The sequence below is a fragment of the Thunnus thynnus genome, chromosome 2 (genome assembly GCF_963924715.1).
Source record: "Thunnus thynnus chromosome 2, fThuThy2.1, whole genome shotgun sequence".
Taxonomy (NCBI): domain Eukaryota; kingdom Metazoa; phylum Chordata; class Actinopteri; order Scombriformes; family Scombridae; genus Thunnus; species Thunnus thynnus.
The window spans coordinates 12683340-12741820 of NC_089518.1; the positions used below are offsets into that span (position 1 = coordinate 12683340).

Consider the following 58481-nt stretch of genomic DNA (forward strand, 5'->3'; position numbering starts at 1 on the left):
CATTAACACATTACATTTGCACATTACATGTACCATTCACTCAATATCTTGTCCAATTCAACAGCTCTTTTCATTTATTTTTTTTTAATTGTAAATTTTATTTATATATTTATATCACCTGTCTTTTGGGGTACTTGTATTTTTCTCTTACTTTGTATACGTAGGCTTACTTGTGTTTTTCTCTTACTTTCTATTTTTTAATTGTTATGCACCACAACACCAAGGCAAATTCCTTGTATGTGCAAAGATACTTGGCAATAAACCTGTTTCTGATTCTGATCCTCACACTTATACAAACACAGCCTGCCACAGTCTGTACTGAGATGATTATACACATTAACACTCTTATACCTGACTGCTACTGAGTATTACTCCAGCCATTTCCCGTTTTTTTTAGTATTTGAGCTTCACACCATCTGACCACAACACAACACAACCCATCACACATGTCAGACTCTACCTCATCCTTCTGTCTGTGCACTATAGCACAGTTTTAGTCAAGAAAGCAAGCAGACAGCTGTCATCCAGACTTTGAATAAAATATATAGCTCCAAGCAGACAGAGAATAAAGTCATCTTATTTGGGTCACCATCCTCAAACACGGCTCCTTTGAGTAGCATCACGGCCTCGGTGCCAATTCTTTAAGAAATGTCATGTTTCAAAGGCTTGTAGCAGGCCTTAAGGTGTGTCTTTATTCCTCATGATACACCTATGAATCCAGTCTGCGAGGATGATGAAATTTGTACGGCAAACTGTGTGGATCAGGCCTTTGATGAGGATTTGCTCATGTGGGGCTAGAAAGCAAGGGGACCTGTGTGGATGCTGTTTGAGAATGTGAGAGAAAAAAATCTTTTGAATCTGAATCCAAAGAACTCCAGAGAACTCCATCACCATCACCACTCATGTTTGCATTCATGTGTAGCATCTGAGGTTACCAGTGTAGGCCACAGTGACATTATAACAAGTGTTTCTTTATTTACAAAGTGATGGAATGCTTTTTTCACTTCCCCAGGTCGTCTCTGACGATAATGACAAAGTGGTTAAACAGAGCAATCACAAAGCAGTTGTAGATTGACACAATAAAAAATAGTTACATCTGTTTGGAGAAAATGTACAGTATTCTCAAAAATCGAGGTAGAAAAAGCACACACTGCCTGACTGATGACATTTGACACACGTTTACAGAAGTCACTATAGAGTTGAAATGGTAGAGTGGTCAGGAGGGAAGCGACTACATACTGATTCAAAATAGAAGCACTGTCGACAACCAATGGAGCAATAGAGTCTCAAGACCACGTAATTTCTTGAAGTGAAAATGTTCAACAGGTTTAGTTTACTGTATCAACCAAGAAGGTCAGCAGCCAACTGCAGAATGAAACTGATAAAGGCAAAATAACAACAGTGAAAAATCTCCACAGTATCATGGTTTCTGGTACATAGTTCATATTTGAATTCAAGTATGTGATAAAGCATTTGGGTGAAACATGGAACACTTTCATTCACTATTCAAAATCTGTTATGATTTATGTATACAGTGGCATGTAGAACAAGTATGTTTCATGCAGACACTAAACAAACTACTTTTCTTTTTAAAGCAACAAACACTGAGATTTCATGAATGGAAAACGTTCCCTTCATGTTGCATTTTAACAATATTCTCCAGTCACCCTCATTTCTCTTGGCATCAGTACATTTTAAACATTTGGGAAACATTTAAGGTGCTCCTTTTAAACTTAGTGAGAGGACCAAATTGAGAGCCATGACTGAGGATGAATTGATATAAATAATACGTGATCCTGTCACAGAGCACAATATACCTCAAAGTGTTCCCCTCCTGTTTGAAATGAATCTGCGACATGTAGATGAAGATGCTCAGAAGACATTGTGCCACAAAACAAATGTTTCTCCTTATCAAACATCAATTTTGTTAATATACAGACATCAGTTTGCTTTCTGTTTACCTAGAAAGGCCTGGGATGATCGATTGTGTTTACGTGTCATTTCCTTTGTCACTTCAGTATCTTACCAGAAATCCAGAGCCAGGACGTAATTGTGGCATAAGCACAAAAGCAGTGTTGACTTGAATAGCCCATCAAGTACGTTCTATGATTTTCCTTCCCAAAATAGAATGACTGAGTCACACACACACTGAAGTGATCGTGCTGTCTTGCCGCCTTTGCGGAGGGGCCAGAGAGCCACCAACAGTGACTCCCCCTCTGTCAGTCTGTGTCTTATCTACAGGCCTGCTGTGTACACATCGCCCTTTAAGCACCGAGTGTACAAGCACAGGGTCACCATACCCCACTTTTTGAGAGCCAATATATGTCACTAAAATATTCTGCTTTAAACCTTGAGAGCCTCATGGACTCCCACAGCAGACAGTCGGCGGTTGATGTTGCGATAACGGCAGCGAAGAAGGTCACGATAAGTGGAGCGCAGGTCTCGGTTAAAGAAGGCGTAGATGAAGGGGTTCATTAGGGAGTTAGCGTAGCCTAACCAGAGCAGTGTGCGCTCCAGCCAGATAGGCACACAGCTACACTCCACTCCACAGATAAAGGGCCTGGCAGTGGACAGGATGAAGAACGGCAACCAGCACACAGCAAAGACCCCCACGATCACCCCCAGTGTTGTGGCTGCTTTCTGCTCCCGTTTGAAGATGGAGATGTTTCTGCGTTCACGGTTCAGCAGGCGGGACAAGGCAGCGCACTCCTCTGCCACACCAGGAGGCTTTAGCCCCTGCATTCGCAGCGCCTCATTAGCCACTGTTTCAAGGCGATCGCGACGCGAAACGTCAGTGAAGCGGTGCTTGGCGCCACTCTTGCGGGCTGCCCTGAAGATTTTGTAGTACATGACCAGCATGACCAGCATAGGGATGTAGAAGGCTACGGCTGTGGAATAGATGGTGTAGCCAAAGTCTTGGCTAATGAGGCACACACCGGCTGTGTGGACGTTTTTGGCCCAGCCACAGAAAGGTGGCAGGGTGATGGATGCTGACACCAGCCACACTCCCAGGATCATCTTTGCCATCAGCTGACCATTCTGCCGGGCTGGGTAGGTGAGGGGCCGTGTGATCCCCAGATACCTGTGAGGAAGTGAGACAAAAACTATTACAAATTACTCAGCACTAGCTTCCAGGCAGATTTTCAACTTGGGGCTGAAAGTGGCTGAATGTGCCTTCATATTTGTTCTAAAAACCCTTTAACACCGTGTTAAGTACAGTAGCTTCATCATCACATCATCACAAAAATAAGGATTACTTATCACATGTAATTCACTCAGACACTCAACTGAAGCAAATAAATGTGCTGCCTGTCTTCATTAAGATGAAACTGCACTGTAGTGGTATCAAATACATGTCCACTCACTTAAAAGACATTTCAATCAGTCATAAACTCTGTCATTGCCTAGATGGCCATTAGCTTCTTTTCTTTGGCTTTGGAGGAGCTTAGCAGGTAAAGAGGGAGCTATCAATAAAATCAATCAGTTAACTGTGGTTTCAAATAGCAGCTTGAGATGTCAGAAAAAACAAGATAAAGTGAGCTGTGAAAGGCTTTAATTTGTACAAAATTGAGAAAATAACCGTTATTCTCACAAAATGATAAGTCTGTGTGTACATCTCAGTGTGTTTTGGCTGTATGTCCACAGCCTTCATCAACATCAAATGCGTTGTTGATGAAAGCTGTATATTTGAGACTCCAGGCTGTTTCTGCTCTATTGTTAATCACAAGATAAAAAGCTTTAGGGAGCATTGGCCAATTCGTCTCGTTATCCACCAGTGATGTTATCAGCACTGTGGAAATCAAATTCAGCTCAGTCAGCCTGGCCCGGGATTCTTCACTTTATCAACGGTTTGTAGATGTTGAGTTTCTACAAGTCATGTCCAGTTTGACAATATTTGTCAAAATATCACAATATTTGTCTTTACACATTAGCTTACACAGCAACAAAAAATTCAAAACTGCAGTCCTAAGTCCTCAGTTTAAAAGCTTACTGGTTTTAGAAAATAGCGTTACACAAACCACTGTAGCCCAGCATCTCTGCTGCAGATTGCAGCTTGTTAACAACTGACCACACATTGTGCAAGTGGTACTGATCTAGATCAGAGTCACTTGGAGAGGACAAAAAGGCTACAACTGCACTGCAGCTGAAAGCTGATTATGTTTCTCCCATAAACATCTGACACAGATCTGATGTTCTCTAATCAGCTGTTAAAAGCTGCACAGAGTCACTGTTTTTTCCAGATAGGATTTGGAAAAAATGCTTGTGTGTTTTGTGTTGTATGTATATGGTTGCATGTATGATACAGCGGGCATCTGAGGCATGTGACCTACATGCGGGTCATATCAGAATTTGTCATTGTTGCCATGACAGGTGAAACGTCCATTATTTATCTGAGACAGGTGTCATTATTTTGTCACCCATGGGTGGTGGCAGAGAGGACCATGAGACAGAAAGAAGGGGGAAAAGCCAAATACACAACTTCATACACAAACTTTGTTTGAGGAGATTCCTCATTTCAGTCAAAAATTAAATTGTTTATTATTGTTTGCGTTACCATAAGTTTTAAGTGACATCACAATCAGATAAAAAATATTCCTATATTTAAAGCCTCTGCAGTATATTTGTAGTTCACATTTAAACTCAGGTGCCATACACTACCTCTTACTTCTTAAAGGGGACATATTATGCTCATTTAAATGTCTTTATTTTTTTATTTTGGGGCTCTACTCTAATATCTTTGTGTGAATCACAGTTCAGCCTCTGTCTGAAAACAGGCTACATCAACAAACAATGCAACAAACTATAGTAGTAGGATTTCCCTACTTTTTCTCGTCCTTTACTCAAAATGTCAACTTTTCAAATATATCTGTACATATTTGAGCCAGGATCCAATCTGAATTATGAGAGTGGACAACACAAACAACACATAGAAAAACCTTAGCAACAACTTTAGCAACCAAGGCTACTGAACAGACGGCCATTAATGGGCATGCGCAACTATCTGATGTCAACTCGTCAACAAAATAGAAAAAACCATTGCAAATAAGCCTTGAGAGCAAGCTGAAGCCCTGGCCTTTGACTTGCAGGCAGCATTTCTACAGTACATACGTTAAACTCAAGTCTTGGAGCTTTGACCACGTTTGGCATAGATATCTGACATCATAACAGTTTATAAATAACAGAAAACCAGAAAAAGCATAATACATCCCCTTTAAAGATCCCTTGGCTCAGGTTAGTTGTGTTCAGTGAATATTATGTAACAAGTAAGTGTTAATTCACCCCAGATCCCTCCAACCACTGCTCTGCCGAGCTTACAACTCTCACTTAAAATATACTTAAGCTTTACAGCAGGGACTGAATACATCCAGGCGAGCAATGTCAAATAGATAGACGACAGACCCTGAGATGGGTACACTCTATGCTGTGGGAATTCTTAGAAATACATAATGGATACCCAGTAATGCAACACTCCTCTGTGAATACATTATTCAGTAATGAGGAAGGTGGTCGTGGTGGTTATTTGAGGGGGATATTTGTGTGTCAGTTCTCCACAACCTATGACTCATCTCCGGGCTGTTAGAAGACAGAGCTGTTTTCAGACGCACTCTCACTGGAAACAAAATCTCACCCTTCACTCAGAGAGAAGATAAGGCAGTAAGCATTTTAACACTTCATTACACAGCTTCCTGTGTGTGTTTTAGCAGGATGAGCTGAGGCAAACATCTGTGGGACCTGCTGCCGGTTTTCTCTTGTTCATTTTAACATAAAGAGATTAAGCAATCCCTGTGAGGCAGTATAGGATACAGCAAAAATAAAACCTATATGAGGAGCATTGCAAAATTAGGTGTATAAAGACATACACCACCAACAATGACAGAGCTACAAATCATCAAGTAAAACACAAGTGGGTGTGAATTTTTATCAAAGAGAAGTACAAATGCAGAGAAATAGAATTGAACACCACTCTTGAATGTTTAGCCCTAATTGTGATTCTTTCACCTCAGATGAATTTTAATGTTGTTGTTCTGTATAACCCACCATCACACAGTGTCTCCTTTTATGATGAACAACAAGATATAATGAAAGGTTTTGATTCTCACATAGAAACAAAATGATATGGTGACTACAACATTAATTGGTTGGACAAAAATGATAAACAAAAACTGAAAATGATTATGTCAAAGTTCAACTTCCAGCAGATGATTAAAGGACCTACAAGAATCACTAGAAACAGTAGAACCCTAATTGATATGGTATTTACCAATAAAACAGATCGGATAACAAAAACAAACAACTTATTAACTGGTCTGTCTGAGCAAAGATGGTCATCCCTAAGTCCAAAATTGTGCAATTTGAACGTGATCTTGGGAATATTAATTGGGATCAGCTTATAGAAATAGATGACGTGGATATGTGTTGTAACTTCATGACTACTGCTCTAGTGAAATTAACAGCAAAATATACCAAAAACATGAAATGTAAACAAAGGAAAGCAACTTTACCATGGCTAAATAATGAAATATGCAAACTTATGAAAAAACAAGATCTGGCCTTGAAAACAGGTCGTCGCAGCACAGCTAGTTGACCATCTAGAGACCAATCGACTCCTTCATCCACAACAATTTGGTTTTAGACCAAAATGTTCCACTGAAACTGCAAATTGTTATTTCATTGAAAATGTAAAGCACTCATTGGACGGAGGTAATGTCGTGGGGGCAGTGTTTCTTGATATGAAAAAGGCATTTGACACTGTCAACCATGACATTCTCCTGTCTAAATTGTCTGCATTCAATTTTTCAAAACAAGCAGTTGATTGGTTTGAGTCATATCTTCAAACTAGAGAACAGTGTGTGAAAGTTTACCAAGACATGTCATCCCTTTTAAACAACAGAATGGGTATTCCTCAAGGTTCAATCCTGGGTCCGCTGCTTTGCTGCCCATTGGCCAACTGCCAGCTTTATACAGATGATGTGGTCATATATGCGCCAGCCAAGTCACCTAGCAAGGCAGCGGAGATTCTAACTGCATATGTGGATGATGTCCATCAATGGCTGTAACATAATCTTGTCTTGAACTTGAAAAAAACAGTTTCTATGTGTTTCTCCATTAGAAAACAGGGCTCACTTGAAAATTTTGAAATCAAGATATGGAATGAAGAAATAGAGGAGGTCAATGATTTCAAGTTTTTAGGATTATCTTAGATCTGCAACTCAAATTTGATAAAGAAGATTTCAAAAACAGTAAAGACCAACCTTAATTGTTTCAAACTAATCACGCACTACATACCAACTCAGGCAGCTCAGTTATTTATGTGCGCTATGATTTTCTCTCATTTTTCATATTGTATGACAGTGTGGACTCAAGCATCACCATCGACAATCAGACACCTCAAATCTTGATACAATCAAGCACTGAAAATAGTAGACAAAAAGTGTGTCCGGTGGCATCACTGTCACATACTGAAAAAATACAATCTACTTAGTTTTGAGAGCTTTACTCATCTTTTTTTTTTTAATTAGTTTTTCAAATGTATCAACAGTTTTGCCCCCGAGCCTCTTTCTGAATACATCCAAAGACAAGACAGTACCAGAGTAACTAGAAGCACGGTGAATGGCAACTGTAAAATATCATATCGTAGATCTAAATTTGGACATCAGCTTTCTCCATACAGGGCTGTCAACTCTGGAACACATTACCAACTGAAATCAAATTAATTCCAGATATAAAATCTTTTACAACAAAGGTTAAGTGCTGGCTAAAAGCAAACCAGAGCTGTATCCATTTTTATTGTATTGTATTGTTAATTTTTTTTTTTTAAACTGTACATCACAATCAATGTATTTCAGTGTGTGTATTTTATTGTACTCCCATATCTGTAGAACACTGTGGTTTTTATGATTATGAAAGCTGTATATTTTAATTACACTGTATATGTAAAGCCCAATTAGGGACAAGAGTTGAAAATTAGCAATAGCTATAAACTCTCTGTGCAGTACATCAGTTTCATGCTCTGTATTGGAACTATGTTAAATCGTCCTTATCAAATAAAATAAAAATAAAAAAATAAATTTAATAAAATAAGTTTAAAAGAGTTGTGTGAAAATTATCTGTGGGTTCATCACTTCTAGCGGCAACTTTCACATTGCATGTAGTCATTTGATCCATTGTTTATATAAAAATATTGATTGTAGCAACTATGTAGCAACATATTAAACAAAATGCATATATCAAACCACATGCTATACCTCGCACCACAGAAGATATCACCTTCCATAAAACAGCATGCATTGAGCATAAATACTGACACACATCCAAATAAGGAGTTATTTTTCATATCTCTTGAGGATTTGGGACATATCCACAGCCACAGCAGCCCTCAGGGATTATCCAGTCACAGACAAACAGTGTGCCCGAGCTAATGGAGACTTCCATTACTTCAGCTATGCTACCAGCAAGGGCACAGTGAAGTGAACTATTTTCTGCACCGAAACGCTGTAACCGGCCCTGGTGTGCAACAGTTGTCAGTCATCTCCAGGAGCCCCTCTCAAACCTTTTACAGCTGAGAGGGGATACACAGTGAAATATTTACCAAGCTGCTGTTGGTTTGGATGGCAGAGTGGTAAATTTAGAACAACAAAGGAAGGAACAGAAACTACTTTTTTCCCATAGAAACTTTCCATTGGTGAATTCTCATTCATTCATCTTATAGAGACATGTATAATTCCAACGTCATTGCACTTGAGGGCAATCTGAGATGAGCCTGTGAACAAGTGAAGTGTTGCCCATTTTAGGGAGTCTATCTGTGTGAGTGAAGTGGGCACAGAGATGCAGACGTCGCCTGCAATCAAACCATTTTTGTTGAAGAATTGTGTCTTCAGGAACTGAGCAGTGCGTTGTGGCTGCTTTTTAACCAGCAGTCACTAGTGTGTATTCAGTGCTTTCATGCTCTGTTTGTTTTACATAAGTGAATGGGAAATCTGAAAACTCCCCATTGTTCACTCAATATTCAGTGCAATCATTTCTTGTTGGACAAAATCAGATATCTGCAAAATATGAGAAAGAAAGGTTTGTTTTCTTTTTGATTTTGATTGATTTGAAAATGAAAAACAAGTGTAAAGTATAAACACAGAGTATTTATTCTGAGCTGCCCTAGACTGAAGAGCACCAAATCTGTCTGGTGAGAGTTATGGGATTTCTCCGACATCAGACAACTACCTCAGTCCTCAAGGAATGCTTCATCTCTCCTGTTCTATTTGAGGAACCTCCATACAACAGAAACTGAACTTCTTCTCTCACCAAGCATGCTGCACAACATGAGCAGAGCTGTAGTTTCCATGTCAACAAGGAAGCAAAGGCACAATCCCTTCTGTTTCATACTACAGTCAGAATTACTCTTTGCTCTTTAGTGTTCAAACTTTCACCTGTCTACAGTGAGACTAAGGTTGTATATGTAAGTTTGAATGAATGCATAAAACAGCAGCAGAACTTTTTTTTTTAATCTCATTTAGACTCTTACATAAACTAAACTGAGTCATCCCTGGACAGACATCCTGCTTCTCTCACATTTCTCTGTTATCTCCAGCCACAGGACTTCCAGCTTAGGTCAGACTGGTGTCAAGTAGTCTGTGAATAATTCTTCTAATACTGTACATATTGTAGCTTAGGACTGGTATGCTTGGTATGAGTGCTAGCAAACATCTAAACATCTCATTTTAATCAAGAGTTGAACTGCACATGTCTGAATTGACTATGATGTTAAGCTTAAAGGTCAGTTCAACAAAATTACAGAAACATTTATTCTCCCACTTAGCATGACTTAATTACACTTTAATTAGTTTTAAAATGCTGTGTGTGTGTGTGTGTGTGTGTGTGTGTGTATAAATACACACACACACACACACACACACACACACACACACATACTGTATATGCATGTATGTATGTATGTATGTATATCAGTAGGTGGCTAAAGTCACTTATTTGACTGTAACTAGCTGTGTCTCTGATTAGACTTCTTACACTGTGTCTACACATAGTGTTTCTCAGTCATCTGTCTCACATGCATCTGACAGAAGAGATACTCCTCTATTTTAATCAATATACAGGCTGTCTACACAGCCCCTAGTCTGGTTGAACCTGTTTCCAGATTCAGAATCATAAACCCAAATTTTAAAAGCATGATCTACAGAATGCAAGGGTACATTAGTGACAACTACAGCTTGGAAAATACCTAGGACCTCAAGCAGCAACTAAACCCAGGGGCACCGTGGGAAGTTTGAGATACGTCTGACACAGTAAATATCTATAATCTGAAACCTTTTTCAGGACCACTGACCAATTGTAGGACCCCTGAATAATAACATTTTCAGTCCACACAGACAGCACGACTGACTATCCTTTAAAAACTATTATCCTTTTTATTCATACTTATGATGCAATAGAAAGCTTTTCTAAAAGGTATGTGTACTTGAAGGACACATCACGCTTTAGCTCCTCTGACACCTTTATGATGTCTGTTTTACTTCCTCCTAATTGCCATAAAGCAGTAGTGCGGATATTTTATGGCCCTCGCAACACAGCACACCACCTGTCCAGTAAACCACCCTATCGTTGGTTTACTGGCTCTCACAACGATAGAGATGATGGGCAGCTATTAGTGCCACAGTGATAAATTGATTCCCCTTCCAACAGTCAGTGTGCCCATCCCTGTCAGAGTAGAGTGTCCTTGATTACAAAGCAAATAGCCTGCAGGCACCACAGAGTAGAGTACAGTAGAATAGAAGAGAAGAGAAAGGGCAACTAAAGATCTGTGTATAAACACAACAACACATCAGAAGGTAATACAGTCACACAAAAGATGATTACAGGACATCACAATCATAGTTAAAGGTGATTCTTCCAGCTTTGTTGAGCAGGTCAAACACTCCAAGGAAAAATAGGGACAGGTGACTTGATGTACCACCTGAACATGGAAACGACACAGAGGGAGCAATACAGTAGCACCTCATTCCCAGCTGAGCAAAGAGCACATGCACCAACATCTCTTAATGTTTTGTGAGATATACACACACTCTGAACTGCAGATTACACATTCATGGTTTCTGTGGGCAAAAAGGAGCATCAAGCAAACAATGATGAATATATAAAAAGTGACTCAAATTATAGTAAAATGTCAACAAAAGTTCAACATTTTAGGAAATATGCATATTCACAATGCATATTCAGAAGAGTGACACCAGTGCAGACTCCAGGAAGTTACCCAGAACCACAAAACCATGTTTTTATATTTCAGTTTGGTGCTGGTGGGCTGATTTTGTTACCTTTGGTCAGAGTCAGGCTAGTGGTTTTCCCCTGTTTCCAGCCTTTATGTCAAACTGAGCTAATACCTTGATGGCTATAGCTTCATATTGACCATACAAATAAAGAAGTGGTATAGATATTCTCATCTAACTCTCAGGAAGAGAGCAAAGCGTCATAGTAATCCTTTCAGAGAAACATCTTTTGTTTACAGTGGTGTTGAATAGAACTTCACATATTTGAGCCATCTATTTAAATTGCAAGCTTAAACTGCTTTTCACCCTCCATTATTGTCCTTTGACAAAATGGAAAATGTTAACTCAAGGTCGCTTACTAGCTTTTACACTGAATTAAGATGTTTTTGTCAAACTACTTTTCCCAAGGTCTGTCTATTCTTTAACCATATTAACTCTCACATTCACTGCTGTTCGCTGCTTTTCACAGGTCTGAAGATGTCATGTTTACAAAGTGAAAACATAACATAAACCAACCCAGACTTCATGTTTCCTGATTTAAACTACGGCTGCTGCTATTTTCTATCGCTGCTGTTCCTGCTGATGCTGTTTCTGTTCAGCACATCAGTCACTGACAGCGCTGCCTTTAAACATTTCTCTAATGCACCGTAAAGCTGAGTACAGTGCATGTATGTGCAGTTCATTTTAAGTTTAAGCGGAAAAGGCAGCAGCAATTCCCATAACACACATTATTTAACATTGTACTCTTCTCTTTACGGCTCACTCCTCGGACTCCCTGTCCCAGCGGACTCTAACAACATCATCTGGCCCTGAGCTTTCACCGGTGTCTTGACCTTTTCATTCTGGTAATGGCAGCCTCAGAGAGCATCTCTCAGCTCTCCCAGTCCTCAAGGTAATTTGAAAGCACTCACACAAATCTCTTGATCTGTGATCTATGGCTTGTTGGTTAATCTTACATCTATGGACAACAGTGTTACATGTTGCTCCATTCAAGATGTTTGCACAGAGTTGTCAAAGTGAATCACACAGACTCATCATTTCAGTTCAACTAAATTCTGACTGTTTTGGTGTTTGGTTAAGGTTATGGAACTAGGCTTAGGCTTTGGCTTCATCATGGTTAAATGAGAAAAGAATAAGATAAAATTCCTCCATCATCATTATTGTCCAATACATTTTATTTTAGTGTTAGACCAATAAAGTTACAGCAAGTCCAAGCCCCTCCCCCTCACCTCCTTGTGGTTTTTGTATTTTCTGTCCTCCACCCTTACAAGATGCCAAATTTTTCAAACCAGTCAAAATATGCCCCTTCTTCTAAGACCACTCACACACAGCAAATATTTTAATTCCCTTCATATACACCATATATCTTTTTATTATTATCTTTCAGGCATGTTACTCCAGTCATCAACTATTCTGTCTTTCTGGACAGTGAAAGTGAAAGAAAGTTCTGAGTAATACCAGGCAAACCAACATCCAGGACCTTGACTTGCTCAGCATAGAGGGCAACCGCCTCAATTATTAAACTTAAAAATGTTTCAGCCAGCTCTTGGGTTTACACCAGGCTATCCGCTGCTATAAATGGTTATGGGATCTGTAAATCCTGTTGGTTGCCCCTGTTTGAACTGCCTGTTTACAGTTGTGTCTCCTTCATCTTTTAGCAATGGGAGAGGCTGTCTCTGTCAGGGGGCACAGATCAGGATTTGCAGTGATTTAATCTCCTTTCATACATTTGCCAAAGATCAGTTCAGTTCATCAGTTACTCATAGTTAGTGTTGTGAAGCAGCAGCAAGTCAGTCACAACCTCAGTTTTCATGGCCTCGCCTATAAATAGCTATTATGTAAGGAAAATAATGACATTTGCACCAAATTTATATATGCACAACAGTTCTTTTGAGCAGCACTATTAAGTTGTATGAAGAAAGCTTTTAGTCATACTTTTGGGTTTCATGCACTGCTTCCTGAATCTGGACTAGAATGTTTTTCAGTATGATTCACACAAGCTAAGAAGTAAAACCATTTTCTGTGTCACTGGAGTCTACATTAAAAAATCAGTCTACCTCATCACTGTATTTAAATTGACTTTCTGAGTGGATTTCTGCATGGCTGTTGCATTTCGCTGCAGCCTGTTAATTGTTTTTGGGACTTCCATTATGTTAGCAGCCACGGAGACTAGATTTGTTATGTAACTACAGAGCATCTATAGACCTTTCTCACCACCATGAAATTTAAATTGCAAACTTCATAGTTATACAATGACTAAAGTCCGTCAGTGGAAGGTGAATAAGTATGTGCCAGCGAGTCCATCTTCCTCTCTTATTCCTGTCATGATGATGTGAGAGAGTGAGTGTGAAGAGCCCCTTCATCTTTGTCAGAGGCAATTCTGCTGCAGAGTGCCGTCGCTCTCTCAGAGGATACCTCAAAAACTAAATAAGCTTAGAAGAACTCTCACATGTGGGGGAGGAATCTAATTCTCCACTTCTACCTGTTTTACTTCTGACTTTTAAGAAAAAATGTTGAATAATTTTAGTTTTAGGTCAAAGGGAAGAAGAGGTGCTTGATTAGAAAATTTTTAACTCTTTTATGAAAAAATAGTATGTAAACTGTGACAACGTAATGTATTTGCACTGATAAATTATGTGAATTATGTCAATCGACTGTAGCAAAGCCAAATTGCCTTTTAACCTAACTAAATTCTTTAACCAATTATGATATACTTTTGCTGAACTGCTGAACCACTGTACACTGTGATGCTTGACACAGACTTGCATCGGGGCGGCTGTGGCTCAGGAGGTTGTCAAGTAATCAGAAGGTCGCATGTCGAAGTGTCCTCGGGCAAGATACTGAACTCCAATTTGCCAATGAGTGTGTGTGCGTGAGTGAGCATTAGAAACATTGCAATGCGCTTTGGATTAAAAAGCGCTATATTGCTCCTGATGAGCAGGTTGGCACCTTGCATGGCAGCTTCTGCCATCAGTGTATGAATGTGTGTGAATGGGTGAATGTTGGCATGTGTTGTAGAGCGCTTTGTGTGGTTGGTAGACTAGAAAAGCACTACATAAATGCAGTCCATTTACTATTTACTAAGGATATCACAGCCAGCTCATCTTTTGAGCCAAGTCATTTTCTTCCACTTTGGCATCAGCCAGCAGTTAGTATAAATGAAATAGCCATTATATGACATAAAATAAGATTTGCCTTGGACATCACAGTGTCTGCAGTATAAAATCACAACAAAACAACAATTAAATAAAAAAACAACAAATACATTCAACCATCACTTACAGATGCTCATCTACATCAGAAAAAGTGTACACATAGTGCAATATATAACAGTGATCAACGACAAGAAGGACAGCTACAGCATACTCATATTTCAGCATAGGTGGTGTTAAGGGCTTTGATGGGGGACAAAGGAACATTTAAAATGGTTATGCCTGCTTAGGGGAACCCTGTACTGTCTGTCTGCAGCGAGGAGCTGATACTCAGGGTAGAGAACATGTTGGGTCTGATTATGGTTTGTTGAAATATAGCTTGAGGACTAGGATGAGGACTCCCATGATTGTCATGACTGTCTGTATAAATCAGGTGATCTGGGCCTTTGACTGTACTGTCAGGTTACCAAACCACACAGAGATACCTTAGCTCAGGAGGCTCTCCACTGCTGCATGATAGAATAGAACCTTCACTTCCTGGTTCACACTAAAGGGTCTGAGCCTTCTCAGGAAGTGCAGCCTGAAGCAGACATCCTCCATACCACGGTAATTTGTTATCCACGTGGATGCCCAGGTACCTAGAAGAGTCCCCCTGCATCATGGTATGGTAATGGATGACTTAGGGTCAAACACAATCTGCTTGTGCTGAGGATGAGATGATGTTTGTCACACCACTGTGCAAAGTTCTGGATCATAGACTTACACACATGGACATCAGGTGTATGAGTCATCATTTCGTGGATCAGCAAATGGAAAAGGACAGTGAGGAGGAGTTGTATCCAATTTGTTCCTGAGTCACTAGACAATACAATGTAATATAAAGACCAATGTTGAGGACTGTGCTTCTTCCCACCTCCTATTCTTTTACTGACCTTTTTTTATAGGACACGAAAATAGACGTCATGTTAAAAAAACTCAGCCAAGAGCAAGGGAATGCTATTGATATCTGTATTTAACAACAACAACAACTATCATGCTAAAAACAGACAAAAACCCCAAATCAAACCTATACAATTTCTTATCAGCTTAACACATGACATATATGATCAGACCTGACAGGTGACAACATAACTAGAAGTGAAGAAAACATAGAAGAGGAAATTGACTCATTTCCTTGATTTCATATATCAAATAAATGAGGTTTCTGTGGTGGATAACAGAACAGTATTTCACCGAATTACTGCAAAATTAGGGGCCGTCATCATGAAATCAAAGAATTAAAAATATAAATTTCTCCCTTTTGGTTTTTTCCCAAAGGAAAACGTAGGACAACTGAATCACAGAGCAGATATGTACGGTAGTAGTAGACTGCTGTAGTAGACAAAAAAAGAATTTAATTTCAGTTGGACAGTACAACACAGGAGATTTGATGGATTTTGAGATGTTCAAAATGATTAATTGGATTTACAGTATGCCTTGTCTGCAGCCAGATGTTGTGTGTCTCATTTAAAAGAAAAATACGCAACCTATAAATCAATCTGTTAAGTAGTACTCTGTGAAAACTTTCAAATAAAACAAATGAGAACAAGTCACAAAAGGAATACTGTACGCTCAACTATGTCATATCTGATGTTACAAGCAAAAAGGAATAACAGCGCTTACCGCTTACATCAGCACAGCTGATATTAATGTTTTTCAGGAGAAGGAACTAAATTGAATGTAATTTGATTTTGCACCAGATGACATACATCAGAACATCAGATATGGAGGTGGAATCTATGTTCCTGTCCGAGCACAGTGTGCTGTAACCAAACAAACTATGACTGATGACAGGAATATTCATTACAAGAGCATATTTACTGCTGTTTATCTTGCCTATGAGCAGTAAGGGAAAGAAAATAACCACAATAAGTTACTCAGCTTCTCTCTGAGAGAGTGCATTTAAACATACAGTATCACATTTGTACATTTCCAGGATTCATCTCCACGCAGGCTAATTTTGACAGATAGACAAACAAAATACCATTATAGGTCAGCAAACACAGCTGTGACAACAAGATAATGATACTGATCCGGTTAAATAAAAGGTCACTGTTGCCAAAGCAGTGCACATAATGATGGGTAGGAAACAGTTAATCTGCTATAATAATGCTAAACTGTGCAATGAGCTTAATGTGAACAAAAGAAATGGAGGTGTATCATTATTGAAAGCTAAAGTACGTTTAGTTGACTGTGGACTACATGTAACTAGCCTAATAGTCATTAAATTTTTTTAAAAAAAAATCATTCATCTGAGAGTCAGGTTTTGGGAGATTAAGTGACACCAAAATCATCCATATGCACCTGGCAGATTATTGGCTCCAAATTGTCAGAGTTGCTTGGTGTTCTCTGCTGGTAATGGACCAGGTCAGTGGACACTGCCCTCATTGTGACTGGTGATTTTGGCAAAGACAAAGCTTAAAAAATTTTGACAAACTTCCCATGTCCCACCAGATGAACAGGACTTTGTACCATTTTCCATTCAAGGAGGGTTACAAGGCTAATTTTCTCCCACAATTCAGCCGGTCAGATCACCAGCTTCCTCAGACCAGAATATAAACAAAAGATGGTACAGGAAACTGTGGTGACTGAGGTCCGGTGTTGGACTGACCTATCAGAGGCCACACCTCAGGACAACCCGAGTGACATCGACTGAAGATCCGGATATGTTCCAATTCAGCTCTTATAACATCAATGAGTCTATGGTGGTACTGATGAGTTTCATAGCAATGGTGGCCAACAATATCATCCCTACGGTGACTGTACGGTCATTTCTAAACCAGAAACCATGGGTTGATGGATCCATTCATATTCTAATTATTATTATTATTGCTGCACACTAACCTTTTACCAGTCCTCTAGAGTATGCCACCCTTGCATTTCACTGCACATATTAGGAAATATGGGTATGTGATAAACACATTCTTGAATCTTGAACCTTGAAGTTACACACACTACAGAATGTTGAGGGATAAAGTGAAAATTTACAGATTAAGTGAAAATTTTGACCTCCTAGTGGTGCTAGCTGTAAAGTCAAGGGATCACAAAAGTCACTGGGATTCATCTTCTGGGCCACATGAATATCTGTACCAAATCTCATGTAAATAGTTGTCATGATAATTCACTAAAAACCAACAATGTGACCCTCATGGTGGTGTTAGAGGTAAAGTCAGGGGGCTGGACCCACAGATCATTGCCATCCCTAGAGCCATGCAGCTAGTGTGGCTAAAAATTACACACAGCTTTGAACTTTGGAGTGGCATAGAGCAACAGTAAATATAGTACATACACTCACGTCTCACTTGGGCTAATCCTCTGTGTACATCCTCACAGATACAGACACATCCATGCAGTCAGTCAACACTGGTAAACTGTTCTAAAGAACTACTATCACAAATTTGTTTTTAATCTTCATAATTTGAATAAATGTCCTACTCAACACACTGTATACTAAAGTGTTGCCATGGAGCTCAGCAGCCGAAAATCTAGACAGATGGATCATGTGGGTGTTTGTGTTTTCACCATTTAACAGGTAACCTGACCAACACGCCAGTGTCCCAAAAACATATAGTCCTCTGACTGTCAGCATACAGTATGTGCAAAGATCTGTCTGTGTTTCAATGTTTCTACAAATTGACAAAAAAAAATCTCACCACAAAGATTGTACCACACAATCTTCCTAATCTGATAGAGTTTGCCCAGTTGAATCATAGGTGTTCAAATTTCCATTTTTTGGGGCACTTTAAGTGTGATACAATTGAAAGCTCCACAACAGCTCTGATGGATCTTGTGGTCAGATTACTTTTCTCAACTATTGGTTCCAAGATCAAGAATGAACTTTCAATCTCAACTGTTAATGCACTGGATTACATATGATTTTGCTCAGGGCTAACACATTTCTCTTCCCAGTGTGTCACACACACAGTCATGTCCGACAGGGCTGCCTGCAGACCCTTGACCCAGTTAGTGGTCAGTTTCAGGGTTCAGTGCCTTGCTCAAAGGCAGATTGGCAGTGTTGGGGGTACCATAACTCAATTTTCTATTTCACAGCTGGAATACAAACTCCACTCAGAGCTAGGGGTTAAATAACTAACTTCTCAGCATCTACATGCCCGGAGTAAAGAGGAACATCACAGCTGTACTGTCATATTGAACTTCAGTCATACAACATTTTGGGATAATTTAACTCTCTCTTTCTTGATAAAAGTATGTGGTATGTTGTATTCTTTAAGAAATATATTGGAATGATGTCAATACACCAAAACCAAAAAATAATAATTTCAGAATTAAATGACAACCACAGTAGACTGAACATATATGAAGAGTGGTGTATTCTTGAGAGAAATGTGAGCAAATTAATTATTGCCTGTGTCTAAAGGGATTGCTTCTAAAAGCTGTTGCCTTTGGCAGGATTACAGTATACGCCCAAATGCAGAGACTTACAGTTTATCCTCTGAACATAAACACACATGGATGCACAAGATTGGTCACTGATTTAAAAAAATTAACTCCTCAGTAATTGGTTATATGATCATTCATATTGCCCTCAATAATAGACCATATAAATATTCATGTGCACAAATGCAGTGAATACAAAATGCATGTTTATTCTACAACCAAAGCAATATGCAAAATGTTCAAACATATTATCTGCAATTCACAGCACGGTGTGTGTGTTTTGTCTCTCAGTATTGTCTCTCCACTCCATCAACAGGAAAAATATTGGTTCACTGCTTGGTAAATGTTCGATGGCCCTTTGTTCTATCTTGATAAATAATAGACCCCACCTTTGTTATTCCATATACAAAACTTGATTTATGCCACACTTAAGTCACTCAGCACTTTGTCCTTTTCTTCTTCCTGTCCTCAGAGATTTCCGGGTAAATAGGATGACAAACTGGGAATAGCAAAATAAAACTCTAAAGATCTCTGTCTGTGGGCTTGTTAATAATTCATCATCCTCCACGTCAAATTGCACAGGAAAGCAGAACATACCAATACTGCTGCTGACATATGACAGTTAGGTACCTCCAGCTTTTAAGGAATGAGGGCTTTTTAAGAAGTTTCACCAGTCTTACGTTGACAAACTCACTCATTACATCAATAACTGTGTATAATTTCATTTCAAGCAAGAAACATCAAATAGGGGTCAGATGGTTTTTACCCAATAGGGGGGACATACAAATTATTAAAGATAATCAGCAAAACAGCTCAAAACAACCCCCTCCCTAACCTAATTTTCATCAGCGAAAGCAGTTCAGCTGGATATTTTCATGTCAGTCTGTGATCCATCGGCATGACTGTTGCTCTTCAAATATGATGTAGAGCTGGATCCTGTTCCAAAGCTCACTGATTAGCTGTGTAGGAAAATCTGATTAAGTGGTTCCAAATATCATCACAGAACATGTGATCTGTGAGTGAAGCATTTAGCAGTTGAAATATTATATTTCTTCAGAATACATTTCAGGGATGGCAGTAAGAGTCTGTTGGTCGGTCAGTTCATCACTTTGTTCCAGACTAAAACATTTCAACAGCTATTGGATGGATTGTCATGAAATTTTGTACATTTATAGTCCCAGGACGATGAATCCTAATGAATCTCCCTGACTTTTCCTCTTGCACTACAATGAGGTTAATATTTGTGGTTTTGAGTGAAATATCTCAACAACTATTGGATGGATTACTATGAATTTTGGTACAGTCAGCATTTAGCGCTCCTGCCTCCTTTTTCACTCCCCTCTTCTTGAGCTTTTTACAAATGAGGTGTAAGTTAGAAGAAGGGGGGCAAGGGTGAAGTGGGGAAAATGGGATGCATGATAACCTCACCAAGCCACAGTGTGTATTGTGCAGTGTATAGCTGTTTAGTTCAAGTGACCTCTGCCCTGAGAGTGCTAGTAAAGAGCTGGTGATGACACCATGCAAGCGTTTATGCCCATTGGACAACTCAAGACAATGAATACATGTTCATTTATAATGTTCCTTTTCCAAATTAGCACTGTTTTAGGGTAGTTAGATTAGTTGAAGGCCTAGGGCTGACATGGATCATTCATTTATTTTATTTATTTAAACTTTTTTAAATTAAAACCCATCCTTTGGATGATACATTAAACCAGGGTCCTGACTCACTGTGGTCATTAAACGTCCCATGACACTTATTGCGAAGAGTAGGGGGTTCCCCGGTGTCCTGGCAAAATTCCCAACCTGGCTGTCTCCATCTGGCCATCTAATTATCCCCCAGTGTAATTGACTCAATGATTTCTTCCCTCTCCACCTCAAGCTGTTGTATGATGAGCATTCTGATGCAAAATGGCTGCCATGCATCACCCAGGCAGATGCTACACATTGGTGATGGCAGAGGGGAGTTTCCCCCCTTCACTTTGAAGTGCTTGGGTATCAAGATAAAGTGCTATATGAATGTAATCCATTATTATTATTAATCAGAATGACCCATGAGAATAATGGGTCATCCATGTTTGTTTTTCAGACACTTCTGTGTGAATCAAGTCAGAGCTTTCAGAAATATATCAGTCTGTCCAGGAAATTGCAATTTTGTGATCACAATAATCAACACAAATATATTTGCAAGAGCTTGCAATTTTGCTGAATTACAGCAACTTTTCAGCATGAAATGGCCAAATCAACAGACCATTCAGCAAGGACTCAGGCATGCATTCAGGTGGAAGATGGACAAATCTCACCTGCCAACAAAAATTATTCCCATAGACAAAACAATTCCCAAATGTTCCCAAATGAGATTTGCATTCAGTCAGTCAGAAAAATACAAGTTGATGCATTTTTCAGACAGCAAAGATGGACATAATCTACCTTAAATATAAAAATGAGCACTTTGGAAATGAAGCTATATTTTTATGTTAATGGTTTATTTTGATGGCATTATTGACTAATTTTACTTGGTGCTGATATTAAGGTGAAAGTTTATTTAATAAAGGCTTATTAATGGAACACAAGTACAGTATTTTTATTTTTAAATAACTTTGAACCAATGGTTTTCATGTTCAGAAAATAAATTTAAAAATTAGTACTGAAATATAGTTGTTTCTGTGATATGTAGTATGGTTTTTATCACACATGACTCTTCATTGGTAGTAGCTTTTAAAAAATTACATTGTTTTCCTTTGTTTGCAATTTTCCCCAATTCCTGCAGTTTTACCACAAAAAGAGCACATAAAACATTGCAAATTGTATTGCAATTTTTGTGAACATGCAACATTTTTGGCTGCATAATTACAAAAAAAGTCCTGGAGGGACTGATATATGAGATTCCCAGTATTAATTTATAAAACACTGCATGTAAACATATGCTGTTGGTAACCCTTTTTTTCTTCTTCTTTTTTGTTTATTGAATATTTACTTACTGTATGTTTTTTTGTATTGTACATTTCATGTGCAGTATATAGACAAGATTCTTGTTTCATTGAAATGTAACAACTATCTAATGCAGTGCTATCTAACAAGAAATCTGAAACCTGAATAAGTGGAAATAAACATAATATGGTAACTTCCATATGGCGTGAATGCAGCAGAGCATGCTGGACCTGCTGTAGCTGCCGTATATTTGACAACAAGCCAGAGATAAATATATTTATTTTTCTAATGAGCCAACAGGAAGTCATCCAAGCCCTCAAACAATGACTACCTTTATCGTAAATGACAAATCCCAAGAGGCAAAATGAGAGAGCAATCACGATATCCAGTCATCCCAACCCCTTGGATCGATTCCCACACACACCGCCCTATCTGATTACATGATGAGAGGACAATTTGTATCCCATATTACCATAATAAAAGTCAAACAGACAGTTAAACAGGATGGAAACAGAGCTGTGGTTGATACAAGCAGATCTTATCAATGATTAACTTGCCAAATGCAATATCGCAGCATTTTTATTTAATGATGGTCTGAAATATTTTCATTGACAGCAGTTTTGCTCTGAGTGCTTGTTTACAGGACGTGGGCAGTGATGGATTTTAAATTTAGACATTGTTTCCTCTTTTAGTATGAAATAGTTGTAGTGGCTTGTAACATTAAATGTGTCTCTTGTGGTTTCCAAAACCTCTAAAACATACTGCTCTCTGTAAACTGCTTGTGATAACAGGATTCAAGAATTCAGTGTAACATCCTATTTATTACCAGAACACACTTTCTGTCCTGATTTAGCATTCCTTTACAAGCATGAACTGCCTTTGATCTGATTGCACTGACTGGCAGGAAATGTCCAATCCTTCACATTTGGCAAAGTGGCCGACAAGTGGGATGTGAATAGTGTCTGAGAGAGCGGAGCTTAGGCGTCACATCACATTACCTGAGGATGCGTCAGCTAGGTCAAGTCATTTGTGTCTGGTGCTGCGGGTGGATGCTTTCCAGCTGCACTGAGAAAGCGCCGTCCCTCCTGGGACGAACTTACTCGCCAACCTCACAAAATATTATCAGATGGGGAGGGCAGGTCGATGTTGGAGCAGTGTGTGAACTCGGCTCATCATTAACACGCCAGTAGGCAGAAAGGATGTGAATGCTGTGGTTAATCCTGCTGCCACCGAAAGGCCCTCACTAGCGTGACTTCTTCCTTCAAATCCCCTGCAGAGGCTTACAAGTGTAATCACACCTATACTGTATTTTCTTTAGCCTGAACCTTGGTGGAAAACTTTACTTTACAGTTACGTGATATTGTTCCTTGACCTACATCCCGTCCATCTTCCACTGTTCACTGATATTTAAAGGACTAGTGTCTAAGATTTAGTGGCATCTAGTGGTGAGGCTGCGGATTGCAACCAAATGAATACCCCTCCCCTTCCAAGCGAGTAGAAGAACCTATGGTGGCCATGAAACTTGCAAAAAAACAAGTAAGGCCCTCTCTAAAGCCAGTGTTTGGTTTGTCCATTTTGGGCTACTGTAGAAACATGGCGGTGCAGCATGGTGGCCTCTGTGGAAGAGGAGTCACTCCCCATATAGATATAAAGGGCTCATTCTAAGGGAACAAAAACATATCCATTCTTGTTTTCAGTTTATTATACACTAATTAAAACATACTTATGAATATTATATTCCATTTCTGCTTAGTCCGTTCTGCTAGATGCCAATAAATTTTTCACACTGTTCCTTTAAGGCTATATTTGACTTGTAGGGTCTAGGGTCTGTCTCTCACTAAACCAAGCTCCTTCATTCCTTTAGCAGCGTCTTTTCTTAGACGTCTGAGAAACTGCAGAAAAGGACTACTCTCTCTTCTCACTATTGTGAATAAATCATTTATATTTGACTTCTGAATTATTGAATATACAACATATTACTCTCAGTGAAGGTAAAAACTGGCTGTAGCCAAAAGAGATACTAACTTTTTAGGGAAGTGGGCACAAATGCAGCTAAACCTTTGCTGAAAGTGCATGCTGGGAGCAGTCCTACATTCATTTGGGCAGGCTTTGGGCATATAACTTCTCTTTTATTCTCTTCACAACATGCAGTCTGGACTCTTCTGCTGTGACTAGGTCAATGCTTTGGTGTGTTGGGTTCAATTTGCAGGGTTGAATCTCTACTTAAGGAAGCTGTAGGGCATGAATGGGTACTCATCCATAAGCATGACTTTTACAGCCATCAGCATTTGCACCTACAGTACAAAATCAATAGCACTGACATGTATTCTGCTATTCTGTTATTTTGTTGTGACCCATGCTACAGGATAGGTAACTTTTTCTTCAGTCAGCCAATAACCTGCTGTTATAGAGTGAGTGTTGTAACTAGGAAATGATTTCTATATAAAATTTAATTCCTTTTTCAGGCACATTGCAGTTTGGGAAATAAAGAGGCAATAGGCTGGACATTCAGATTAAAATGAATACAGAATCATTTTTTTCATTTTATTTAATTTATTTATATTATTCTTCATTTGATTTACAATACACACTAAGCTGCATATACTGCTGCCATACCATTTATGCCATGGTATCTAACCATTTAATATTTCTTGGTAAATTAGGATACTGTGTTGTAAATCAGTGAGCTGTATGGTTTTATTGCAATATATCATTTTTTATATAATGTTAGCATCAGTGTGATGAAGTGCGTTGATTTGTCAGGTATTCATTTACTGGACTGAATAAAAACATACATTCATTTCTGGTTGTTTTATCTGTATTTTACCATGATATACATTGATATTGTGATGTAAACTTACATACGCCCTGATAGATCCATATCACCCAGCCCAAATATTAAGTTGCCAATAGCACTCGTACTTTGATCTCGCTGATAAATCCTGCCTCAGTAGAAGGATTTAGTTTAGATTAAGTATTTGTTTAGGGTACCAATCAAGGCCAAATTTAGTTGTGATGCAATAACTGAAGCTAATCTGAAACCTAGATATCTAAAAATGTAATAAGCTAACATCTGAATTTCTCAGTGTTTATGAATCACCTTATCCACATCTGCATGTTAACATAAGAAAAGATCATGAATAATTTTCTCAGCAGGACTTAAGCCTTTTCTTGCTAAACTGCTGTCATCTGTTTTGCCAGATTGCTTACACACTAAAAAGTCTTAAAATGCATCATTTCACTACAAGATGATTGCATGTAATTAAGAATTAAACCACACTACAATTAGACTGTAGAATTAAGGCTGCTTTACCAATGGGGTGAATCTCAATCTCAGTTCCACTTTTTTTATCCCTGTAAGAGCAACCATATTCAGCAGCTTGCCACCCAGATCAACAGATACAAAGCTGGCAACTGCCCTAGAGTCCTTTAACCAGGTTCTGCATTATTGATTAATCTTGAGGCCTGGTTGTTCAGGGGCCCGGTGTGAAAAACTAGATTTGAATCTTCATTATTTATGTTTGTGTTTATGTGGCGCACATTCCTATGAAAATCTGTTAAACTTGTTTACTTAAAGGTGACATAACGTGTGGGGCCCACAGCTCATTTTTCTCCCAGGACCCCAAGTGGGTTTATCTGGTCCTGATTAGACTTGAGTTAACATGGATGGTGAATGTCAGAGATACTGCATTCCACTTGGGTGACAGCAGTGTCTCTGATAGCATCCACTGGAGCCAGTCAGAGTCCCTGCAGGATCATCAATTCACTGACCTCATACACGAGGGAGCACTCCACCAGCTTCACAATGTCCATATTGCAAACCTATGGAGCTCTGAGATACAATCAATATCCATCTCTGCAGTAGAGCACCATTCTAGGTGCCATATAATATATATACACATTATATACATATAGAGCGACCATATGACCCCCACAAACACACCTGTTCAACCCTGAGCCTTATTTGCACCATACCCTCCTTTGAAGGCACAGAGCTTTTACAATAAATGACCTTGGGAATCCTGGACAATAGTCAGAGAGCCCTAATTACAAGCAATCATGTGTCTAACTGGCAAATCTTATATTCATGAATTATCTCTATGATTCCCATTGTGAATCATATGCCAAACACACTCTGTATTGTTTAATTAATGCAAGCCTGCTTTCATTTTGATAACAGCAAACAGTTTACTGTCTGTCTGTTACAGCTTGATGAAAAAAATCCCAAACTGACTCAATATTATTGAGAATTCTCAGAGTTACACTGTGCCTGACAAAAGGCATTGAAGGAATAGAAGGCCAATGGTGTGATTCAGTGGGTGTGCACACTTTGATTTCATGGCAACAGATTCAGTCACCCACTCTATCTTTTCAGACATAGCTGGTCAGGGTCCATTTGTCCTTTCTGAGTATATAGTGTGAGCTATTCACATTTCTAATCATAGACAATAACACTGAGACCCAACAGAGCTGCTTTGCCACACTCTGAATTATCTCCCACTGGATAACAAAGAGTGGCCTGCACATTGACACTGTTTAATTTTACTGAGATTAGTTCAAATATATTCATGATTATATACTCCTTGAATAATCACCAGGTTCATGATGTTAAAAAAAATAATTCTATAGGGCGATGTGTAATTAATTTTCTCCATACACTGACTGTGTATGTGTGCAGCTCACGACCTGGCTGGGGGAGTGAGTGGCCACAGATCATGTTCAAATCATACACCGCCCATCTATCTTCAGCAATCTGTGTGACCTCTGTGACCTCTTCAGGCGTACTTAAGTGCCTCCTGCTCACAGCATCCAGGAGCAGGAAACATGCATAATTCTTGCTGTAATGCACTGAGATAATAACGCCTGATTGGCCAGTAGGGAGGAAATAATCAGATCATCAGTACAACAATGAGCTTTTGTCTTCATTATAGTTAGTAAGGCAGAGCAGTGACACTGATCACTTGACTTTATTTCATTATGGATTATAGTGGGAGCAACGGACAAGTCTCATTTGTCAGGAGCTATCTGGCTCAGCTCTGGCATTATGAGCAGTGACTCCAAAGGATATACCTGAGAGGCAGAGTGGATCTTGATGGGTGGGGATGAGTGTTCAAGCTTTACTTTCCCCATTTTGAATGTTGAATTTGAAACAGCTCACGGTGGTGCACTTGGGAACTCACTTTCATGAATAATTTTCGAACAGTTTGTTGATGCAAGACTCAAGGATAGTAAACCTCATATATATGTATGGAGTGAGACCAACAAAAAATCAGTATTTGTAGTTTATATACTTCAGAAATGAACTTTACCTACCGCACTATGACAAATCAGCCACGAAGTGTGTAAAGTGAATTCCAGTAGATTTTATCATTTTATTGTTAATGGGGAAGTAAAGGCACATGACAGAGAGCAGGTGCGACCTATGCGCCCTTAAATGTAGGACGACAGTAAATCATGTATCAAAGTCATAGCAACAGCTGTAAGGTCGATGGGCGCTGATCCTACTCTCAGGAAACACTGCCCATGGTCTGGTCAAGCAGATTAATTAAGCGTGCTATAAATTAATCACAGTCTGTGAATGAATTTTCTGGTTCAGTGGCTTCAGCAGCACAGAAAATCCGATGAATGGTTGATCTGGAATTAGACATTTAAATGCCATCCTCTGGCGCAAAAACACCAAGATATTTTTATGCATTTAGCCTACAGTTCATTACTTAATTTGGCAGTTGAACTGTATTTACCCTCAGTGTACTTAAGTGGTTTGAAGCATATAAAAGGGCATATTTGCCGCTTTCGTGTCATTTTAAACCCAGGGCGCGCTGTAGCCTACTATGCGTAATTTCGGTGCCAGAGAAGATTTGACAGACTTCAGTGACAATGAAGCTCGAGCTGCTAACTTTGGGAACTTACCTATCCACGCTGATCACACACAGGGTCATGATGGAGGCAGTGCAGCACATTACATCCATGCCGATGAAGATGTTGCAGAATACCTCTCCAAAGAGCCACTTGCCCCCGGTGAGGTCTGTCACTATCACAAACGGCATCACTACTATGGCCACTGACAGGTCCGCTACTGCTAAGGACACCAGAAGATAGTTTGAAGGTTGCCTTAGTTTCTTCACCACGCACACTGCGATCACTACCAGCGTGTTCCCCATCACGGTGACCGCCGTGATGATCGCCAGCATCACCCCAATAATGATCTTCTCCGGGCGCCCGAAATCCTGCAGCTGCTCCCCGCACGACGCGTTCCACATGGTTGTGGGAGTGATGGTGACGAGGACGTTGTACAGAAGCTGCGGAGTGCCATTGATAACTTCGGAAATATCCTCGTTCTCATTAGAAGTGGGCTCAATTCCCGAACTATTGTGCATCACGACAACGTTATCCCGGTAGCGATGCAAGGGACGCCTCGCCAGTGCACTCCAATTACGCGCATATTTGGATATCTGTAACCTGCTTTCGGGTCTTGTCCAGTGGTTTTAGATCGAGTCTGTAGCAGCTGCACCACATCAGAGCTGTCAACAACTCAGGAGGATTCTTGTTTTTGCATTCAGTTTAAAGATGGTCCGTCTGATGAGGGGCTAGACAGGGACATGTTCCATCCCTACAGGGCGAGATAACTTGTACTCCAAAACTATGAAAATGAGAAATATTACAGAATGTGAATAGCTGCTCCAGAAGTGCTTGTTTCTCAGTGCACTTCCCCGACAAATATGGGTATTTGGGGAGTTGCGCTGAGCAAACAGCACATATCCATGTGACGCATCATTGAGGACGCACAGACAGCCTACTAACTGAACGCATAAGGGATATAAAGGATAGAGCAGCGGTTTCAAAGTGGATTCAGAGAGCTCCGAGCGTGCTTTGGAAAACCCTGAATAGTTTTGTGGCTATTTATTAGGGCACAGGATTCCCTCTTCAAACTGTGCTCATCACCTTCTGTAGACAGTTAACGTAGTTTACTAATCAGGAAAAAAATCTAAATATAATCTATTATCTAATTCTAAGTAAAAAATCTAATGTGGTGTTCTTTTGGTTCAGTTATATGAATAGAATCTAACGTCTTTTTTATAGTATTTCTGGCTATAACTGTGAGTTAATATCAGAAAAAAATCCCATCACACATACAGTAATATGATCAGTAGGTATATATCAGTAAGTGCATCATAGTGTTCAGAATGAGCTGGCTGGCACCACTGTGGCCAATATTTGTTTTAAAGCCTGTAAAGCCTTTTCTAGAGGAAAAAATACATGCAGAAATGTTTGCTTAAAAAATCCCTGCATTTCCCTCAAGACTCCAGAAGAGACAGGAAATTGACCTCATGGCATTTTGCCAGAGCCTCCAAGAGCAGAAATCACCTGATTATAAATAGAATAACTCAAAACCACTTTAATTGAAGAGGGTTTTCTTTTGTAGTGGACAACATGCTTTTCTATTTATATGTGCTCCTGCTTCTCTCAGTTGCCTTGGCTCCTGATCTTTAAGCACTGATGACAAATCAAAAGGGAAAATCCAACACCACTGACGATGCTGGGAGACAGCGAGGACATATGGGAAAGCTTCCCAGGACTTTGGCTGCTTGCATCATCGTCCAGACAGCAACAGCTGTGGTGTGTTTGTCCCCTCTGGCTATGGAGGGGTCGGTGCTGTTTCCCACAAACCCCCCATTGACTGTTATCACTGCTCCTCCACCCCCAACTCAGATGCAAGCCACCACTGCCTTGGCCTTTTACTCACCGTTACCTACTACTCAGTCTGACAGACAGGTCAGTAGTGATTGTCACATCAGATTAATGCATGCAACTGTTGGCAGTTTCTGCTAGACCTCCTGCTGTCATGGAAATTTGGTCCATTTATGCTCAGGGTATTACCAGCGTGTAGATGTTAGAGGAGATGGGTTGGGTTTCCAGGGTGGAAAGCCTCTGAGGCGAGCTCTCGGGGCTTATGCAAAGCAACCTGTCAGCATGTCAATGTTTCTTTCAGACCTTCTGAGGGTCTTGTAATGAGAGGAGTTAAAACATGTAGGGAACTACACCTGCTTTGGGAGCAAGAACATGAGATGGTTAGGAGAAAGTATGACAAGAGAGATTAAAATGAAACTGCTACAAATTCTTAACATTTAGTGGAGCTGTTTGATCTTTGTGGAACTGATCACATACAGCAGACAGGCATCTAGGTGTTCGTTGTGAGTATGCGTGAGTCTGTGGTGCTTCCAGGCATCAATGGAGTCCTCATCCAACTCGGGAACGCTGTTCATTTAATTTGCTGACAGTCAAACCCCAATATAGGTGCAACATATACAGTTGACCTGTGTGCTTCTTTAATAAAACCACAGTGTGGTCCTTTAAAAGTGAAAGCATAATCTGAACCAATTAGAGGAAATGACCTCAAAAGTCAAAACTTGTTTTGATCCCCCTCACTGCCAAAGTCCCCTGTGGCCTGTGTGGATGTCAGGTTACTAAGACTCTGTCCAATAAATAAGCCCCATGTGACCTTTCTTGACAAGACAGATTCTGATTGGACAGTAAGAGCCTTAATGTAACCAAAACACTAAGTAAACATGTTGGCGACTCAAGCTACCACCAGGTTTTACATTTTGACCTGTAATTTCAGCATACGTAGGTGTCAATCACTGTCCAATGCTTAAATGTCAGAACACACCACCAAAAGCAGCCCTTCAGGTTTCATCCAAACATGCTGCATTAGACATGACAGGTAATGTTATTGACTATGGTGGCTTGGAGCCCGTCTGTGCCTCTGACATGGACTGGCATAATGTTATCAGTCAGTGAGTTGAAGTCAAATGTCTGTTCTAGATGTAGATTATGGCTGAAGGCAGACAGGTGGAGACTGTCCCTCTTCATAGGCCGAAGGGGGACAGATAAACACTGTTTATCTTGTTTTCTTTGCAGCAAATTGAGGATTTGCGAACATGACCTTAATAAAGTGACACAATCAGGACGGAGCAGGCACTGGGCGACAAACAGGTAATTTCATCATGACAAGAAAATGTAAGTGAGGAGCAGAATAGAAAAACACATTTGTTCCAGAGGTAGCTGCCTAGCTGCAGAAATGATGGGTGGAGTGTTTTAGTGCTGAACTCAGAAGAATGTTTACTTTAAATTACAATTCTATAAAACACAAGCATTACTATAAATACATAATCCACACTCATTAATTAGTTTGAATCTTGAAACAGGCTATTCTTTACAAGCTTTTTATAAGCTTTAAAGGTAAACTCACTGCAGAATTTATCAACCTTAAATTACAGTCACATCTGATAAATGTCAGTTGAACCGAAATGAGATTGTCAGTGTTAGGAAGAGAGATCACAACTGATCAATACATCACCTGTTCAGCTACCTGCTGTATAATCAAAGTGTGATCTTGAAGAAACAAATGTCTAATTGTAACATCTAAAATAAAACTTTAAGTCCACTGACAGCTTGTAGTGTGATTTTTTTTTTCAGTACAGAAAAACAAATTGTAAAAGATACTGTGTCAAAACTCGGAATGCAAAACAACAAAGAAAGACGCCATTTCATTAAAAATAAAACATCTTATTAAATCCATTTGCCAACACTTTAGGTTGCTACATATTTATGAGGATGAACCAAAGTTAAAACTCCATTTGCTAAGTCAGAGCCATAAATTAATGTTTGACTCTACTTTCAGCCTCTATTAGCAGCTTCCACTTCGAGCAATTTTTAAGAAATAGTTGAGAAAGAGTCACAGCAAGGGTCATGCTCTGATCTTCATTTTCTTCTGATCTCTTCAGTCGAGCATTTTCTTAAATGAACACGAAGAAACTCTATCTTGAGTATAAAAACATCATCTATGTTATTTACAGGTCATTATAATAATAACTGAACAGACTTAGGCATGGTCAGTCGTGTCACTCAAGTGACTCAAGCAGATTTAGCATTAATCATGGGGTTTCCTCTTGTCCACATATCCAAGGGTCCTTAAGGTGGACACTGAACCCCAAAGTTGCTCCTATGTGTTTGTATATGTGGGAAAATGGTAAGTTTAGAAAAAAGTGTCAACCAAATAGGAGGTAGGCATGCTGAGTAAGCACACTGAACCTGATTCACACTCCTATTGTTCAAAATACTCATACCTACAAACTGCTGCATCTATCTGTTATATCTGTTGTTCGCCACTGAAACAGTATGGCTATAACTGCCTTGCTTAAAGGGATACCAGTGATATATATTTTTGACCTGTTATCTGAGATTATTCCAGCTGCAAGAAGTCTTAATGCAAGGTCACAAACTTCCTTAAACTCCTACAGGTTTATACATTTCTTCTCAACATGTAAATAATTACTGATTACTGATTACCCCCCATGAATGTGAAACAAGGTCTGCTCTAATTAGAATGAAATAAAACTTCCCTGCTGACAATTTGTTAGCTGTTTTACATTTACATTTGACACATTTTGCTGGGCTAATTATTCAGAGCCACATACAGTGAGTGCATCGGTAGACAACATATACATAAATATTCATGTATTGCTGTGACACAAGTTGCAATAACTGTGATTTCACACAATTTGGTGATTGTTTCTGTCAAGCTTTCTAGATTCTGATGTTGGTTTAGTCTTAAGGAGGAACTTTTGGGGGGCAGTTTTGACTTTCATTCATTAATGGAAGGTCAATTTGATTCCTCTATCATTTGCAGTTACCTTGATATGTCAGTAGATGGCAACACATCCTTTAAAACTAAAATCGTTTACAAACCCAAACAGCATCTCTTTCAGTTTTTGATGTGAAAGAGATGTAATCCAAGCACCAAAGATGGAATTGAATCCTTTGAATACTGACTTTATAGAAATAGAAAAGCCATGTTAATCTATTTAAAAATAACACCTAGCTGTTAATAACTGTTTTCCCTTAAAAGTTGAATCCAGGAGAGTTTATCCAACAGACAATGAAATGCACCATCCTATCTGGTCACTCCCTGAAACACTGTAGTTAATATAAAAGGACTGGTTACTTTTTGGAGCAGTGACTAATTTATTCCTGCAGAGACCAAGTGTGACCACAATGTCATCTCCTCAATACCCCTAAGGGCATTTTTGTGATTATTTCAGTAGAGTCTAAGACTAATTACCGGTATGCCTGATCGGTGGCCTGAAAACCAAAGCTCTGTGGGCCTTCTGACTTTGAAGAATATTAGACCACCTCCACTGAAACCAAAGAGACACACATGCTGACCTCGAGTAGCTGGTAAAGCATCTTTTCGTCATGAGTATCCTTTCTTTTAGTTGTGCTATTTTGCATCCAAAATAAACATCTGTAGTTGTGAAGTGAGGCAATTAATGAAAACATGAAATAATCATAGGACTTGCTATTATTATTTATTCATAATGAATGCCATAAACTGCTGGGAAAATGCAGAATTTGGGTAATTTCACAAACGTCAACTATCTCAGCACATGTTTGCTTTTATCACAAAGTAACATTATGTAGCTTTGTCCAGAATTTAAATTTTTTATTATTATGTGTAAGCCTGAGTCACAGCCCTTAGGCTGTTGTAGAAGAAAGTCTACAGTTTCTACTAGTCAATTTTCCCATGTACGTATTGCACAAATGTGTGGAGACAGTGAACATTTTTACAACACATAGATCAAAGATACAATTGGCTTAACGTATGGCAGTAAATGAGATTTAATGTCATCATATGGCTGAGCTTCTCGAGCATATTATTCACCACCACCAAGCTGTGCCAAGACATTATTGACATTATGCCACAACCGGCTGTTTATTGGCCACCAGCAGAAAGTTGCAGTGTTACCTCCCACCCTCAAATGTTTAATTGTGTGAATAGGAAGCATGCCATACTAAATAATAACCAAGAAAGTTCCCCTCAGTTAAAGAACTCATCTCTGGTTTTGCACAATGCTTTGGCTTGATTGCATTATGTATGTGGTATCAATATTCAATAATGTCATTATTATTTAGTTAATTGATGGGAGACTCATGGACTGCACCACATGAGTCTGCCTGCAGACACAATGCATTGTTTATGTCTACACATAAACAATGACAAAACTGGGCTGGGTCTGGTTTCGTGCAAAGTGATATGGATCTCCCACTATGCCACACATCGTATAGACTCTACAGTTGCACACTTTTAGCACTGATTTATTACTATTGAATTAGATTAGATGGCTCAGGTGTGATACACTTGAGGTACACAGGTGTAGACCACCAGAGGGAGACAAAACAATATTTCCCAATCACATGTAAACTGACAATAAAAGATTGACAGGTTGAGTAAACCAATGCCTTGCTGTAGAATGTATTGACCATCCAATAAGGAAATCGGAGGGAAGATATTATTGATCAGCCCATCTGTCCGTTGGACCGTAGACGTATTGGATACCTTGCCACAGGATAGAGAAATACTCCGCGATAATATGTAAGTTATCATACTCCATCTACAAGTACTGAGTTATATTATGTTATTATTGTTTGTCAACAACTTGAGTAACAGTGTTGAGTTTTCAAAGTGAGTTTCGGTTGTATTTAACATCGAGCGGGACCGAATTGTGTCGGTGTCTGGAACACGTGCTTCAGTTAGCTAAGCTAGCTACTAACGCAAATTTAGTTAGCTGACAAGCTAATATTGTGACGAAGAATAATAAAGGAATAAGATAGCCGAGCTACCCAGTCAAAGAATGGACGAATAACGTTATCTAAATAATTATTTTTTGCGAAATTGTTGTGGGGAGAAATGTATAAACAGGAGGCAACCAGATGAAGTAAGGAGCCAGTATGTCTAGTTAACACTGGCTAATTAATCTACCTGATAATAATGAACACCGGCTAATTAATTTACCTGATAACACAGCTAGTGAATTTACCTGATAATACTTAACACCGGCTAATGAATTTACCCGATAATAAATAACATCAGCTAACTAATTTGTCTGATAACACAGCTAATTAATTTACCTGAGAAAACTTGACTGCTAGCTTGTTTGACACGAGGTCTCACAAAATATTTTTTCAATTTTCTGTTCCCAACACATTTCTCATTTGATATGTAAGTCTAACCTCTTTTGGAGGTTTGACTTAGATATCAGTAAATTTGTTCCTTTTGTTTAAGTGCTTTTCCGGCATATTGAATTGACTACCATTCCCAATGTTACCCTAATATGCGTAATTTTGCCACCAAGCTGTAAAGGAGTTATGACTTGGTGTCAGTAAACTGGTCTTAAACTAATATTTTTGTATATAGGGTATCATTAGGCCTGAGTTGTGTTATCTCCATTAATAACCAGGGCATTATTAATTCGGCTAATTTAGTGAACTGCATTTTGGCGCAATGCTTTGCTGCAATACTGTATGTAGGCAGAGATCTGACTCCTTGTGCTTTTCATCAGTTTCTCTCTGGTGTGGATCTAGATTTTCCTAATGAGAAACGTCTTTATAGGTTTATTATTTTAGTTATTGTTTGTTTGTATTGGGACACAGCATGAACTTGGAAAAAACGAAAAATATATAAAACTCAACAGTAAAATACATATGAAACTGCTCAAGACTCAACAATACATATAAACACATTACAACACGAAACTCAACAACAAAGTACACACAAATCAGCACAAAACACAAACAACTCTCAAACATACCATTAAAATTTCATAAAACAACAGGCACCACATCGCTCATGTCTACATGACTGATCCCTCTTTAAAGAGCGTTTCAGTTTGAGTTTAAAATGTTCCCAGTCATGGTCCATGTTGAGTTCTGTGGGTAAAGAGTTCCACATGTTGATCCCCTGAACAGAAAAGGCCATCTGTCTGAGTGAGGATTTACAAAAGGGCATCTTACATAACCAGTAGATGCACCTCATGTTACTGAGCCAGAAGCCCTGAGAGGTACCACCAGGTCACTGAGCAGCCTGGTTATTTAGACTAATAAAATAATAAAAAATATTGTAAAACTAGTCATATTTTGATAATACATGGAGACACTGAGTGCTCGGTTTACTTGTTTAGCTGCATGTACAGTTTGCCTGAAGAAGCGCTTACCTGATAGGTTTCAATTTAGTCAGTAAGTTGGAGCTGGGCCAGGACAATCAGATTTCGACCCATTTTTGGGTGAATCACATCTATGTTGAGTGTGGGCCTGTTTAAACTGTTAGCTACAATCCAACTGACAACCTCTGACGTGCCTCGTTTCCTTTGGTGGTAGACCATTAATGAGACTTTAACAAACTTTCTTTGTGTCTGTTTTCCTCTGCAGTTAACTCTTCTGTTAACTGGTAATATTAGAAGTTGACTGAATGGATCCAATCAAGCCTCCTGACCACAGCGGTATGACGGGCGTTCCTTGGCTGGGACGCGGACGCGGACTACAGTCTGAGGGACTGGCTGTAGGACGTAGTAGAGGGCTGCCACTCTCTACAGAAGGGCCTAGTGTAGGACGAGCCAGAGGTTTTCTCACTCATGGCGATACCCCACAAGGACCAGGAGTAACTCTACCTATTACAGAACCTGTAGTTGGGTGGGCTAGAGGGCTGTTGGTGCAGCCCGATGATGGACAACTTGGCCGAGCCAGAGGAATGTTCTTCCCGGCAGCTGAACCAAAGGTAGGAGTGGCGAGAGGCACAATCTTGCCTAGTCTGGAGCCTCCGTGTGGACCGACGCCTCCATGTGAAACCATGACGCGAGACCCAACAGAAGAGACGCCGACATTGACAACAAAAGAGGTAGTTGGAACCAGAAATGTGTCTGTACACATACCACATGCATGTTTTCTAAATACGTATTTCCTACATGAAGAGTTGCTGAAGCTTTTGTCTGCTTACAGGTTGATACACCCACCAGTGGACAAGAAGGGGCACTGGTCTCCATGTTTAGAGGAATGGGCATTGAGCCCTCACTGACCTCATGGGGAAGAGGGATGCTACCAGTGGGTGTGTGTTTAGAGAGAGAAAAACATTAAATAAGGCTGGTGCCATTTTTATTGATTTATTGATAAGTGGACAATCTGACAGTGGTGGCTGTTAACATTGTCAGATAAGGACAGATGGTGTGTCATCTATAGACAACTTCTTATGTATGTTGATTCTTTTTTAAAACAATTACAGGGTAATCTTTAGTATATCAGTAATGCAGTATCTTCCGTAAATGGCATCATGCATAAAGCTTTGGCACCCTCTCCTGACACAAAGAAACTGCATGGTGTGAGAGGGAATTGATACACTGACAACGTTCATTATTAGGAATTTCAGAAATACAATAAATTAAATTCATAAATACCAATAATTAACAAATATTTTAATTAAAGTCTGCCTTTGGAGAGATGCTTAAATGGCATTTAAATATATCATTAAATTAAGTTAATGATCCAAAATAGAGACATCTGTTCCTCTGTGCCAAAGGCAGGCTGTGAGTGCAGCCTGTAAAACTCAAGGTTGAGAGGACATTTACATTTATTCATTTGAAAGATGAAATAAGGTACAAGCCAAGCTACAGTACATCAAGGAGAAGTCTTTGAGAGTAACTGCTTCAACTCTGTTACATGCTCCACCTGACACAGGTGCCACAAGGTTTGCAGGTGCATGAATAGGAACATATAACTATTCTGTGGAAGAGCTAGAGAGGTCATAGCATTATTAAAGACAGAAAGGAAAGGAGAGTCACAAACCTCTGTGGGCTGACACTCATTTACCCATTCAGATCAACTTCTAATGCAGGTTTAACTTGTATCAATGTGAGCATGCATACAAACCATAGGAAATCACTGTGAATGCTTAAGAATTGAGTTGTTCAATTTTGTCACAGGAAGAGGAGCAGCTGGAGATATGGGAGAAGTGAAGCAGCAAGGGGTCCCAGTAGGTGTCATCAGTAGCCCACAGAGCATTAGCCAACCTGAAGAGGTGATGGGCAGAGGCAGCAGGTAGGAGGCAGAGGAGTGACAAGATCCAGTGTGATCACTAACAGGCTTTCTTACGTGCTCTCTCTCCTTTAGTTGGGAGTCATTTATATCAGTGAGATTAAGTACTAGAAATGCTATTCAGTATAAAGCAATACAGTTCAACTGTACCACAAACTGCAAAAAGTTCTCTCTAAAACAGTTACACATTTTAACCTTCATAAAAGTAGGATTTACACAGTTAAGTTCATACTTTGTGTGTTGAGCTGTGAGATGCTGCTTTCACTTGTAGCCTTTGTAGATAAGGTGTTTTCAATGACATGCAGTATGTACAAAGGATTTCCTCATGCTCACAGTCAAGTGTGTCATCATTGTTTAAGAACTGTCATTGATACTGAAGTATTGCAATCATTATCAGCATTTAAAAACTGATATGCAACACTGACTATCACGGATTTTAAATTGTTACAGTTTCCCTGGCCGAGGGTTGTCCCATCAGATGATGGTGGGGCTCGGAAGAGCAGCGATGCCACAGCTTGGACTCGGACGAGGACGCCCTTTACTTCCTTCTTTTCCTCCAGGACATGTCGAGACTGTTTCTCCAACCTCTGAGGCACAAGCACCCCTGCACTCACAGGCTTCCTCCACAGGTGTGAAATCTTCAAAAAAGAATGACAAACTCTTCATTTCAAAAGATAAAATGTGAAACCTTTTGGTTTCTTTCAGCTAGGTCAAAGTCTGTTTAGTCTCTGTGACTGTTAAACTATCCATAAAAATACTATTACGAGAATTTTTATTTTAAATTGTCATTTCTTTTCAATTTCTGCAATAATTTGCCGAAAAGTGTTTGTTTATAAACCAGATTTGTAATAGTATATGTAACCCGATAAGTGATAAAGAAGAAAGTGTACAAAATTTTTAAATGCAAATAATGTGTAGGAATCGTGCCCCCTGTTTCCACCACTCAAGAGGTGCTGGAGCTTTCTGCTGTTGCACCAGGAAAGGTAGAGCTGAAAATGGAGGCAGTCCGGTAAGTGTACTTCTCTACATTACCTACTTTAATTTACCTCTTTGGGTTGTGACACACCAAGCTGACCTTCACTCACCGTTAGGTATGTGTAGCGGCTGTTCAGCCTCGTTGGAGGCTGTTGGGCCATTTTAGCTTGTTGGCAATTGGTGAGGGAGAGCTCTTTGGATGTTCATTAAGGCAAATCAGTAATTTAATTAGCATATTAAGAGTTGTTCTTAACATTATTTATCCAACTTATTTTTACTTATCCAAATCAAAATGTTACATTCTTAATTTGTATTGTCAGTGTATGATGTTATTAATGTAGTATATTGATATTATAAATACAGATTATAGTTGAGATATTTCCTCTTACATAAAACATACAGCATCTGCATGCTGGCTGTCAGCTGGCCTTCATCTGGTCTTTGTGGTCTTTTAAAGTAGCATTTTACATATGTAAGGCAACACAATGCCTTTGATCAGTCAGCCTTCATCAATGCTAATTCTTTGAGGTCGACTTGCTGTGTCACTCATGCTTTACAGAGATATACAACTCATCTTGCAAGATGATAGTGTGTCTTGTGCTGTTGTGCTAAAATGATCTTTTTGTGCATGTATATTCTACTCTGGTCAGCGAGCCACCTAATAAAGCTGGAACAAAAGGAGCTCCTATAACTATTGGGTCAAACCACGTCCCCATTCGCTGCAAGAATGAGGCTGTTTATCAGTACCATGTTACGTTCATGTAAGTATCACTTATCATTCACTGCATTTCCTCTCTTCAGCAGCCATTCAACAAAAAATACTGGTGGCAATAATGGAATGTGTGAAATTTTAGACATTTTCCTATGAAATATAAGTATTTGTTTTAATGTTGATGGTTAATTTAATCTTAAACACAGAACAAAAATGAACATGGAGAACCAAAAACTTCTTACACTGAAGCAACAAAAGCTGTTAATAAAATCCCAGAGGAGACATGCTTAAGGCTGTTCCAAAGCAGCAATTTGTTGAATCAATGTTCTCAGTCAATACTGGTAATTGGGACTCAAAGCACTGTATGTATTTATAGAAGTCATGTGTATTTCCAATATTATCTTTCAGCCCAAATGTCGAGTCAATGGCGATGCGTTTTGGCATGATGAAAGATCACCGCTCAACCACAGGGGAAGTAGTGGCTTTTGATGGCTCAATACTCTACCTGCCTGTTAAGCTGAATGACGTAGGTATCTCAGTGTGTCGGATTGGCTGACGTGTTGTAACAGGGATAGGAAAGATTTTGGAGTTAGAAGGCACCCACAACATGTAATAAGTTCATTTTTATGAGGAACGACAGTTTCAATGTATTGATTTTTCATTGTGTTTGAATTGTACAGTGGGAAATTTGTCACAGTACTGAACACCAGATACCTTTTTTTTGGTTTGCTTGTTTTGCAAAATGTTTTGATTCATGTGCAGGTGGTTGTTCTCAAGAGTTTGAGACGGACCGATAATGAGGAAATACACATCAAAATCCAGATGACCAAGATTCTGCCTCCCAACTCTGATCTGTGCATCCCGTTCTACAATGTGGTGCTGAGGAGGTAAAAAGGCTGCTCTAAGATTGATCACATTAGTTTTGAGTTGAATTATCAAGTTGCAACTTCTTTTTTTTTTCAGTATTCAGATAGATGGTGTTAAACAAAATCACACAAAATCCACACTGTTGATACAAAGAATAACTGCAATATTTTTCTTAAACTGTCAGGCTAAGAAAAATGCTGTCGTTACCCTCCATACGTTCAAAATGACATGATATAATACAGTTGGGCGTATTTTTGTTATTTGGTGTTAAGGAGGAGGTTTTTTTCTCACTTTTGATGAAGATTCAGCTTGTCCAATGCTGTGTGTCAGTTTAGTCAGTCGTGTTTTAACCATTGACTATAAATAAATATTGACGTCATGACAGCTCCCTCAAAGTGAAGCCAAAACATCTTGATCGCCTCCTGGTGGCTGGCTGTAGTATAGGTCATAAATCCAGCCTCCTCCGTGTTAGTGCATAGGACATGAGCCAAACAACAAAACCCAAATTGATCTTGATTAATTGTCAAATTGTCAAAGATGGTTTCTGTCATTTTAGGTTCGTATCACACTCATGTTTGTCCAAGTCCTCGTTTTTCTGATAAGTTTGTATTTAATTAGTTATCTGAAAATATAAAAAGGGGGTGTGGTGACATGATTGACAGCTGCTTTCAAACCTCCGACTCTACTGCACAGACTCTGGCTCCAAGTGACGTCACACATGCAAGATGGCCGCTCCCGGAAAGGGAGCCACTTTTGCATAGTGGCAGGAAGTAGAGACGCATCGTCCATATTTATATACAGTCATCCAGAGTGCTTAGTAAAGAAACGTAACCAATTATTTTAAGCATGCTGTTGCTATTATCTGTCAGTATTAGGATTATCAAATGACAGGACGTGACCCAGTGTTCTTGTTTCTCAAGGGTCATGAAAATCATTGGACTGAAGCTGGTCGGGCGAAATCATTATGATCCAGAAAGCGCAGTCATTCTTGGAAAACAGCGGTAAATACTGAGTTGCATTTTCATATCAGAGGTCAGTCTCCAGCTAATATGCTGAATTCAGTCCACTTATTGTCCTGTCTGTCTGTGTAGACTGCAGGTGTGGCCGGGCTATGCAACCTGTATCAAACGCACAGATGGAGGCCTGTACCTGTGTGTGGATGTGTCTCACAAAGTCTTGCGGAATGACTCCGTGCTGGATGTCATGTAAGTTCACACAGCAAATCAGCAGTGGCACACACTACGTACCGTTAGTATTAGCATGTATCAAGTCGGCAGATAAATTTCTATTTCTGCTGTACGGGTACTCACTCTTACATGCTCATACAAGTTTAAACATTGAATACACTAAGACACAAGCCACACGGCGCTCTATAAATGTAATATTCTGTGATACAGTCATACATATTTAAATATCAGACTACAAGATATGAGACTTTCTTAGTGCGTCTGTCCTCTGAGACAGAACTGTGAATATAGCCCTCCTTTGGGAAATGTGGTTGGAGTTAAGAGGTGAGTTGGAGAGCAGCGATAAATGCAACAAGCTTAGTGCATTTATAGATCATTTATAAACAGAATAATCTTGACCTAAACTCAAATGGCAAAACTAAACAAAAACTGTTTTAAAGAGACAAACAATGACCTTTAATCCGCTGCTCTCTGCCAGGAACACACTGTACCAGCAGAGCAAAGAGAACTTCCAAGACGAATGCACCAAAGAACTCATCGGCAGCATCGTCATCACCCGCTACAACAACCGCACCTACCGCATTGACGCCATTGAGTGGAACAAGTCACCCAGAGACACTTTCACTTTGATGGATGGCACAAAAACCACATTTGTGGACTACTACAGGTGAGGCTGTTCTGACTGTGATACCATTAAAAGAACAGCAGGTTTTGTGTATATGGGCATTGAAACAGTGGTGGTTTTATTTTGAACAGCAATGGTGGTCTTCATTATTTTTGGCCATTAGTTTTTGTTTTGTTGTTTCACTTAAAGCATTTGTTAATTATTGTCATTAAATGGCCTTCCACATTGCAACAGCAAGAACTATGGGATTACAATCAAAGAGATGGACCAACCTCTGCTCATGCATCGGCCAAAGGAGAGGTCCAAGCAGGGAGGGAAGGTAAAACCTCTCGTCAGCATCAGTTATTTTAACATAAATGCTAGAGACACACAGGTGTTTTGCAATTGTAATTTGAAATACATGATGAAATGTAGCCCTTTACAGTTGACCACTCAGAAGACATAAACTCATTTCTTGCATCAAAATGCCCCCTTGTGGCAACAATAAGTATTGAATCCTCTATAATTTAAAAGACATCAGGATTTAAAACATGCACACAAAATAAAAATAATCACAACAGAATTAGATTCGTCTTATCAAGCTGTCCCATATTCTCACCTGTAAGTTGCACTCAGACATCAGTAATACCTGTTACATATTTTTAAAAAAAGAAATCAGTCTATCAGAAGCATAATAATACAACATGGAAATAATGTTAAACATATAAACATGAGCAGTAACCATGTAATTGTGTAGTTAATGTTACAGTTTTCATTTATTGCAGCAAGTTATCACTGGAGAGATCCTTTTAGTACCAGAACTTTCCTTCATGACGGGAATCCCTGAGAAAATGAGGAAGGACTTCAGAGCAATGAAGGTAAGTTTGATGTGCCAGCTCCATGTTCTAGCAGTGTTTCCTCCAGGTTGACTGCCTTGGAGCGGCGGGGGGGGGGGTCATATGTGGGGGCATGAAAAACTCAAGACAGACTCATCAGCCAGACATTTCTCCGTTCTCTGTTAAAGAGCAGCTGACATTGACACTAAAATGAGAATTGCTGGTCCACCTTAAAAGTCAGTTCACCTTAGGTCCACCCTAAGTGAGCCCAGTCAAGTTAAGCTAACACGTTGTTGCTAACTTCGGGGCTAACCCCCTAGATGAGTATTTTCTTTGTCTTGAGGAGCTGCAGCATTTATTAACTGACAAACTGTAGTCTGTACTGTACATTTACTGCCAGATTGACAACTTACTGCTAAACTTTTCCTCTGCTCCGCTCGCGTTCACGTCATGTTTCTGCCGCTCGCCCTTTGCGCTCGTGCAACTACACATGCACATTCACACACACATACACACACACACTGCCTTATTCCTTAACAGAGCTACGCTACTCTTATACCTTTCACATAGATGTCCTTTGCAGAACGAAGAGAGGGAGGATGACTAAAAAAATCCACAATAATGCACGGTGTTGTGCTCACACAGTGTACGAGTGAAAATCATTAGTAGCCCGTTGATATTAATGATTGTCTGAAATTTTAGCAGTCAAGCTCATAATTTTGCTGAATGAATACAGGGGAAACACTGTCTTGTCCTACTAGGCTGGTCTAATACCTCAACACTATGAGGCACAACACATTACATACATTTTCTTTACAACTAGAAATTGTTCTGTATAAAGTGAAGGAAGATATGTATCATTTTAAAAGGTACTATATTGTAAAAATATAATTGTTACATATAACTGCTAGCAACCAAAGAGAGACTTTGTGTGACACTAATGGATGAACTGCAAATAAATCCATGTCCTAATTCTGGTTTTGAGGACTGGCTGTCCCCTAGGCCTGAACACTTGAGTTAGTTTTATATCAGAATCACTATTTAAAGAGTGAAAATTTAAAAACCCAAGAGCATTGATTTAATCATAACCTAGATTATTAGCATTGTTTAAATTAAATCATAAAACAACAACCAGCAGATTGGACTGCTTCTTTTTGCTGCTCAGAAAGTCCATCAGCATGTTGAGTTATTTTGCTGTCTCATACGTCCATTTCTAACAGTCTTGTTTACATCAAGCTACGTAGTAGTTGAGTGTAAATGACTGATCATTTGCAGGAAATTAGTAGTCTGAATGTCCCAGTTTTAAGCATATAATAATGTTTTGAGTCTATTATTTAAGAAGTTGAGAGTAAAGCCTCTGTGATGCAGCTCATCTCATCAGTCTGTGAAGCTGTTGTGCTTGACAGCTGCAAAGCCCGAGCTTTCAACACTGTCATTTAGCACTCAGCAGTCAGAGATAATTAAGATGGCTTTTACATCATCAGATGTGACATGCCATTAGTTTGTCATTATTACCATAAGTGGACATCAATGTAGTGCCAGTTGAAATTGCGATAATTATTCTATTTTAAGTATACCAATAATTATTGAATGTAAGTAAAGATGATCTATTTCTCTATTGATAATTGTGGTAATACAGATAAATAGTTATTTATGTTTCTCTGGCTAACTGATTTTGAAAAGTGTGATACCCACAGAAATAGAAGTGCCAGCCTTTGCTAGGCGACCGCAAATTACATCATTTCATCTGAGACTCTTAATGAGACAATAAAGCAAGCTTGTAAATTATGCTTGTTGATATTTGATAACATGTTAGGACGACAGCACAGGCTTGAGAATAATCTCTATTTCATTCAACAGCAATATGTTATTTCCCTCAAAGTGGTCCTCTTTTCCACGCTAATGTTGTCAATGCATGTCAACAAAATGTGTGTGCTCGGGCATTGTTAACTTCTTCATATTGCTGTAATGTGTATTTTTAAAATTTGTATGCTTAATGATTGTTTTTCCCAGTTTAGCTTGCTGCAGGCAAAATATAGAATGAAGATGTATTCTCCTGCTGACCAGTGTCTGTAATGTCTCTCTATAAGAGGCTGCTCTGGAGAAGCACCTTTGATTGTAATTGTCAAGTGTTAATGTAGCTAAAGAAAATATGTCTTTTGTCAGTATGGACATCACAAAATGTCATCTCCAAGCACAGCAGCAGAAGAGGTTAGCTGCCAGTGGTTGACCCATATGGGTTGACAGTGTTGATATTTAGAGAGCAGGGCAGCCGATGGCCGATATGTAAGGCTGATATCATGGTTTGTATTTTGTTTGTTTGTTTGTTTTGTTTTTTAGCATCTCATAAAATACAACAATTTAATAATAACAAATGTGACACACAATTTCTGAACTTAAATGACCATTTATTTAACACTAATGTTATTGTCTGCATTGTCTCGCTTGCTTAAGTAGATCTGCACTCTGTCTGCAGTGCTCTTATTTTAGATCAAATAAATGTATCACCTAATTAAATATCTACAGGTGATCAAAAACTAAACTTTAAAGAAAATAGAAATAAAAAAAAATCTTATAAATGAAAAATAAAGTTTTAGTTCACTTAACAGCATTTATCAGCAGAGAGCAGCATCTCCTTGTTTCTAAGCAAGAATGAAAATTTGTGAACTTGCATAAATAAATAAAAACAATGTCAATGCACACAGTAGCACCCAGAAGCATCTCTTTGTTTTTGGTCCCTAACCTTAACTAAACCAAGATGTCAGCACACTAGGTCGCAGCGGCCATCCAGGCTAGGCTAAAGGCTAACCCCAGTCGACCAGCTCTCCCATCAGTCTTCCTTATCAACCTCCGCTTAATCCAAAGTAAACTAGACTACCCAAAACTGCTCCTGACCTCCCGGAGAGAAACGATAAACTGCTGTGCCCTCATCTTCACCGAGACATGGCTGCACAAGATTATCTACAACTCTGCTATCCAGCTAGCCTGGCTAACCACTCTCCAGTCAGACAGGATTGCTTCATTGTCCAATAAGACCCGAGATCATGGCCTGTGTGCTTATATTAACAAAGACTGGTGTATGAATGTAGCGATCATCTCTGCACATTGCTCAACATTAGTGGAGGTTCTAGCAGTCAAATGTGGAGCTTTTTATCTACCACAAGAATTCACAACCATGATCATCGCTCACAAGGTTATCAGCCTCATGATCGTAGGCATCAGCCAATGCCGATTATCTCAAAATCGGCCCAATTAATCGGTTGACCACTAGTAGCTACTGTAACCACTACACAAAAGTGACAAGTGTAAATAATGCCTAAGAATAAAATGTGTAAAACAACTGAAATATATGTTGATACCTGAGATTTTTTTTTTCCATATATTGTAGGACCTGACGATGCACATCAGTGTGAGTGGTGAGCAGCATACCCACTCAATAAAGCAGCTTCTGAAGAACATCAGCACCAACCCTGAAAGTCTGAAGGAGGTCAGCCGATGGGGACTGGAGATTGGTTCAGACATCCTAGTGGTGAGGTCCTTCTGCAGAGTCATTCATTTCTTGTACAGGGAACAGTAAAACATTAGGCCAGCAGCAGAGCTGGTAAAGCTGACCATGTATGCTGTAGTTTATTGTAGTTCATGACTAATGCAACAACAGCTTTCACAGGGCAAGACAGCACAGCGAAGTGGCCAGTGTTTGTTTTTACCCCTCAGAAGTGTAATGTGATAGATATATCTGTTGAATATCACACCCCTTCATCTCAATCTAACGATACAGTCAGTACTTGCTGAGTTGAAGCCACAATTTATTTGTTTTGTCAGTTTACACAACACATCAAAATGTGAAAAGAGTCAGAATAGAGTTCCAAAAATAGGAGGAACTAAAAGTGTCGTTCCCCGTTCTGTATTCCTGTTTCAGCATTTTTCTTATACTATATCCTCAGTGTTATTTAACATAGAAACAGTGGACTCTTAGAGATTATATAATGATAGTATAGGTTTATGTTATGACCACCTGTTGTAATTATTTCAGTTTTGTGTCTGAGGAATCATGGTTTTTGTTTGTTATGGCAGGAAGGTCAAAATATCGACATTTAAATGTAGATTTTTAACTGGCAATATGCAAACACCTAAAGTGGGTGAAATGAAGATAAAGTTGTTGTCATCCATATTCCAACTGGGGCTCAAGTTAAGTATAAATTTTTTCAAGATAAAAAACTTGCATCACCTGTTTGCTTTATTCTGCATCGGCCAGCTGGAAGTCATTGACGTGAAATCCTTCATTCACACAAGTTAAACATATGGCTCTTCCCCTTAAACTATTGAGCTAATGCCGAGACAGGCCGGATACAGAACTACTCAGGTTGTGGTAAACTCTTGAGAGCGTGCCCCCGTGTGATCTGGTGTTCTCTGGCCCACCTCAAGAAAATGTCCCAGTAACGGTATCTGTGCAAGCACAAAACAACGGCCTCGCCAGTTTACCCGCTGCAGGTTTGGGGCAGAGAGTGCAATCTGCTCTGTCCATCAGGGGGGGAGATGTGAAAACCTCAGAGCGCATGACTTCTCTCAGACACAAGTGTGGTGGGGTCCTCTCATCTTCACATTCCTCAGCCATATTTAAGATATGTGGATGAGACCAAGTCGATCTATTTTCCAGGTCCTCCAAATGGTCATTCAAAGCTTTCTATTAATGTTAAGCAGCTCTGGAATGTACAGACAGTTTTGCAGGGCATCAGCTGAGGACTAAAGAGGTTTGATGGAGTCTTATATCAGTGTCCTCATATTTTATTTAAGACTCTGCGTCATCTGCACATTTAAGTTTTTTGATTGGAGCTACTCATATCCTCCTCTGCAAAACTGGCTTTTTAGTTATGCCTATGAATGAGGAGGTCAATTACATGGAGTTTCAGTTAGTTTACAGTTAAAGTGTTTTTAAATATAAAGGGATAAAAAGACCCTCTGCCTCATGTCTTCACCTGACATTTTCAAATCAGAAGTCTCTGTTAACAGCATTTCTCCATATCCCTCCCTAATCTTCTGACTTCTACTACTTTTTATTTTGATTATGTATCGCTTTCTTCTGTTACAGATTAAAGGTAGAACTCTGCCCCTTGAAACCATCTGTCTCCAGTCTTCATCCTTTGCTACTGGTGCTGATCTATCCTGGTCCAGAGAGATTGTCAGGGATGCTTCAATCAGCTCTGTAAGTGTTGGAGAGAAACCTTGGCTGCTGCCTTGTCATTTTTGATCAACTTAATTTAGCTACAACACAACATAAAACCATTGAAAGGGAAAGTTGAAGTAAGGAAGAAATTTTGCCCAGCCTGTGACATTCTATCACAGTTGATGCATTGAGTGATCTTTGCAGGTTTAATTGCTAAACTCTGGTTGCAGTGACAGCAGCCAGAGTTGCTCTTACACACTCCTGGACACACTTTATCATTCAAGTGAATGGGAGGATGTGTCCAAACTTATGACTAGAACTATATGTTGTCTTGCATTGACCTGACTGACCCATCATACTCATAGATCCCGTTGAACATCTGGGCCATCTTCTACCCACGCCGCTGTGCAGAGCAGGCTGAAGAGCTGGTTTCCACCTTTAACAAGGTGGCTGGGCCTATTGGGGTAAGACTGGAGCGACCCATCCGTGTCGAGCTGAGGGACGATCGCACAGAGACATACGTCAAGAGCATCCACTCCCAGCTCACTAGTGAGGTATGACATAAAATTAGATTAGTAGCATTGCCTGTCACTTTGTAACTTAAGTAGTACTCAAGAGAGGGATGTATTTCTGTACTGGCATGTTTTTAAAATATTAGTGCATATCAACTTCTGCTGACATGAAAACTACTACTACTACTACTACACATGTTGTCCTAATATGTGATTATAATTGCACAGAAGTAAAGATGCTCCACTCAGAGGCATATTGGTTATATAGTAATTAGTATTTGCATTGTAAATAAAACGCGTCAAACACTACATTTGTTAGTATTTATCCTCCAATTATTGTATATCAATTACTGATTAGATGTATATTGAATTGAATGAATTTACAAACAACAAACCATGTCAATAAATGACATAAGGAATGAATAAATGAGTTGCTAGCATCTTTAACACTGTAAAAAAAAAAGAGTGAGAGAGAGAAAAAAGTGGTTGCTGCAGAAATAATGACTGACAATGTTTCTAGCCTGGTTGCCTCAAGCATGTAACATGTCATTAGTAATAGATGCAGTGATGTTTAGCAAATTAAATGTTAATGTTAACAGCTGCACAAGTATTTTGACCATGTTGAAATATTGACTGTGTGTGTCACCACTGAACCAAGCCTACAGCGCATGTAAGTCCATCCTGTGTAGGTTTTCATTTCTTATCTGTTTACAGCCCAACATGCAGCTCGTTGTGTGCATCATGGTTGGCAACAGAGACGATCTCTACAGTGCCATTAAGAAGCTCTGCTGTGTTAAAAGCCCCATTCCCTCCCAGGTTTGAAATGTTGGGACGAGTGTTAATGCATGGATGCTGGAGAGAGGGAGGAAAAAAATATATAGTACAGAACTGTTGGTCCAGAAATATCTCAACAACTCTTGCTGTAAATTTTGTAGTATCTCAAAGTATGAAGCTAACGGACTTTGATGATCCCCTCATAATTCCTGTGGCACCATGGTCATGAAATTTGGTACAGACATTTGTCCTCTTCAGGATGAATAGTAATCACTTTGGTGACCCCTCAACTTTTCTTATGTAGTGCCATCATCAGGTCAAACTTTGAATTTTTCCAATATCCTGGTTTATGATTTGCAAGTTAGCGTTAGTGATGAAGTAAGTGTTAATGTTAGCATGCTAACATGCTAAACTAAAATGGTGGACATGGTAAAGACACACCTGCTCAGAATTTTTACAAGCTTACATTATTCATTTCTAGCTGACATTGTGTGTGTATGTGATGTGCTGTTGTATGTAGCTTTGTATAATGTGTTTTTAATTGTGTTTTTTGCTTTGTTCTGTTTGTTATTGTGCTGTTATGTTTTATTTGTAAGGGGCTGCAGATGAAAATTAGCTTTAAGCTAAATCTAGTGCAGTACATCAAATGTTAACATTTATGTTTAACACTACATGGTCCCAATAAATACAATACAACATGTTAGCATTGTCACAGTGAGCATGTTAGCATGCTGACATAAGTTCTGCCTAAGTACAGAGCCACTAGTATGGCTGTAGATGCTCTGTCTTTTCTTTCCTTCATCTAATGCTAACTTAACTTATTTGTCATTAGGCCATCAATGTCCGGACAATCTCCCAGCAACAGAAGTTGAAGAGTATTGCCCAAAAGATTCTCCTGCAGATGAACAGCAAGTTAGGAGGAGAGTTGTGGACTGTCAGTGTCCCTCTGGTCAGTATCTATCTCGTCTTATAAGAGCAACAGTTTATCTAGTGGGCTGATCAGTGTGCGGGAAAATGTCTAGTTGTGATTTTTCTGATCCATAATGTGTTTGCTATTGTAAGGCGAGGTACTGTTGATTAAACATAATGCCATATATTAAAATGGAAATGTAATAATGGGTTATAACATGACAGCAGTAATGGGTTATATATAGACCTCTATTTTGCTGGAACAGAAACACTTGATGGTGGTTGGAGTTGACGTCCATCATGACACCAGCAAGTCTCATCAGTCTGTCATGGGCTTTGTTGCAAGTGTGAACAGGTAAACTTTATTTCCTGTTTTGGTCCCACTCAGGGTTAGTGCAGGATTACATATTTTATCAACAGATATTTAGAATTTAATTTAAATTCATGTGAAGCACAAAGCATAATATTAGTGTTCATTTCATTTACTACTTACCAGTACAACTTTCACATTATTACCTTGTGCAGAGCTTTGACTCACTTCTGAATGATGAGACTAGCAGATTGGGTTGTATCTGGAGATAATCCATTAGAACATCCATTCTATCTGCATATTTGTGCCAAAAATGTTTGTTTTAGAATGTACAGTAACCAGATTATTTCACATTTTCTCTTGCAGCATTGGTAAAATGTTAAGTAATAATAATAAAACGGATTTGCTTTTCACTTTGGACTTGTTACTTTCCAGCTCACTGACTCGTTGGTACTCCAGAGTAACTTTCCAGACACCCACTGAGGAATTGATCAATGGCTTCAGAGTGTGCTTACTGGCTGCACTGCAGAAGTACTATGAGGTCAGTACTACCAGCATGCATTACAAAAATGCCCTGTAGTTCAGCCCCCTCCTCCTCCTCAACTCCACCTATCCCTTTTGGCCAAAGATCACAGATGACTTCTCTGTTCCATTCAACCGCAGCTAGATAGCTAATTAGCTGCTGAGCTGCAGCACATTAAACAGTGTGTAAACATACCTGCAGATGTCACTTCAGACCTGCTAGATGCTGGTTTGGTTGTTGCTCTTCAAAATCCCTGTTAATGACACGCTGTCTGTCCATGACTTGTAGTCACAGCAGTTTATTTACTATGTCTCCAATCACACATTCAATTTTGCAGTTAATTTGCGATTCACATGCATGCTGAATCATGGGGGGGGGGCAATCTGTACAGATCAGTTACGCTCTGTTACACCACTAATAAACTGTCACACACTACAAACAAGTATACAAAATATTCAGTTAATATGCAGTTAAAGACTATAGACAAATTCCAGTTTAATATGCATGAACAGATGATTTTCCAAAAACTATCTCAAATCAAGTAAATACAGTAAATTTAACAGCAACCACATTGACCAAGAGTACTATTTTGCAGATCCCTTAGAATCTACTTAAATTGACAAACAGTAATCAGCTCTGACAATTTTAAGTCATTCTGTGCATTGTTCCTGGAGGAAGGGGCAGCATATTTATTTTGCCAACTTCATCCTAACATATGTAGAATATCATGAGAGCGGAGGCCATATTGGTTTTGACTTCTGCACATGTACATATAAAAGCACAGAGACTGAATTGTAATGAATGTTTCATTTCTTGTGCCTTACATAATACGTGTGCATATTCTTCTGTATAGGTGAACCACAACTTGCCAGAAAAGATTGTGGTGTATCGGGATGGCGTGTCAGATGGTCAGCTGAAGATGGTCGAGCAGTACGAGATTCCACAGCTGATCAAATGCTTTGAGACGTTCCCCAGCTACGAGCCCAAGCTGGTCTTCATTGTTGTCCAAAAGCGCATCAGCACCACCCTCTATTCCTGGGCTTCAAACAACTTCGGCACACCTCCACCTGGAACTGTTCTGGATCACACCCTCACTCAGAAAGACTGGTCAGTCTTAGTATATCCAAGTGGATGATTTCTCGCGAGAAACTCTTTCTGAACAGGTAGAAGACAAACTCCTAGTTGTAGTTAGGGTGCTCTCACACGTAGCATACTCGATGCAGTTAAAACAAACTTGTTGGCTTTGGTGTGTTTAAGTACTGTTCGCTTAGCTGGTATGAAAGCTGCCATTCAGACTCTGATGCACTTTGCTTGTGGTTTGAAAGCAAATAGGCAATCCACAGGATTGTGTTAGTATATATGTGGTTTTAGCAGGATCACAAAAGCTGAACTACTATCAAATCCACCTGCTAATCAGAAACTTCAAGTAGTGATCTGAAAAGAAATCTGTATAATCTTTGCAATTCTGTTTTAATCAATACAGCGTCCTACACGTGCTCCTGGTGGCTTTTTAACACTGAAGCTTTGTTTTGTTCTTCTTTCATTCAGGGTGGACTTCTATCTGATGGCGCATCACATTCGCCAGGGCTGTGGACTTCCCACACACTACATCTCTCTGTACAACACGGCAAACCTCACACCAGACCATTTGCAAAGGTACAGTGATGACAACCCATACTGTTTCCCCACAAATATCATTTTGACTAGTGCTGGTAAACTTTTACAATGTGTTGTTAATTCTATATACTGTATGCTGCATGAATTGGGGAGCAGCCCTTTTTAAAACAGCTAATATTAATATTTAATATTTTTCAGTGAGAAAATATTTGTCACTTGGACAATATTATTGAAAGTCAACACACAAAATGACCATATTAATTTAAACAGTATCTGGTATGAGTTTATTAGTTAGATCAAAACAGTTATACATTCTGTATTATAAGCATATATTTCTGTATTTTATAAAAATGTTGTAAATGCTTTATTTTGCTAGAATTTGAGAAATGTTTAATATGAAGAAATGTAAACTGGAACAGCTTAAGCATAGCTATTTGCAAAGGAAGTAGTCAGACTTGGAGATGGTGAATATGCAGAGTAGACTTTATTTCAGGATACACTGTGATGATGACACAGCAAGTAACATTAATGTTTCCAACTCAGTCAAATCTAATGCCATTTGATTTTTAGGTTCTTGGTGTAAAATGAACAAGTTAACAAGATGGTTATACATTTCCTCTTATTGACTAGTCAATCAATACCAGACTAGTAATCAGTAAATTAACTAGACAGACAACGAGCTGAAGTCACTAAGTAGTTGGACAGTAAATTATTCACTGAGTAGAACTTAATTGAATATTATTAAGGCAGCCAGTGATTCTTTTATGAGATTCAGATTAGCAAATGTCAATGGAGGAAGCAAGATTAAACAACTAGACAGTAGACATCTCTGCAGGCATTAAACAAAAAACAAGGCATCTGATACTTTTACTGCACATTTTTTATACTATAGGGGGAAAAAGCAAAATCAAGGAAATGTTCAAATAAGAGGAAAAGACCTGCACATATTTAATACAAAAATCAAATATGAACACATGAAAATTCTAATATAGGAATTAGTATAGGAAATAGTTCAGGGTTTTATTAGTTTTAGCTAACTGGCAGCTGAGTGCATGCTTAATAGAAAACTGTATTATTGATGAGAAACAGCAGCCAGTGGACCTTCACCAGCTGTGATGGAAATTTGATCTGAATTTTTATCAGATAATATTTTGAATATCACAAAATGCAGACTGCCAAAAAAAGTTAAATATCTCTGACCTTTTTCCTGTATTTACTGCAGGGCATTTGTTAAGTGTTGCTGTTATGTCATGATATTAAAAACACTTAATATTGTTGACTTCGTCTCACACCAGGCTGACTTTCAAGATGTGCCATTTGTACTGGAACTGGCCGGGCACAATTCGTGTTCCAGCACCATGCAAGTATGCCCACAAACTGGCTTTCCTGTCTGGCCAGTACCTGCACTCAGAGCCGGCCATCCAGCTATCGGACAAGCTCTTCTTCCTTTGAGCTGCACCAGTAACTAACTTCAGCAAACTGCTGAAATCAGCAGAAATCCAGCTGTGATGCATAATCAGCAATCAGGTTCAACCGTGGGCCAGTTTGTTCAGGATTTTTTTATTAGACGGCCTGTTAACCAGCACAGTTTAAACCAAAGCCTTTTTTCTTTGTTCATTTTTATTGTGCCCTGTTTGTAACTGAGGTGGTACACTGGTATACAGTGGTATGATACAATAAAGCAGGGGTCTGCAATTCAATCGTGGATGTTTTGTAAGGATTGGAAACACATGCCCTTAGGTCTTCTTTATTTATAACTGTTTAGGGTTGTATCTGTGAGCAGATGTCAAGTGATGGCTAACAGCTTATTTTAATACTCATTTGGCTAAAAATGACTCAAACACGAATATATGTTCTGTGTTGCACTTTGAAACTAGAGACATACTTTGTTATCCACACACAGCGGCCTGCTTCATTCATGGTTGACTGAAAGTGCTGCTGTCAACACACCGTTTCTGTTCAACTGCCAACTATTTGTGTGTGTGAAAAATAAATCTGTTATTGTCGAACAGGCTAAAGTTGTGGAATTAAAACAGTATTGGAATTCACACATTTAAAATTTCATTTCTGGTGGTTTATTAGATGTAATTTCAACAGCATGCACTGTTCAAATAGCACGGTGCAACCACGGTTTTAAAGCCTCTCCTATGAGAAAAGCATAGAAGTAACACTGACTGGGATTTACATGAGCCTTGTTTATTTTACTACCTACAGTAGATTTGTGAATTATGTTAAAGTTTTTATGCAAATTATTTGTTAGGGAGCCAAATATATTTTCTAAAGGGCCAGATTTGGCCCAAGGGCCGCTGTTTGCCTACCACTGCAATAAAGCTTGTACAAATGGGAAGACTTTAATAAAATATGAGTCTCTTTTTTTTTTTTCCCTTCCTCACACACCATCATAAACACTCCATCATGTCTCTATAATCATTTGGCCAAAAAAAGTTCCAACATTTTCCAATTGAAGACATGACTTTTATAGGCCACACAGACCAAAGTCTCAACGTTCAAGATATGTCAAATAATGTGCTATATATTTCTACTGTGTTTTCTTATTTACCATAAATATCTTGGATGCATTTTATTATGGTAATGAAAGGACATGTGCTATTAGAGGCTGCTGAGCAGAGGACAAATCTAGCTTTACATGAGCAGATGCTGTTATGGAACCAAAAAATTGTTAAGAAGCTGAGGTTGGCCATCCCAGACACTTAGTAACAGCAGCAATTTTGACGCTGCAACTGCAAAGTCATTTTTAACCAACCAGTCTCGGACGAGATGAGTAAATCCAATTTAATGTGTCTTTTATCTACTAAAGGAAGGGACCTCTTTCTGTGTGTATGTCCTTTCTGTGTTGTGTTACAGAAATACTAATAATTAACTCAATTATTATTTCATCTGACGGTGTTTTCTATGACTGAAGGGCCACTTTAAATAAAGAAACCCTGAGGTTTCAAGAATAAAGTCATAATATTTTAAGAAAGACCAATTGAAATCAACAAGAACTGTTTTGACCAAGTCTTTGGCACATGCATTTAATGTTTTGAATGAGTCGGGTGTCTGTCAGGTGATTAATTACACTTAGTATTTTGAGAATTTAAATGGAAAGAGATAATGAATTGATGGAAGAAAATGTGTCTTGTTGCATGAAAATCATTTACATGTAGTTGTTATGGCTTAAGATCCATATGAAGACTTTAAAGCGATGAGAAATGCTACATATACTGCAGTGCATGCACATGCTGATTTGAGAATGATTATTCAGGGTTTTTGTGGCATCAAATGAGATCAACTAAAGTCATCTCTCACATCCTGTTAGCAATATTTAGATATACATTTAAATTTTCTCTCAGAAGACAGTATTTTTACCTGCATGTACATTTTTGTCTTTCAGACACTTGGACAAGTGCAGCTTGAGGACTCTGCCCAACAACATGGTCCAAACTGTGACCCACTGGAATGGTGCAGGAGCACCAACGTACTTCCAGCAGAGTCCTGCAGGCCCTGCGACGAGTTCTTCCCAAAACAGAAAACAAGCAGCTGGATGCAGAAAATCTTGCTCTAAAGGAGCTGATTGCCAGCAAAGAGCTTAGCTTGGAGCAAAAATATCAAACTGCTAAAATTAGATGAAAAGATATGGAAGGGATGGTGAAGGCTGCAAAAGACAGTGATAAGCAGTTTGAGGATCAGCGCAGGGAGATGGACATGAAAATGAAAGCAAAGGAGGAAGTCCACTCCTTGAAGAAAACACTGCATCTCCAGAACCTTGAGATGGAGGAGGTTGTAAACCACTGAAAGACAGAGTACAACCAAGTGACTGCATCCTAGAAGGAGAATGATGTTCGTAAAAGCCTATGAGAAGGAGAACACAGAGCCGAAATGTTCCTTCCATAAGACACTGACTGAATTGGATGCAGAGTGGGAAAGCCGGTTGTTTCAACAGGGGGAGGGTCGTCACCGAGCTGAAAACTCTGCAGGAGAACCTGGAGAAAAAGGTGCGCCAGGTCACGCTTGAAAAGAATAATCTAATTGGCACAAAAGGAGACAAAAAGAAGGCTCTAGCAGAGAATATGATGAAGCTAGGCCAAAAAGAACTTGCCTTTAACCAGAGTGAGACAGAGTGAAGAACAAAATATAAAGCTCTGGAAGATCGACTCACAATGGAGGTGGCAGAAAAGGAGGCCAGCTTGGAGAAAGTGCAGGAGCTGCAGAAAAAAAGCCAGCAAATGGAAGATGAGTGGTGCCATAAAGCAAGCCGAATGGAGGAGGAGATCAAGCTCCTGATTCCAAAAAATGCTGAGTTTCAGGTTCGTCACACCAGCTGATCATTATGATTTGAATAATAACCTGTTGGATTCTAACTGTTTCAGATTTAACATTTGGACACAGAAAATACTGAATCATATGTTGTCGCTGTCTTTTCAGGAGCTGACTGGTAAAACAGTCAAGGAGAAGGTAAAAATGAGAAAGAAGGAAAAGAAGGCACAGAAAGAAATAGAGAAGAGGAAAGAGAAGGAGGAATGTGAGAGGGAAGAGGAGAAATTGAAGGAAGACCACTTGTCCCTTTTCCCCCTTACCCCCCAAACCATCCCGACTCCCCCATCCCTTCACCCCTTTACCTCTTAACACCTCAAAACCAGAAGATGCTGCTGGTTTCCAGCCTTCTCTGCTTCTTCTTCTGGAGTTTGCTGTTCTCCAGTGTCTGTGTGGGTTTACTCTGGGTGCTCCAGTTTCCTCCCACACTCTCCAAAGAGTTGTAAACTGATCATATTGTCAATAAAAATGTCATGGGAAAGGTTTTAGATATTTATTTTATTTTATTCTCTGTAAATTGATGATGATCCTTTATTTTCACCAGTGCAACAATCAAATGGTGACATTACACACACACGCAAACACAAAACTCACAATAAAGATGCACAGTAAACAAAACTCAACCATGCAATACAAGGAGTGGTCTAATTGGCAGGCTAGGCACCGGCTCAAACAGGCCCATGACCCCCTTCCTGAGTAAGCTCTGGCCTAGGACACACAGAAATGTCGCACATTAGGGTGGGCAGATGGGAAATACACACAGTAAATAATATTTAAAAAACAACCAACAAACAAAAACCATCTTGAAACCAGCACTGAAATAAAATACATAAAGATAAAACTTATAGGCAAAACAGCAGTCAACGCTACAAGAAAACAAAAGCCAGAGCCACTAAAACGGTGTTAAAGGATGATTTTACAAGTTTTACCTCAGCCGAAATGAAATTGGTTCAATCAGCTCTCTCTTTAAGGCAGGAACAGGCATTCACCTCTGCATGAATAAAACATCCTGTGAAATACAGCAGGTGATTCAAACAGTTGGGACGATACAATATCCTACAGTCACAAACTACCCAGGGAGTGTCTGGCCTATAACATTAAGACAGTCAATCAACCCTCTAAATCATATACAGGACCTCAATACATACAAGTAAAAAGAAAGAATAGTCTGAATAAATACCTCAAATTAACTCTCACCACAGGTATGAGTGGCAGTGTCTTTCCCAGCCTGAGAATTTGCCTGCTATATATAGAGGAGCTTAAGGGAGCCACACCTGAGCACCAACAAACAATCAGATTTATAAAACTGCACATGCATAAATGCATGTATTTGTCCCTTTATAAATCACAATCAACTTGAAAATGTGCACACGTGGACGATCCTCTTATCCCACCCATTTCACTCCTACAATTAACCTTTAAATGGTAAATGCAAAAGCCCTCATGAATATTGATGTACATGTTCC

General features: G+C 39.2%; 3 protein-coding genes across 3 annotated transcripts; 2 read left to right on the top strand and 1 right to left on the bottom strand.

Moving 5' to 3' along the window:
* Positions 1–982: 982 nt before the first annotated feature.
* On the bottom strand, positions 983–28393 carry htr7c (5-hydroxytryptamine (serotonin) receptor 7c). The gene is made up of 2 exons (XM_067603542.1): positions 27701–28393; positions 983–3082 (listed from the first exon to the last, which is right to left on the bottom strand). Exons 1-2 carry the CDS (start codon positions 28165–28167, stop codon positions 2344–2346), a joined length of 1206 nt encoding a protein of 401 aa, XP_067459643.1. The 5' UTR covers positions 28168–28393; the 3' UTR covers positions 983–2343.
* A 5669-nt stretch (positions 28394–34062) lies between these two features.
* Positions 34063–54401, top strand: piwil2 (piwi-like RNA-mediated gene silencing 2). Its single transcript, XM_067603555.1, has 24 exons — positions 34063–34223; positions 36056–36521; positions 36623–36728; positions 37600–37714; positions 38162–38340; positions 38630–38720; positions 39337–39447; positions 39807–39924; positions 40161–40285; positions 41186–41266; positions 41357–41470; positions 41931–42119; positions 42312–42396; positions 42842–42934; positions 46281–46421; positions 47982–48095; positions 48422–48610; positions 49283–49384; positions 50175–50291; positions 50518–50606; positions 50997–51102; positions 51938–52191; positions 52633–52740; positions 53997–54401. The coding sequence occupies exons 2-24, from the start codon at positions 36096–36098 to the stop codon at positions 54151–54153; spliced, it is 3210 nt and encodes a 1069-aa protein (XP_067459656.1). The 5' UTR covers positions 34063–34223; positions 36056–36095; the 3' UTR covers positions 54154–54401.
* Positions 54402–54864: 463 nt separating this feature from the next.
* Positions 54865–58228, top strand: LOC137192686 (uncharacterized). The gene is made up of 2 exons (XM_067603567.1): positions 54865–57008; positions 57127–58228. Exons 1-2 carry the CDS (start codon positions 56862–56864, stop codon positions 57325–57327), a joined length of 348 nt encoding a protein of 115 aa, XP_067459668.1. The 5' UTR covers positions 54865–56861; the 3' UTR covers positions 57328–58228.
* Positions 58229–58481: the final 253 nt, after the last annotated feature.

Excerpts from the sequence above, each read along its gene's own strand:
- htr7c (XM_067603542.1), bottom strand. The coding sequence starts at position 28,167 with ATGCACAATAGTTCGGGAATTGAGCCCACTTCTAATGAGAACGAGGAT. Across the intron at positions 3,083-27,700 it reads TGTGTGATCAGCGTGGATAG|GTATCTGGGGATCACACGGC; the intron begins GTAAGTTCCCAA and ends ACTTCCTCACAG.
- piwil2 (XM_067603555.1), top strand. The coding sequence starts at position 36,096 with ATGGATCCAATCAAGCCTCCTGACCACAGCGGTATGACGGGCGTTCCT. Across the intron at positions 39,925-40,160 it reads TGCCTGTTAAGCTGAATGAC|GTGGTTGTTCTCAAGAGTTT; the intron begins GTAGGTATCTCA and ends ATTCATGTGCAG. Across the intron at positions 52,192-52,632 it reads ACCCTCACTCAGAAAGACTG|GGTGGACTTCTATCTGATGG; the intron begins GTCAGTCTTAGT and ends TCTTTCATTCAG.
- LOC137192686 (XM_067603567.1), top strand. The coding sequence starts at position 56,862 with ATGGAGGTGGCAGAAAAGGAGGCCAGCTTGGAGAAAGTGCAGGAGCTG. Across the intron at positions 57,009-57,126 it reads CAAAAAATGCTGAGTTTCAG|GAGCTGACTGGTAAAACAGT; the intron begins GTTCGTCACACC and ends CTGTCTTTTCAG.